We start from the raw sequence: 72,089 nt of genomic DNA on the forward strand, positions 1-72,089 counted from the left end.
ATAAAAATATACTTATATTAATATTTTTATTTATAAAATAAAATATTTTTAGTAATTTTTCAATTGAGATTAATTATGCTTAAATAATAATATAAATTAAAATAATACAAAAACAAATTATATAAAATGAAAAAATTACAAAAATATGATACTGAAATTAAAAGTTTGAAAAATTTCTAATAATTGAATTCAAGCATAATTACTTATGATGCTTGGTAATTATTATAATGAGTGAGTTTCAAGATAAATATTAGCTAATATATTTCATTTATATTCCTCGAGGGTACTCTTGTTATCCTCTTCAAACCTTATAAGGATTGAGAAATGAGAAAATATAGTGTGCTTAATAAATCATTAAAATGAAATGTTTTAATATCTTTTTAATTATATTTAATATGCATATTAACTTTTTAGTTAATATAAAATTTTTAACAAAAAAGTGTTGAATATTATAAGTAGATAATACTTATCACTTAATATAGAAAATATTAAATTGATTTTATTTTTCAAAATTTTATTTATGATATAAATTATTTTTCATTTTATTGAAAAATAAAATATTCAAAATTTATCATTAGTTTTATCAAAATAAATAATATTATATTAATAATATTAAAATTATGAAACAATAATTTTTTAAAATTAATATTTACTATTATTAAACAAAATAATTATGTTGATCTTAATTTTACTCATATTTCAAATATTTCTTATAAAATTTAATATTTAATTTTTTTCAATTCATCAAACACACCAACATAAAATTAATCATTATGATTTTTATATTTTTATTTTCTTATATATGATTATACTTTGCAAAACAATCATGTTTTTAAATTAAAATTAAAACTCTAATTTCTTTTTAAAGAAAAGAAACTCTATTTTTTGTTGGCATAATCTATATAATATTATTGATAAAATTATTGATTGAGTTGATGTTATGAGTTAATTGAGTACCGATTCAGATAGAAAATGATTAATATATTTTTTATTAAATAATTATTACTATTATTTTGATAATTTTTTATCTTTTCATCCTTTTATATGGTTTTAAAATAAAATAAAATAACTAAAACTAATGTTTGATAAATTTATAAATAATTTTTTACCATTACACCAATAATAATTCTTACTTAAATTTGAAAAAAATATTTTTAACATAAAATGTTTCCCCATCAAATTTGTATATCTATGTTATTAATAGAACTCATTGGTGTCACCGGTTAATTAAATACCAACTTTATTAAAAATAACTAATATATCCTTTTACTAATATATCCTTTTACTAAATAACTACTATTATTATTTTGATGACCTTTTTGTTTTTCATACTTTTATATGATTTTAAAATAAAATAACTATTTACCAAAAAATAAAATAACTAAAATTAACATGTTTAAGGATTGAACCCACATTATATTATTAGTTTTAAGTATTATGTTTTATTGTTTATTGTATGTTATTTTAAACACACATTTATGTTCTAAATAAATGATTTTTACACGTATACATGCGTGTGATAGGATTTCTACTTAAATACATAGTCGTTAACATTTACTCTCTTTTTCCACTTTGTTATTTTTTATACTCTTAACCTTCAAATTTTGATCAATTTATTTTTGTTGGGTAAAAAAATTATTAAACTGATAAAGTTTTAACAATATGACATAATGATTCACGTGACAATCTATTTATGCTTCATATAATTAAAAAATTCAAACTATTCATAAAAATATAAAAAGTATTCACGTAAATAATGAAGTATTTAAAATTTTTACATTTTGATTAATTTTTTGTTTAAAGAAAAGTAATTTGATTAAAATTTAAAGGTTAAAAAGTGAAGTGTGGTAAAAGGAATATAGAGTAAAAATGATGCAAACATTAATACTAAATTTATTATTACAATTTTTGTTTTGTGTTTTGTTTTTTTTTTTTTTTCACTTTAAGCCTTTCTCTTCTTCTTTTTTTTTTTGCCCTGTTTTCACTATAATTGATTGATGCTCACAATGGTCCATTTTGGCCTCTCTGAGTTTTGGTTTAATGATCTTGACAATGATAGACCTTGAAATTAATATTTGGGAGTCTAACTAAAATTTTAAAAAATTTTGGAGGATTAATGAAAAAGGTTAAAAATTTTAGTAGTTGTAATTAAAACTTTCAAAAAAAAAAAAATTAAAGGCCAAAAGATTTTGACGGATTTTATTAAAAATTTTGAAAAATTTAAAGAAAAATCTCAAATTGTTTTGGGCCTAACTATTTATTTATTTTTTTAAAAAAAATTCAAGGGTCTAAAAGAATTAAAAAAATGATTATACATTAAATTAAGATACAAAAAATCTCGCTTAGGAGAGTTTCAAACAATATCAAACCCTCCTCTCTATTAAAAGTCATTTTAATTATGCAATCAATATTTTTATTAACCTCTTTAGGAACGTGCTGTAAGAGTCACTGTTCAACATTTATCAACAGTTATTGAATTTACCTGATCAAAGTATAATTCAAGAATATCGTGAAAAAAATTCTAAGTAACCTTCACTACCTCTCCAAGAATAATCTAGATCAAGCCTCTTTCATAAAACGACTCTGCAGAATAATCAATCATCTGGTGTGCAATCGGTGTCTTTGTCACTTTGGAGGCAAAGGTTTGGACTGAGATTCTGTAGCATCAAGCATACTCTGCTCGTCTTAATGGTTGATTGCCAACGTTATCGACGTTGAGCTCTCACGTTCAAAATTATTGGGGTTTCACTATTTTTTTTCCTTTTCAACGGTCAAAGTCGTGAAAACGAAAAAGCCTAAGGAACTGAAAATCAAATCACAAAATTATTTTATTCATGAGAAACGCCTACAAAAATATGTATAATTGTTTTTCCATTAAAAATAAAAAAAAATACAAGAAATGTTGGACAACACGAGTTTGCAATGCAATTTGTTTTTAATTAGTCTAGAAATCAATGAAAATAAAAAACAAATCAAAATGTGTTTTGCATGTCTGTCAGTTGTCATGTAATAAAAATTTATATCTCTACATCTCTCTCTCTAAATATAAAACATAATAACTGAGCATGTTTTGACATTAAAATCTTTCATATTTTCTGAATCACATATGGTTCATCAGTTCACCATTTTCACTATATAATATTTATTATCACCTATCTTATCAATGTCCAATTTTATATATATATATGATATTGGTAGATCCAATCTACTAAAGCATCACTATAGATAAGTATTTTTTCATTGATATATGCAGAAGATATTTTATAAGATTTTGGATAAATTATAAAATTAATCATTTTATTTGTTTTAAATTATATTTTAGTTATTTATGTTTGAAATGTTACGTTTTAGCCACTTATATTATCGTTTTGTTACAAAATAGTCACTCTGCCGTTAAAAACAATCCTACGTGACTGTCCAAATGAGTTTTAAATGCCAACTTGAATGTCTAACTAGAATGTGAATATTTTCTTTCAGTTAAAATGGAAAAGAAAACTAAAACAAAAAAAGAGACGAACGATTTTTCTTTTCCAGTTCAAGGAGTAATTAATTTAAAATTTTTAATTAATTAAATTTATTTAATTAAGAACTTATTTTTGTTCTAGTTGGACATCCAAGTTGGCATTTAAAATTCATTTGGACTGTCAAGTAGGCTTGCCGTTAGGGAATTAATAGAGTTTAACGGTAGAGTGACCACTACGTAATAAAATAATAACGTAAACGACTAAAATGTAACATTTCAAACATAAATGACTATTTTTATGATTTACCTAAATTTTTCTCAAATTTATTTAGATAAGTTCGAATATTTTTAATTCAAATTGATGCGTTTAATTTATTTATTTTAATCAAATAAATTTAATCGGATTTAGATTTCTCAAAGTAATATTCTAGAGGGTACAAGAATAGATAGTAAAAATAAAAAAACCTTTTTTTTTAATCATTGGTCAGCACTGGTTTGACATATTATCAGAAATCTTCATGGGATCTGTATTGTTTGGTAAGAAGCAAAGCACAGCACAGCATGTGCATGGATTGGCATCTATTATTTTTATAATAATAAACAAATTGCTTTCTAAATTGTACTTATCTGTAAAGATCAATCTCTTACTTCTAAGCAATTTTTTCCCCTTTCTTTTTTGCTGTAAGAATAAATGGCAATAATCTATAAACTTTTCTCTCACACTGGGAAAATAATTTAAAAAAAAAGGAGGTAGGTATCTCTAGGCTGGATGAAGGAAAATGTTCATGTTTTGTATATATGTTTAAAAATATTTATTTAAAAATTAATTAGGATTATTCATTTATATATGTTGACAGATAGGGTAGAATCGAGAATTTTAATTTTAATTTAGATAAATATATGTAACATTAATACAATATATATATATATATCTAACCCGAATTTGACCCTATAGAGGAAATGTACATGCATTTTTTTTTCCATTTTCTTTTTCAACCAAATGCAATATTTCTGTACAAGATTATTTTAATCTTAGCATTGATGGATGGACGATGAAATTTCAGTGCTGCAAATGGGGCATAGCTTCTTCATTTGAAGCCACTTGCTTATGCAATCCAAGTGATATGGATGTTTACAATTAGGAAGTGCAACTAGTCCTTCTTCGTTTTCTCCGTATTCCACTTGACAAATTACGCAACGATCAATTTCGTTCTCGTGTTCGATGGATTGGAACTTAACCGGCACCAAGCATGAAGAAATTTCATTCTCGGATAACCCTCTTCTCTCTATTCCTATTAGTTCTCCCAGAGCGATCAATTCTTCATACGAAAAATCGTCAAGATCGATGTCATGTTCAAAATCATCGTTGTCATCATCATCATCATTATCGTAGTCATCCTCGGAATCGTTGCTATTTTGTCTATTGAGGAACTCTAGGTTACCTCCATCTTCAATATACTCGTAACTGGTGGTGTTGTTTTGATCGTGGAACACATCGCTATCATCATCGACGTCGTTATCGTATCCATCCCTCTCCACGGTTTCGAGCAATGAAAAAACCCTTTCTTGTTCTTGCAATGCCAATGCGACCGCAAGATCCGAATCAATTAGATCAAGTTGGGTGAAGGGCAGCATTTTGGATGACTGTTTTGCTCCTTCGTTTTCCATTGAAATTAAAACAACACTTTTAATGGAAGTTTAAATATGTTTACTTGACAAATTGCTGTATTATTATTATTCTGGAGATAAAGATTGCGAATGTGGAAATTTAAATTTCAGATTAAATTGTATTATTTAGTTAAAACCAATTTTTTCTAGTTAATCCATCTGCTACTAAAATTTGCTTTTTGATTAATTTGATATGGTTTAATGAATCCAACAGAATTAACCAAAAAAAAAATTATTTGTTTTAAAGTTATAGCTTTTCTTTGGTATTTTGGATGTATAAAATCATGTTATACAAGAAGGTTTTAAAGTTAATTATTGTTTGGTTATTTGAAAAAAAATCAAAATAGCAAAAATTTAATTGATTATGTTAATACACCGTGAATAAAAAATTAAATGCATTGTAAAATGAGTTAATTTGGTTAATAACAAAAACATGTCTTATTTTGAGAGATAGTAACAAGAGTGCTGGTTGTTTAGTTAAAGAGGCATGAGGTAGGATGAATTGGCTGTTCTTGGTGACCTGCCATAGAATGTGAGACACATATAGGAAGTGTGCTACATTCAGAAACAAAATATGTTAGACTTGATAATTTTAGTTAATTGCTTATGCTTTTTTTTGTATTAAACAAAAACCATTGTAAAATGAGATAATTTGGTTAATTGAAGTTTAGTTAGCTTAATAACCAAACTAACTACTATTTCAGAGGAGTAGTTGTATAACCTCAAACACCAAACCTTTTATTCTACCATTGCCTCGTAAGTTAATAATAATGAAAGATTAATAAATTTATTTAAATGTAATTAAATCTTAATTATAATTATTATAAATAAATATTATTATGTTGGATTTAAGGTTATTAGTATTTTTTATAATAATTATAGTTAATTAATTATTTACAAGTCTTTCTATTAATTGTTTGTTTTATTCAATAATAAAATAATAATGTTATTATTCATAAACAATAAGTCATATTCATACACTAACAGGGCATTATACATTCTCGCAATGTATATGGAGGAATTCACTTGTACATTTTCGTAACTCCTTATACTATTAATCTTTTAGTAATCCAAACTCGAATATGTTTCGAACATAAGAGTCTAGGTAAAATAAGTGAAGGTATTCTTTTTACAATGATCTCCTGCTATGATGAGGCCTTCCCTTATAACTTGAACCTTTATGTGCAAATTTTGATGTATGTGTGACCCTAATGTCATGAACTGTGTTGATATGCTTAATGGGTTTCCTTTTATAAAGAGCATCTCTACTAATCCCTACATTAATCCTATGATTTCTAGGCCTTAAAGACCTTCTTAAGTGAACTCCTTTATAATTTCTTAATCTACCTGATACTGAATGATTGCTTACCTCCATTGGTCTAGAACTGCCATATGAAAAGCTTTCGTCGTCTTCGCTTGTATCGGTTACTCTTTTTCTTCGCCTTGGTCGTCGTCTTCGTCGATCGATTCGCTTGATGTTTTGAAGCTTATAGCAGAGGAAAGTGCAACAAAATTCCCAAGATGAGAACCAGCATGAAATGCATCCCCATACCATTCTACACAGACCATGAGCAATGCATTGGCAAATACCCACTTTATATAGCAGATAAAGGTATAAGAGAACTGCAAATCATTGAAAGGAACAATTGAATTTCTTAAATTAAAAAATGGAAGATGAAATGTTAGATTAGAAATAAATACTTTGAAACTTACCGATATAGGATAAAACCAATACCATGATCAATTTCAGTATATTGGCAACGCAAAAATTCTCGATGTAACAGATTAAATCCCATGTTGATCCACAAATTGAACTGAAACATAATCCTCCAAACATGAAAAATAAGAATGCATTGCACAAAGAAAGGGGAAATTTAGTTTTTTAAACAAAAGATTTGCTTAATCAAAGTTCATAATGGCAAGATAAGAAAAACAAAAGAAAATCTATTACTCAAAACAACTATGAATTTTGAAGAGGCTTTGAAACGGGTGATGAGTGATTTTAGGATTGAAGGAAATTTACCTGCAGGATTTTCCAGCAAGAAAATCGAGTGGGGAGCGAAAAAGTTTGCCAATGGCTTGGATGAAACCTGAAAAAACTGAACCGACCACGTTCTCCATCGTCAAAACTTTTCAGTTGTAATGGCAAAAGCCAAACTGTTTCTTACGGATTCTGATTTTCTTTTTGTCGTATGGATTCTCATTAACTGCTCATTTCTGTTGGAGAATTTTAAATAACAACCTAATTTAACTTTAAATGTATTAAATAAAAAATACATGTGTCTTTTCTCGATAAAATAACTATTCACCTTAACAAAAACTACCTTTACTTAATTTAATTATTATCTTATAAAAATATATTTTTATTTAAAATTAATAATATATAATAGTCTTTTATTTTATAATTATTCGAACATTATATTTATATTTTTACTTTAATTATACTTGCATCCATATATGCCGGAATTTTTATAAACTTTTATAATAGTTTATTTAATTAATAATAAAATTAACTAATTATATTAAATAGTAATCATTTGTTTAAATTTTTGTTAATTACAAAATTTAAATTTATGATAATTGTGAAGGATGGGATATGGTTTTAAATTGATTTGTGATCTATATGCATACCAATAATTTTTAAATACATTATATATCTATTTTTAAAAGTAAAATAAAATAATCAAGTAATAAAATAATCAAGTAATACAGTGTTTTTGTTTTTAAATTGAATCATTTTGAAAAAGTATTTGAATATTTTAAAATAAATTTAAAGTTGAAATAAAATTATTATAACAAAGAGGATAAAATACTTTTTTATACAAGATCTAGAACTATCCATAATTCTTACTCAATTCTTAAATAAGAGAATAAATCGTTTTCACGCTCGAATCCATGTCCTCGTGCTAACTAAATTAAAAGACTTCATCAACAAATAGTGTAAAATGTTGAATGAAATAAAACATGATCTAAAAAATAAATGAAAGAAATGATTAAACTATAAAATGGAAAAAAAATGTAAAATACTACATATACACGTACATTTTAATATATAAAATATTCACAGAAATTTTGAAATTTTAAATAAAAATTACAAAATTTTTAATATTCAAAGCCCAACTAAGGATGTCAAAATTGACACCATTCTTGGACAACCCTTACCTTCCCTTCTATTCTTACCAAGATACACACAAAACCCCCCTGAATAAACAATAAATAAAATTGCTAAATATTAACAAATAAATGTTATATATATATATATATATATACTTTCAAGTTATTCCACCTGAACCGTAATGAAGCTTTTGAAGAATCAACCTCAGTAAAGTAAATATAAGATGATGGATAATAACACAAATGTATAGAATTATCATGACTCAAACAACAACCAGCCAGCTTAATCAAATTCAAAATGTTACATTAGAAAATCTAATGTGATAAAAATACAACAGTGGAACATCCAATCAATTACTATTATATTAATATTAAGTTATAGCCATCCGATTCCTAATGTTCGAACAGTTTGCCGTAATGCTTGCCAAAACTATGAAAAATATAGAAAAAAATACCTGGCAAATTGGGAGCATGGTTATAACAGCAACTTGTCGAGGTCACCTGGTTTGTCCCCCCTACTGCAGCAAGGTGCACGAGTCCAACCACCGTTGATGTTATCTCCAAATTAATCATCCCGAGACAAGGAATTTCAGGCAAGCTTCTAGCATTCGGAGGTTGAGAGAGATATCATCTTTAGATCTTGCTCTTGGAAAAACAATGAGCCAATGGCAAAGGCTGCTTGATGATAAAGTTCAAATATCTAATCTCAAATGGAAAACGTTTTGGCAATTTCAACTGTAGTTTCCATCGATATTGCAACTGTTACTGTCTTCAATTTTGGCAGATTTTTTCTCTTTAATATCCCAAAAGTGGGATGGTAAGAGGGCCTTTTGTGAAGGTAAATCGGCGATAAAAAGGAGTGTCTGAGCCCACCCAGCATACTCCCCATATTTGCTTACAAATGCCTCTGCCACACGGCTGCAAAGCTTAGGTGTCAAACGGGCACCGGCTAGCTCAGGAAGGAGGTACTTTGTAGCAATCTTGCACACGAAACAAGTAGAACATTTCCATGTTAGAAATTCATGGATGCGTAGAATACAAAAGAAGGAAAAAAAAGTAATTTCCTAGTGATCTAATCAATAACCATTTACAAGTATATAAAATGATGCTATACCAATCCAATCCATATTCAAGAAGCGAATAGTAGAGAGGAACAACATAATACTAATTCGAGCATTTAATGGAGCAATGGTTGTTTATTCATATTTCGGCAATATAAATGTTCCTCAGCTAAACATCGAATGCCCCTCTACTCAAACAAACAAACAGGTTTCCTTCAAATAGATGCAAGGATTTTAGCAGAAGCCCCAACACTCCCATCAATAACAGAAAGCAACATGATTTTGAATGGTTAAATCCACTTCCTAATTAAAGTTAGTATTGATTTAAGCATTATCAACCTAGTCAAGTCATTGGTGCAGTGCTCACATATGTAACATGTAAAAGATTAGACTATCCATGTTGCACGACTAGCTATATACATAAAGCATACCTGCCACACATGCGTGTCAACCGGAATGGCATGGTGCTGATCGAGAGAGAAGAGAGCAATACATGCTGCTACCTTGGGACCAACTCCAGGTAAAGTACATAGAGCATCAATGGCCTCTTGAAGATCCAGTTTACGAAGAGAGAGAAGCCATTGAGCACCTCCATCCGGTTTTGATTGCAAAACATCAACTGTGCCAGTAATGTACTTGGCCCTGCTCACCCACATCATGAAATACCCACATAAGCCACGATTCCAATGAAAAAAAAAAAAAAACCACCGAAAACCTCTAATTATCAATGAACAATTTACTAACTGATCATTATCAAGGGACTATACATATATTAAGCACTACATTACTGTTGTTACTCTTCAATGTAATCCATGATTCCAGCAGAAGTGACTAGGTCAATTTCCCACTAATTGTCGTCCTTTTGGCTGTTGGCATCACATATAGTTATTATATAAATTTAAAGATGGGAGATACCAATTAACAGTCAAAATCTATGTAATACAACTTGTTAATGTATTGAATTAAGCACGATTACAAAGCCGAGAAATGCATAAAAATGACCAAGGAGTATTATATGCAACAAGAAATTAAGAAACTTAAGCTGCTACTAAGAAGTATATATTAGTATTAATGCAGCAAGCAATCAGTTGAAGAATGCAAGTGAAGAAACTAATAGGAAGAACAAACTGATTTACCTGTAACCAAAACCAGCCTGTCTAAGCTCTTCCTCAGAGACAGCAGATAAACGTTCCAATGAAGGGAACTCATGAAAGTCAAACCCACCAACACTGCCCAAATGAGTACCCAAAGAGGAAATGAAATCCACCATTTTAGTAATCCTCCCGATATTATTATTAGAAGAACAAAGGAACTGAACCAAGCACTCAACCGGGTCCTGCCTCAAAACCCGAGCACCCTTCAAACACTTGGCTAGCTTGGCAAACCTGGAGTCATTCTCAGAGAAAACCTCCCAGAGCTTAGCCAAGGAAATGCCCACGTTGAGGAAATCGAGGAGGGCCAGCTTGGCAGCCGATTCGGAAGGGGTGAAGTGGATGAAGTAAGAAACGTCGCCGTTTTGGAGGTGCTTGAGGGATAGCAAATGGGGTCCGATGGTCCCGGTGTACTGAAGCGGGCCTGTTTGTTTCCAGCGGAAGGTTTGGCCGGTGGGGAAAGTGAGGGGAAGGGAGAGTTCGGTCTGTGAGAGGTTGAGTGGCACCCATTTGGGGTGGGATTTAGGCTTCTTGGAGGAGATTGGTGGGGTATTGGGGTGGAGGGATTTAACTGGCGGCGGCGGCGGCGGCGGAGTTGTGTGTTTGGTGGAGGCGGGGGAGAGCGGTGGTGGCGAAGGTGGTCTTGGTCTTTTCATTGCTAGGGGAGGTTTCAGTGAGTGCATTTGCTTCCTTTCCCCTTCCCAGTTATTCCCTCTCGGCTCAACGATCAAAAACAGGAAAATCGACCCTTTAATGGGATTAAATTTCAGGGTTTTTTTTTTCTTTCTAATTTAATCTATTTAAAACAAAAGGTCAAATACATCTATTAGTCCCTCTATTCTGCATAAGTTACCGGTTTAGTTTTTATATTTTAATTTGATTTATTTTTTGAATTGATCATACTTTTCGAATTTAAAAAATTTACTTATCCTAGTATTTTTCGCGCCGTTCCTTTCTTCTTCTACAGTTTGCTTCTTCTTCCTCTTTCTTCTTTCATAAACTTGTTAGATCGTTAAATGCATGGTAATTGTCCATCATAGTTTAAATGAAACTTGGTGAATAATGAGATTCAGCTCTAATCACTCGTCGTCATCATCCTCAGATATGAGCAAAAAGCACAAAAAAATAGTCTCAGTTTTAGTGGCACTTGGTTCCTTAAGTTCCGGCGAAACGGGTAGAATTAGCCGAAATATAGCAAAATGATCCGTATTGAATAAAATTTGAAGCGGAATGAAATTTATAAGTGTCTGTCTAGGTTTCTTACCAGAACGGATTACTCTAATCGGTACGGATGATACCGGTACGAAATTGACTTATGTGCTTGCAAGTGTTTAGTGGTTTTTTTTTTTAGGATTTTATTCAAGTTACGAAATGGTAAAAACGACTTCATTCACCGTGAGCAGAGATTAGGCCCAATGTTTCGGTTTGATATTCTAAATTACCTGAAAATATCATGTCATAATTTAAAATAAATTTATATTATTTAATTAAGGTGACGTGAGTTCAAGCATATTTTAATATATTTTTCTCCAATTTAAAGATTGGAGGAGGTTATGGGTAGCATTAGTCATTATATAAAAAATTAAATTTAGTTTATAGAATTAAAGGTAAATTATAAATTTAGTCGCTTAAGATTACCTTTTTTTTACGTTATATAAAATATTATTATTTATTTAGTAAGATTCTTCTCATGAAATGTATTTTAAGACAAAGATAATATGCAACTTTAAGTTATCAATTACATATTTTTATGAAAATGGCAAATTAATTCGATTTTTTTTGACACAAATATTCAACTAAGACTAAAGCAACAAAAATTTTTCTGCCAAAGAGGTTTGTGCTTCAACAAAGATAAATTATTTGATTCGAGTTTTCCTGAAAATTAACTTGATGAAATCTCATGCTCTTCATATTAGAAAAGAAATAATCTATCAAGCCTAGATTGATTTCCGATAATAAGTTAGATTGTGGGATCGATTGCCTGTCTCGAAGAAATTTGAGGGTATGAGCTTTAGAAATTTGCACTGTTTTAACTTCGATAACAAGTGGCTAACACCCTTTCTTGTTCAACTTCGAATATCTTAAAGTTTGAGATATTGATTTAGGATTATTTGTTGCTTGCATCCTACTTTAGTGATTTATTTTCCTTTTAGGTGAGCGAAGTTGCCAATCAAGCGACACATAATTTAGCAAGAGCGGCCTTATTTTATGCTACTTTTGTTGAGTGAAATACCATAAAATTTTCTTAAGGGTTGAAATTAAATTATAATCTTTGCGATAGTAAAAATGTAATTTCAACATTTTATTAGCCTATATTTTTATAATTTTTAAAGGATTAAATCAAAATTTTATGATTTTTAGGGGGCAAAGTACAATTTTACTTTTACTAATTTAAAGTTTTAAAAGATTTAAAGGACTTAAATGAAAAATTTTCTATTTTAGGGAGATCGACGCCCTTACTAGCCCCCCTAGCTACGCCCCTGGTGAAATACTATCCTCGAGTGTTTTCATTATGTTTTAAGTTTGATGCTTGTAGTATCTTTACCACTGATATAAGGGAACGTATGGGATAAACCTCTTGGGTTTGAGAATCAAATTAATATAATATGTAGGTATTGAGAACTAAATGTGTTATTATACCAGTTAGAAATGAGAAATGACCTAAATAGAATAAATTGAAATATTAGTGCCTAAATTAAAAATTTTAAAAAATTAGGTCACAAGAACAAAAGCACATATAATTGAATAACCAAAAAACGAATGCCTAATTGACTATCCATACGTATAGTTTACACTAAAAATATTTATCTATCTCACTATAAAACCATTTTTACATTTTTCGACAATAGACACAGGTTAAAACTACCGGTGACATTGAAACCTGCAAAAAGAAAAAAAAAAGCTTCTAAACATCTTCATCATCTCTATCTTGATACTTTCTAATACAGCTTAAGTAATCAAAGCTGATTTCAGAGATAAAAAAATAGCTACTCCGGAAACGGGATGTCAGCCAAATCCTGTCTGTAAGGAGCAACGTCAACTTGGAAGGAGATGTCGGGTTTGGCAAGCCCACTTTCCATTCGGCTTTGCACTGCTGGGTCAACATTCTTTTCGGGTTCGATATATGTCACGACTGTATCTTTTCGGAAGGTTAGATAGATGACTGCCAAAACATAGATCGCCATTAGAGGAAACACAACGATTCCTATAAACACATTCTCCACTTTTGGCAAATTATTGTGAATCAACCAATCTACGAAGGCCGTCGTCAGGTAATAGACGTTGATGCCTATGATTCCAATTCCTAAAATCCATGAAACCACAATGATCTGCAAGCACCCATCAAAGTACAAAGCAACGTTTTAGACCTTGGAACTTCAAGTTCATCCCACATGGTCTAATGCGCCACGTCAATATTTTATGTAATAGTATTAGTTCATTAAAAACACTGGTTGAACTAACTACTTACAATTATGGAGTTCTTATATGGTCCCATCTTGGTTGAGGTGCTACTGAATTTAAGTAGTGGGATTAAAGCAAATGGTAGCTCAAATGAAAGGATCATCTGTAAAATCAATCATCAAAACTACAATTAATTTACCTCAAATAAATCAAAGAATCGTGATGGTGTTTTTATAGAGATCAAAATCATAAAAGAATTATTGTAATATCAATAAATCAATGTTGGATATTTTCTTACGGATGCAATGATTATTAGTCGACCGGCCCCTTGAGATCCACCGATGATGGACACAATAAGACTAGGTGTAATGGCAATACACCTAGTCATCAAATTCCTCACCCATTTCTTCATTTTAAGATTCAAAAAACCCTGACATAAATGAAAATCAATATATTAACGAAGATTACTTAATAACTACTAATTAAGGTGATCATAAATATAAATTTTTTGTTTGAGCAAAACCTGCATGATAAATTGTCCTGCATAAGTGCCTGTAATGGTAGAGCTTTGCCCTGAGGCAAGAAGTGCAATGGCATAAAGGGTTGAGCTTGATTTTCCCAACACATTCTGCAATAGCCAAAAATAATAGATTTTGGGATTGTTAATTGGGAATATTGTTAGCCTTCAAACTTCATATATATTTTTGGTTTATGTTAATGAATATTATGAGGTAGTAAATTGGGACCTGAAGAAGAAAAGAAGCAGAGTTGAGGTTGAGATCGTTGCAACGATGGTGGTCATCGCTAGAGAGATTATTGATGGAGCAAACGGCGCCTGAAACTGAGACAACCGCCACGTTGATCAAAAACGCCACCAACAAGGCAAAGCCGCTCTCTATCAGGAAATATCTACAGGCATCCTAATGATCACAATGAAAACAACGTACGCCAAATAATTAGTGGTTAGCACATTAAGGGAAAGAAAACGAATAGGTCATAACTAAATTAAGCATTGCAATTACTATATTGTTGTTTAATTTTGCGTATTTGGACTTACGTTAACGCCACGAACGGAGTTGGGTACTTTTCTGGAGAGCACCAGCGCTGAATGGAGAAACAAATTGTGCCTGTTCACATTATTTTGCAGTTAAACAACTCCCACAATATTAAACTTATTTTTTTTATCAATCTTATTATAGTTTTTGATCATATATATTCTTTTTAACAGAATGCCTAAAACTACCAATAGTTCCTACCAAACCCATAAATAGTAGGATAATACGTTTTAGTGCATGCACTCAAACCCATGTCCTCCTACATTAGCAATAATGCCCATGTCAATCGAGCTAAGACTCAATCGGCAATATTAATTTCTTTTTTGTGAATTACAAGATGAGAGCAAAATCCTAACAACAATGCGACTTAGGGCTTTTGAGAAGTTCTTTTGAAAAGTTTGGTTTAAGATTTAAGTATTTAGTATTGTTGTTAAAAATGTTTCGAGAAATAAAATGTTTATTTTAGATATAGTGTTATAAAGTAAAAATAAATATTTAAATAATATTTAAATTAATTAATATTATGATATTTTGGTAACAACATATAAAATAACTTATTATAATTTGTTCTTAATATTTTAATATATGAAAATAAATTTTAAACATTTTTAAGTAATTAATCAGAGAATTATTGTTATAAGAGAATTATTATTAGAATTTAATTATTGGATAATTATTGGTTACCCAATATCTTAATCCAAAATTTAGGAAGTTATTTAGCAATTAACTATTCTCTTATTATTATGTGACAACATTTATAATTTGCTATAAAAATAGATTACAAAACCATTTTATTAACCTTGACATCAAAGTGTTACTGTGTAGGTGTTTAAAGTAAGGCGATGTTTGGAGAAACAAAAATAAAAATAATCATTGCTTACGGCATAACGAGGGCACCCAAGAGGGCAATGGCATCAGCAGTGGCACCTTGGCCGGCAAGCTTAGGCACAAACATGCCCTTAATCACACCAGATGCTGGGGGCTTTACGTAACTCATTTCCCCAAAGAAACATCCAGCCATTACAAACACCAGCACTGCTATCAGCATTTCCAGCTTCCTGACCTTTTTTTCATTAACACAAAATATATATAACGACAGCATTTTCATTTGAAAATAACTTAATAATCACAGCAATGGGCAACTGCAAGTTGTATGAAAATGTGAAATTAAAAATATAAAAATATCATAAAATATCTGCAGCAAGGCTTATCAAGATAATCTAAAGTAATCATATGCTTATCCATTTTGATCATATAGTCATCAAGGTATAAAATATACATATCAATATACTTAGTTTATTTCCATGAAACAAATAATATAATTTGACTTTATATTATAGTGAGAATAGCTTAAAATAATAAAATACCCCATATCTTTGCAAGCCAAGGAGGAAGAGAGTGCTTAAACCAGTGCAAAGAACTCCAACCCACACTGGGATGTTAAACAGTATATTTAGTGCAAAGGCTGTCCCAATAACTGCAACAAATATATACAACTAAATGCATGAAAACACACCTTGGACATTCATTATGATTTATGCATAAATTTTGTTTGTTTATTTATTTCTTCATGTACATTTATATTGGTCTTGAGTTATATTTGCATGTAGCTGAAGTTAAATTAGTCATCAATTTGATAACTGATATAATTATTATAGAAAAAGAAAAACCTTCAGGTATATCAGCAGCAATTACAGCAATTTCTGCAAGTAACCATAGGCAATACTTGATCAACTTTGGGTATTCAGCCTTACACAGTTCTGATAAGTGCTTGCCTGAAACAAACAAGCAAACGTAATTTAATTAAGTTAATTATATCAAAATGAAAGAAGATATAATAAGACTATAAGATCATTATTTACCAGTGCTGACTCCAAGGTTAGCAGCAAGAGATTGGATTATGAGAGCAAAGACTAAGCCGATTAACACCACCCAAAGCAGCTGAAAAAAATATTATGTACTGCTAACATTAAGAAGATATAAACAAGGCTTTGTCTTTTTTTGGTTTCCCTCTTTACTTTACCTCATATCCATGGTTAGCTCCAGCTTGAAGATCAGTTTCCACTGTGACATGAAAGTGACACCATACCAGATGATGATCATAAGTTACAGAAAAAGAAATAAAGATTGGTGGAGAGGTACGTAAGGGGGGTGACTTACAGTTGCCAGGATCGAGGTAAGCTAGTGAGACCAGGAAACCAGGGCCTACAAATGATAGAAACTTTTTCCATCCAGGTTTCTATACATCACAAAACCATATGAATAATCCATGAGAGATATATATATGTAAAATTCAGAAAAGAAATGGGAAGGAACCTCGTGAATAATTGGGTGATCAATATCATGATGATGATGAAGATTGGGGAAGGAGAGTGGGGTGGTTCCTTGGACATTGATAGCAGTTATGCAGTTATTTCTTCCTACATCCCATGATTCAGGAACTGCAACTTCACTTTCTTGCTGTTGCTGCTGCAAATTTCTCATCTCTGTCTCTCAGTCTTTAATATTTAATTTACTGTGTATTATATGGATGGACACAGGGACTGAAGAAACCGAAAGAGTATTTATATAGAAGAATGTGTGGAATCCATCGAACAAAAAGACGGCATAGCAGCTTATGTTTTATTCAAATTTTTGGTATCTTCTGTCCCATACGGTGATGACACGGTGCTGCCTGACCAGTCACTGTCTTTCACCGTTTTTAAATCCCGACTTCATTTTTAATTATTTGCTACATCTAATTCTTTTTTTCAGATGATTCGAATTCATTTCTTTGATCATATGCCTAAACTATACATATACGTATGTATATATATAAACCCTTATCCGTATAATTGAAGAACAGGAAAAACAAACTAATTTAAAAAGTATAACTTGTCTACGAAAATGAGACGCTAGAGTTGCATGCCCAACGTTAGAATATAGAATATATATTACTTTGAGTATTTAACTCGATTGCTATAAGTATTATTGTTACTGCAAAAAAACGTGAATTTAAGTGTTTTAGAGCGTATTATTTTCTTATTTATGTGTTCGAGAAAGATTATGAGTAGTTTTACGCATTGTGTCAACAAAAATATTATTTATTAAATTTTAAAGATTTTATTTGTCATTTATTATATTTAAAATTTTTTTATCATAATATATATGTTATATAAAAATTATTTAGATTAACAAATACAATCAATTCATACCTTGCACATAATATATATAATTAAAATTATAATAATTTAAATGTAATCAATAATTAATAAACAAACAAAATAAATAAATAAATAAATATGGGAGTAAACAAAAGGAAAGAATTAAGAAAAGAGTAAATCTCATTGACCTCTCAAACAAAATATTGTGACACTCATGTTTGAAGCCATGTGTTTGGAAGCTTATAAGTTATAACTACTAATTATTTATAGATTTATATTCATTTATATTTCTGTGCGATGCGTGAATTAATTAATTTTATTTAAATTATTTAATGATTCATTTGTAAAAGTAATGTACTTAAAATTGATTTTAAAATATTTAATTTTATTTAATCATAAACATATTTAATATTAAAACAATACAAATATTCATTATTGTTTAAATATTAATATTAATTTATTATATTTTAAATAATATTATTAATAATTTTATAGGTTCTTTATTTTATATATATTGTTAAATTGATTTATTTTATTGTCAAATTGTTAATATTTGATTTTTATAATGTTATATTTATGTTTGTTTTATATTAATCAATTAATGTAATTTAAAATATATAAATTTAATTTAACAAATATTATTTCTACATGTCTTTTAAAACCTATAATTTAAGTTTAACAAGTTAATATTAAGAAATTGTAATATTCTAACATTAAATGTTAATTCAATTCAATAAAATCGTAAAAAATGATAATTTAGTTATAATCAATTTCATATTAAACATATAAAAAATCTGAAGTAAATAAATTTAAACAAAAGGTATAAAATAATTAAAAATAGGAGAAAAGAGAAATTTATCCAAAATGAAAATAATATATATATATATATATATATATTTTATTTAAAGTTTTTAGGTAACATATACAGAATTTTTGAACCTTCTAAAAAAAACCTTAAATGCTCTCTCAAATTCCAAACTTCGCTGCCTTCTTCTCCCAGAGCCATCGTGATCACCCTTCGGGCAAAATTACCACCAACAAGCTACTTCTCTCCCTCGAATCTATCAATCTTCTGGTTTAGATTTCTCTGAAAAATAAACAATATTTTCAAAAATCCATGTAAAGCTTTGAAACCAAAAGCTCCATTTCATTGCCATCTTTCATCGGATAAACTCCTTTTTAGAGCATGAGCTTTTCATCAATGATGGCTATTGGCTATCTCCCTTATCATTTGGTTTACCAAATAGAAACTCGAAGCCCCAAACGTTCAGTGGACTCGTGATGAGTTTTCTTCTCCCTTTTTGCTTCTTTGTTTCTCTATTTCCTTTTTGTGTTTTTTTTTTTTTTTTTAAAATTTGCTTATTGATTTGTCACTAGAAATGGGTTGGTTCGACTTTGTGGTTACTTGTAGGTTTTGAGTACAGAGTACTGCATAGTCTAAAATTGGACCGATTTATGATTTTAGTGTTGGGGTGATGACAGGGGCGGATACAAGGGAGTTCGCAGGTGGTCCTTTTAAAATGAAATTTTTATATAAATTTTTATAATTTATAAAATTTATAAATTAGTAATAGTAAATTTATACTTTAGCTTCCTAAATTGATAAAATTTAATTTACTCCTCTAAAATTTGTAAAGATATAGGTTATTAAAATGACAAAATTGTATTATTATTAACATAAAATATATAATTTAATTTCGCACTTCTAAAAATATTTTTACTTCATCCTTAAGTCGTCAGATTTCTAAATCCATTATGTATGTAGTATATCAAATGATTAAAATAAATGTTGTTAAAGAAAATTTACACAAATAATTTTGTATTAAAGTGAAATTTTATGCAATAATCTAAATGGAGTGCTTTTTAAAAGAAATATACAACTTTAATGAGATACTGCATGGGTCAAATTCATTGGAAGTGTATCCATCCTTTTATCATATTTGTATAAGAAAGAAAGATAATGAAGCAATGGTTCCCAACTTGTAACTTCCAATTCTAAAATAATCAACTCGATGACTCACATACTTCACAGGAAATGATAGATTAAACCCAACTTGTGATAGCAAATTCACAATTGCTAAGTGATATAAAAATTTAATTTACACACTGTATTTTTATTTTTTATTTTTAAAATTTTAAAATTTAAATCCAATTATCAACCGTTTAAATTCATTATTATGACAATATAAAATGATAATAATAATAATAATAAATACTTATTTAATATCCATGTAAAAAAATTGATCTTATAATAAAGTTTAAAAATTTTAAAAGTAAAAATGATATTTTATCATAAAATTAAATAAACAAACCACTACGAAATTAATTCGTTTTTTTCTTCATAATAGCGTGATCCATGCCATTCTTCTAAAAATGCAATAATTAAGGAAGAACAAAGAGATTCATGCCACTCAATGAATCATGCCTATTTTCTGTCATTTACTTAACTCTTTTTGTTTTCCAAAGTGTGAACAGAATTTTGTAATTGGTGATCCAACTTAAGTGGGCCACATGTTAATCTTGATTAATATATTTTAATTTTAATTTAAGAAAAAGAAAAAACAAGTACTTAAAAATGGAGGCCGGTTTTAAGCTCAATTAATCGAGTCTCCTAATTTCACATCATGTATAAACCACATCTCAACCTTATACAAAGCAAGCATCACCACCGCTGCCGCTGCAAAATCAGCCATTGCCACCGCCAGTTCCATAAGCACAACCAGCAGACATGCCACTGCTAACACCAACTGTGATAACGGTCAAAGAGTATACAAAATGTTCGGTTTCTAAAAAGGTACTTAAAAGAGTACTTGGCATTAATTCTGGTGAACCCAATCAATAATTGATCAAGTGATGATAAAAAAGAGTCATTCTGAATGGGATCTTTTACTTTCCGGTTACTTTTTGTTCAAATTACGGTTATACGAAATAGTCCTTTTTTATGGTATTTTTTAAAATTGTTTTATTTATAAAATTATTATTTTAATAAATAAATTTAATGTTAGAAAAAGTATTTATTGATATTTTCTTAATTTGAGTTTTAAGAATAAATACTAAATTGATAGAATACTATGCAAAATTGATGGCTAAATTCGTTAAATTTTTAAAATTGAGACCAAATTGATATCATTTATAAACATTAGATAGTTAAATTTATTATTGTGTCAATAGAAAAAATAAGTCAAAATCCTCTTAGTATTTTGAAAAATATTAGTATATAGATATGAAAAGTTTAACTATATACAAATTTCATTCCAATCGGAAACGGAATGAAAGATGCGAATTTGTAAAAATAGAAAGTAAGAGGAAGAAGACACAACAAATTAAACTAAACTTTGTTAACGTAATTTAGACACAATGACCCTCATTTGCAAAGTCTCCGTTAAATTTACTCTTATTCAATCACCATATCAATCAACTAAAACAATATGTCTCAATCAACTAAAGTCAATAACCCTTTTACAAGCTAAGTTCATGCAACTCTAATAGAAAGTAACACCACAATCAACATACACCCAAGATAACTCTCAACTCTACTCTAAGAGAATTTATAAACAAACAAACAAGACTATAAAATGCTCTGCAATCTCATAAAATGATAAAGCTTCCTCAAATTCATCAATATAACCAATTGAAGAGCAAAAGAGTCCAAGTGAAATATTCGCTCTCGTTTTGTCAAATACTCCATTACACATTTGTAGCCCAAAGCCCAAGAAAAAAAATGTTTCTGTTCAAACAAAACTTGAAATGGGCAAAATTAAATCTCTAATAAATTTAATCGAAGAGTGACTAAAATATTAAATTTTAATAACATTAATGATTAAAGTAGAAAAACTTAAACATATGCAATCAAAAAGATAAATATTAATAGTTGAATGCTTATTTATATAGTTTACCAAAAAATTAAACTGTACTCCTTTATCTTCTCATTTCCTCTCATTTTGAACTTTTATCAAATTTGCTTAATTTTATTATTTAAAATTTATTTTTGATAAAAATCTAAAAATATATTATAAAACATTCAATGAAATATTTTTTTAAAATTAATTAATCAAAATACTTAAAATATTTGAGATGAAACTAAAATTATCATTTCATCTATTTTCAACTCATCAATTTTAGTAGCCTGACTTTGATGATTATATAAATATTTCTTTTAGATTTATTAAAATTTTATAATTTTAAAATAAATGTTAGATACAATAATAAAATATATTATATTTTTAAAATTAGAAGTTAAATTTAAATTTTAAAAAATGAAATTAATGTTAATGAAAAAACTTACGAACAGTAAAACGGAGATATAAAAAAAAGTTTCACACTTGAATTTACGGCAAAACCTTGGGATTACATTCCAATTTTACTGGGCGCAATATCATTTACGCCTTTGATAGGGATAAATGGAAGTAACAAATTATCCCATGTCAAATATACAACTATCAAATTACCAAATTTCACATACCTTTATATAATAGGCATGATTTGATTACTTTCTCGCCAAAAACACTATACAAGCTAATTTTTTTTCTCTCAAAAAAATCCAAACCCGGCCCATTCAACATCAGCCACAGGTCGGGGCGATGACCTGAGTGATGAAAAGGATGAAGCCGGCGAGCTGTAGAATGGTGAAACCGACCTTCGGCTCGACACCGACCATCGCGACCGTGTCTCAAGGTCCGAAACATAATCAGGTTCAGGTTCGAGTTTTTGTGTCCTCCTCTTGCTCCCTTTTCGCCTAAGCAAGGGCGACGGGAAGCACCCCGTTTGAACACATTCGGGCCGGAGTCGGGCAGGCTGGTCGAACCGGAAACTCCCGGATCGGGTACGTGGGGTAGACCTAAAAGAGTGACTCCGGGGCTCAGGAGATAAGATGTAGTAGGATCCAGCTGGTGGGGGTTTAAGCTTTTGTACTTTAGGCTGTATTCCGGGTGGAGGAGTTGGGAACGAACTTTGGTTTATAAAAGGCGACGCTGGTGGTGGCAACGGCGGCGGTGGCTGCCTCTGTTTCTGTTGTTTCTCTTTGTGTGACGATAGTTCACGTTGTTGGAGCTTGGGAACACCGGGTCGGATCTCCCACTTAAAAGGAACAGCTCCAGGTTTTTTGAAGGAATCATCGACCGCCATTTTTTTTACTGAAAACAAATACCAAAGTAAGTTTAAAAAAACAAAAACAACTGATCGTAGTGGAACTGAGCTTGATTATGTGAAGTGAGTGAAGGTCTCTATATATATTTATGATATGAGGATTATTAGGAAAGCTGAGTCTCGGCGGGATTAAAGGCATGAAGGTGGGGCTGGTGGGTCCTTTGACGTATTGAAGTTTTGACTTGTGGTTCAGTTTTCAGAATATGACAAAGGCATAGTTTCGTTTAGACATAATCACTTATGATGCCTTTCAATTATGATTTTATAAGGAAAAAAAAAAGTAAAAACAGGGGAAAAGTGAATGAGGAAGAAGATTCAAACATGTGGTCAGTTCTTGAGCTAGACTTTTGGGCATGTTATTCGAAATCAGAGGAGGGATTTTCCTTTGATTTGGGATTTTTTGATTTGTCATAAACAATGAATTTATTATTTTTATAACCATGTTTGAAGTATGAAAATTTCAAAAATTCTACCAAACACAATCATTGATTGTGATGATAGGCTATGATATATTGCAAGCAACGGTAGGATAGGGTATTATTATTCCCTTGTTTTTGCCTTCATTAAAAGTAGAAGCAATGGACAACAATCTCATTACTCGCACTCTCAACATTATTATGATGAAAAAAAAAAAGATCATTTGGTCCCTTTCACGACTGATTTTTTTTCACTATATAAAATAAGAATTGATGTAGCAGCCAGCAGGCAAAAGAAAAACAAGAACTCGAAAGCTTAGTCCAAACTGATATTCAGTATAATGTTTTCTTTGTGCTATTGCCTTTTGGCATTAGATTATGAATGAGTTAAAAAGGGAGATGAAGGTTAAGATTAGAAAGCACATGTTAAAGTGAGAAGAGATTCAAAAAGGATGGGGCCCTTTTTCGGTGAATAGCAGATAAACAAAGTTTGAAAAGCCATTTTGTTGGGATTATGTACTGAATCTTTTCAATTGAAATCCCTTTCCTTTTGTCTTCAAAAGTCGCTGCATCCCACTCTAGGTTGTCCCGCTAACTGTGAAAAGAGAGAACAACACTTGTGGCATGCATGCATAATGTGTTGCCGGCGACATACCGCAGCAAGACGGTTCAGGCCGTTGAGCAAAGAATAATAACCAACAATATAATTGGCTACTGAAAATGGTGTCTCGGGTGCTAACCTGTTTATTCTTCAGTCACCTAGAGTTTAAAAAATTTGTAAGTTTATATTTTAGTTACTCAATTTCAAAATGTTATAAAATGATAATTGAATTATTCAAATATTTTTATTTAAGTCATTAAGCTGTTAAAATCGTTATTCTATGACTTTTTCCGTTTGCATCCCTTGCACCAATCAAAAGTTTTTCCTCCCCTCTCTTCTACTGTTCATTTTTTAAAATGAAACATATTTAAACGTTACAAATCTATGAACTAAAATCTAAAAAACTTTCTTCTCCAATCTTTGACGCTAACCATTAAATTAGCTTAAATCTAAGGTATGTTCTTCTACTCATCGATGGATATTGATCCATCATATCGTTAAATCATCACTTGGAGTCGAACTTAAAAAAAAAAACCTTAACAACCCGGCGATGTAAATGCAAACTTTTGAATAGTTTAATAATCATTTTGTAATTTTTTGAAGTTGATTGATTAAAACGTAAACTTATAAACATAAATATAATATATTGTATAATATAAATATAGATGAAATAATTATAAGAAAAAATAATTATATATATAAGATTTAATTTTATATAAAATTCAATAAGTATGTAAAAATTTTATTATGATAAATATAATTTTAACATTTGATATGGTTTTAATCCTCTTTAATTATTATTGAAAAAATTAATTTATACTTTATTATTCAACATAAATATATTTTTAATTATTTTTTATTATAAATATATTATAAATTAATAATTTTAACTCTCATTTAAAATTAATATATATTTATTTTATATTTGTTATTTAATATACATATGGTTTTAATTTTTTAAAATTTTATTATATATAAACTTATTTTAATTTAGTGTCCTTTATGGTCATTTTATATTTTCATCTCACTATGACCCTTGCAATTGATTCCAAACACATATCTCACCATTATTTTTAATCTCACTACTACAGTAACTAATTTCGTTGCTACTGCTGTTTTTAACCTTATTGGACTCAATCTCATCGTCCGTCCAAAGGAAGCAAAATGAAAAGAATAAATAGTTTAGTGACGAAAATAAAATGAGCCAAATAGTTGTGTGACTATTCTTATACCTTTTCTTTTTTATCCAAACTCATTTCTCAAACTTAAGGTAGTGCTTGAAAAGTCACCTAGTAATTGAATTTGAGCATAATTGTTTTACACAAGAGTAACATATTTTGATAACTATAGTAATTGGTGAGTCTCACTGAATTAGTTGTAATTAAAACACTCCAATTACAGTTTTCAATTCTTAGGAGAGGGTGAGAATTGAAGTAATTACGCGGGTAATTACACCAAAATTCAATTATCTTATGACTTTCCAAACACTAATACATGATTTAACTTTAAGAAAATTATTTGTTTATACAATTTTATGTTATGAAAATTATATTATAAGCATAAACACATATGAGTGCTTATGATGATTATGTCAAAAAATTCTAGAGTTATGTTATAAGTCCTAAAAATATATATTATAAAAATAATTTATGTGTATTTTATAAATTATAACTAAAGTTCATATTTTTAAATAAAAAATATAAAGCTATGATAAAAAGTGTATTATAAAAATAGTTTAAATGTTATAAAAAGTATTATAATATACTCATTTATTAAAAATTGTAGCAAAAGATATGAACATAACTTAGTATTATAATATACTCATTTATTAAAACTTGTAGCAAAAAGATATGAACATAACTTATTTACGTGTCCATACTATATATTATAAAAACAATGTATTTATTTAGAAAAACATTGTTATAAAATTTAGCCATTATTTATTTATTAAAATAATTTTCTAAAATTATGGAAAAAACTATATTATTTATAAGAGTGTAATAAAATTATTGAACACTTATATATTATAAAATTTATATTATTTTAAACCTAATATATATATTATAAAATGTTATAACTTAGCATAAGTATTTTTTTAAATTGAGTTTATATAAATTTTATAGTTGAATCTACAAACTCTTTACACAATGAACCCAAATATGATGTGATAGATACTAGTTATTAGGGTTTTCTTACACCATATTATAGGGTATGATACCATTTAAGAGAATGAAGGCAGACACAAGTCTTAGAGTAGCTCATGAACTCTTTAATTTGAGACATTTAAAGCTTTGAAATGTAGTTGAGAGGACATTTGTTGTTCTAAAAAGGATTTCTCATACAAACAGCATCATTACAACATAGCATAAAAATCAAAGTTGGATCGTACTAACATGTTGCATGCTTCATAACGTCATTCATAGGTGGAATTAGATGATCCATACTTTGAAGAGTACATGGAAGAAAGATATCTTGATAATCTTAATGAAACAAATTCAGATGATGAACTCGATCAAAGATCAATGAATGATAATAAAGAGTATATGTTAAAATTTTAAAGAAGGAATAGCCTAATAAATATGTGAAATACTAGAGTAATTAGATAAAATTGAATATGATGTAATCATATTATCGACTACTTTTTTGACTATTATACTGCATATGATGATTTGATTTTTATTTTTGTTGCTTGTTTATAAATTTTTATTGTATTGATAATTCTTATAATAATTAATATATATTTTAAAAATATAAAGAATGTAACTATGTAATTACAATTTTACTATTAAACATGACATAGGAAATTACGATTTAATTACATTCTATCAGCCAAGCACGTTTAGGATTTACAATTTTTTGTCATTATAAAAGCATGTGACTACTACCCTATTAATTCAATTTTCATCAAATTACTCTATGTTGTTCAAACAAACCTAATAATTTTGTTAAAAATTCTCCCAAATATTTGGCAAAATCTTTGGGCTTAGACAAATAAATTTACATTTAGACATGTGTAATTTATTGTAACACCCCTAAAATTAGTATATTTTAAAAACAATAATAAATCGAGATTGTGTACAATTGGTTTATCGATAAAGTAAAATAAGAAAATGAAAGTGATAGAAGAGAAGGTTGAGGAGTATAAAAAAAAGTTGAATTGAGAAGTATGTTGTGGTATACTAAATTAAAGTAAGGACTAAATTATAAAGATGTAACAAGTTTTGAGGTTCAAGTATAACTATTCAAAATTTGAGGGGTTGAAGCATAAAAATGAGAAATTTTAAGGACCAAAAGTGAAAATAACTCAATTTTCTTATGACATGAAATTGGTGTGCATGAACCAAATCGAATAAGTGGAGAAACACGATGGACTAAATAACATTTTTACCAAAAGTGAACAGTGGTTCAAGGATGGAATTTTGAAGAAAGTGAAGGGTAGAATGGTCATTACTCAAAATAGATAATTATATGGTGTAATAATTAAGGAAGAAAAGTGTTGAAACATGATTGGTTGAATATTTTATTATTATTTTATTACAAGATATTTATTAATATTTTATTTAATTAAAGATTAGTATAAAATGAAAGAAAGATGGAGAAAATTCTTCGTACTCCCAACGTCCATGAAAGAGAGAAGAAAGAAAGTTTTACTTTTTTTACAATTTAGTCTTTTAATAAAAAATTCACCATTTTCACCTAGAAATCAAAGGAATTTCCATAACCACCAAGAGAGAAAAATAATAAAGACACTATGGAGAGTAAGAATATCAAATTAGATTCAAGAAAACAAAACTTGGAGAGAGAGAAAATCAAGCTAAAGCTTGATTCCAAGAGAACAAGTTATGAATATTAAGGTTTAATATTGTTAGAAAAATATGGAAATGATGTTAAAGGAAAGTTTACTTATATAAAGTTTTATGTTTTTTCCATGGTGATGAAGAACGAGATTGAGAAAATGAATTAAGTGATGAGGAAAAAGGAAGAGCAAGTGATTTGAAGTTGGAAAAGGTAAGTACCTATGAATTCTCTTGTTAACTAAGAACTAAAATAAAGTGTGAAACAATTTAATATGTGAATAAGGAAAATATGATAAAATTTTAATGAATGTATTATGAGATGAGGAAATAAAGTATTGTAAAATGTGAAATTGTAGAGAAATATGGAATTTTATGATGACAATGACTAAATTGTCAAACTTGAGAAAATATGTGGATGAAATAGTAGAAGTGAAATATATAGAAATTGATATGTGAAGCAATATATTAATATAAAATATGTGATTAAAGTGTAACAAGAAAGAAAAATGATTTAATATGATTAATTTGTGAATATTGAACTTTTATGTCAAAAGAGATTAAATTGAAAAGTTATGAAAGCTTACTAGAATATATTTGATAAGTGAAGAATGTTGTTGAAAATGAAAAATACATGATTATTGTAATTTAAATTACAATTGTTCTTTAAGTTGTGGAAAGATAAGGATTAAATTTTAAAAAATATATAAAATTTTAGTTAAATTGTGAATATTATATTGATAAAGGAAATGCGTAAGAGAGTGTGATGAAATAGTATATGTATGAAAAGTGAAAGTGAGATTGAATTACAAAGAATTGTGAATGATAAAATAATTATTAAATTATATTTATTATGTGAAGTATTTTAGTGGAATGAAAGAATTATGAAAAGAAAAGGACTAATTGCAAAATATGCAAAAGTGGAATGTGAGGAGCTATGTAAATTTTATTAGTGAATATGAAATTTTTATTAAGTATGTGATATGTTATAAAGAAAGTTGAAAATTCTGTTTTTGAATTGTTACAATGTGGACTAAATTGAAATAAGTGCAAAGTATTTAAATTATGTTCTGAAATAAGGAAATGAAATTGATTCTGATATAATTGCCCAAGTAGACAAGATGAGAACTAGTGGAATCATAGATGACATGTCATTAAGGAAAATTTAATGCGTTATTTGTTTTGAATACACACTTCGATATTGTCATGTTCTTTATTGCACTTCGGTGCATTACTGTACTATTTTCGTATATTCTATGTGTTTTGTGAAGTCTACATTGGGCCTCTGTTGAATAACATAAGATAATGATAAAATAAAAGTTATGGTAAGCAAATTTAGATTAAAATTTCCTGTTACATATTGAGATGACAAGTAAAAGATTCTGATAACAATTCTTGTTAAACTATAAAGTGATAATGTAGTAAATCAGAGTGGTAAAAGTTTTGTTCCTATCCATCCTTGAAAACATAAAAGTAATGAATTATGATAATAATGAATCCTATAAATATGGAATAGTCTATTGATTATTAATATCAAGAATTGTAATAGTAATAATGTTTTTAATATATAGAAATCAATGTAAAATGATATTTGAATTTATGAGTACTTACTAAACTTTCACGAGATTAACGTGTGTTTTAAACACATAGGTTGAAGATCAAATTGAAACTCTAGATCCATATTGAGATTTCAACGCATGTCATCATATCACATCACCAAGGCTTGAAGAAGGTTCAAATTTGATATTTTAGTTAAAAAACATGACATGTACATAAGTTATTGCAGGTGTTTTGATATAATTTGAGTTTTATAATGATTAATTGATGTGAAATCGCAGAAGTTTGTAACATCCCAATGCTTTGACCCGATGTTTGGATTGAGTATGGGGTATTACATTTATACCTATCAAATTATAATCACAACCCAAAATGATAGTTACAAATTATTATTTAAAACAAATTTATAATTTATGTTCTAAACATTATTATTAGATTTTTAAAACTATATTAATTTAAATTTGAATAAATTTGATTATTTATTTATTTATTTTGAATTCAAATTATTTTGGGTTAAAATAATTTCATCTGAAATTGTTTTTTTTTACAATTTGAATCCGTGTTAAATAAGTATCGACAATAATTTTCACTGCATTAAAATTAAAACATATCAATTATTCTCTAATCAATTTCCTATAATTAATTCAAATCAAAGAAATTTAATATTGAATTATTCAAAACAAATTTCAAAATTCAATTTATGGAGTTGTTCTATAATGGAACTCATAATTTTTGTAACACATTTTTGTCTCAAATTTGAATTTGAATTTAATGTAGAAAGGAGCATATAGTATTAATTAATTAATCAACGGAACACCAATAAATTAAAAAAGGCTCCATATTTGCCTTATCCTTAAAAAAGAGCTCCCAATTTAGTAACATTTTTGAATTACTTAATTGTAGACAAAAAGGAAAGAGAAAGAAACCCTTTTTTTTGAAGTTTATATAAAAGTTTATTATATATTTACCAAAAAATAATATTTATTGTACTATTTCCATATTCATTAAAGAATTTTTTAAAGTTTTTTACCTAAATTTAGCTATCTCAAACTTTTTTTCTTGTTTTCCATTAATTTTTATTTATTATTTTCAGAATTAGTATCTACTTTCTATGTAAAAGACCTGCAAAAGTTCAATTATTCAAAAAAAATTGTTTTTTGTGTTTTTTTATTATATTTATATTAGGTGGTTACCCTAGAATAGAGTAAAAGCAAAGTGACCGTTTGAAATTCGAATTCAAAAAAACCAACTGAATTTAAACACACCCAGCTGTGACTTTTGCGCCATTTCACCCCACCAATCAAATCGACTCACTCCGTTGAAAGCCCAAGACCTCGAAGTGAAACTTCAACGTGTCATTAAATCATTGGTTTCTGTGACCAATAAACAACCGTAGGTGATAAAACTCCAAAATAGGGCAAGTGGTCCCCACATCACGCTCCTAACGATTGTCGAGTAGTATCAACGGCTAAGATCTTTCGCCAATTCAAACGTACAAATTTCCTTTGCAACGTTATGAAAATATAAAATTTAAGTGAAGGGAAACATTTTCGAATAAAAACCGCGACCAAATTTCTTCGCAACAGTCTCTCTTTCGGATAAAAGAAAGCTGAGTAAAATGTCGACGCAAAAGGGTAATCGGCGATCATCCTTTTCTTCATCGACGACGTCGTCTTTAGCCAAACGACATGCATCGTCATCGGAGAATGTGGGAAAAGTCATGGCTTCTTTGGCTAAAAAGAGAGTCCCTCTTACTAACATTACTAACCAAAAGCAGAGCTCAAGCTCAAAAAGCTCGGCTTTGGCCTCCTCTTTGGTGGGTCTTAATTCCTTCTTTTATATATTTGGTTTTTTTAATAATTTTTTTCTTTCTCATTGTTCTTGGATTCTTATTTTCTGAGACAATGTGTGGAGAAAGAACTGTTCAAAATTTTAGGTTTTTTTGAATTTGATGGGGAATTCAAATTTTTTCCCTGAACTTCTTTTTACTATTAAAGGAATTATGAGCAGAACAAATTTGGGTTATCATTAATTTTTCATTTTTTCCTCCTGTTTAGAAGGTTTTAGAACAAAAAATGAAAAAAAAAAAAACTATGCTTAGCAGCTGGTTCTGCTTACATTTAAGTAGAAAGCTACAGTTTTGATTGATTATGGCGGTTCTGTTTATTTTGTGTATTTGATTTTTTTGTATTCATGGGTGATCCAGCTTTTGATTTTTTATTTTGAATTCATACTTAAAAGGTGCCAAGTTCAAACAAAATCCAAAAGGCAAGGAAGACACAGTCTGTTACAAATGTAGGTCTTTCAGGACATGTTCTGCCTCCTACAAATGAAAGACGCAGTTCAGTTTTGCCTCCCAAGGTTGTTCCATCTCTGCCAACAGGAAATGAAGTGGTGTTGCTTCCTCCACCAGTACAGTGTAGCATGGAGTTTTCTCCTAGTAAATCAGATGGACTATCATCAGTTTCCTTGGATGAGACAATGTCCACTTGTGATTCTTTCAAAAGCCCTGAAGTTGAATATATCGACAACCATGATGTTTCAGCTATCGGTTCCATTGAGCGAAAAACATTCAGCAATCTCTGTATTTCGGACCATGATGTAGTAGCAACAGGTGCAGTATCATGTTCTAAACAAATTTATTTGGTACTTCAAATTTTTATTTCTTGGTTTGCTCAATTGGTTTATTTGAAAACTGATTTTGCTTGCAGGAAGTATTTGCAATCGAGATGCTGTGGCAGAGAAGGAAGTTGATGATATGGCAATTGATGTTGATGACAATTTCATGGATCCCCAGCTTTGTGTAACATTTGCTTGTGATATTTACAAGCACCTACGGGCATCCGAGGTATACATTTGAAATTTTGGTTAAATATATAAGCTATACATAGGATTTGTTCCTGAACTTTCCTATTCCTTTTGGTTTAAAGGTGAAGAAAAGGCCTTCGACCGACTTCATGGAGACGATTCAGAAAGACATAAATTCCAGCATGCGTGCAATACTAATTGATTGGCTTGTAGAAGTAATTTTCTGTCTGTCAACAGAACTCGTATAGTTATTTACAGTCCAATACACAAAAGGCTAAACACATTGTCTTCTGTTGGCATTATCTCTGCTTAACATTTCTAAGATTCAATGTCAACTGCAGGTGGCTGAAGAGTATAGGCTTGTGCCGGATACACTGTACTTGACGGTGAGCTACATAGACCGGTACCTCTCGGGGAATACCATGAACAGGCAGCGGCTACAGTTACTTGGTGTTGCCTGCATGATGATTGCTTCGTAAGATAGAATCATACCCCTTTGTTTTGTTTCTTTCTATAGTACCACATCCTATGTTACCTGTACATATCCGCATAACAAAAGATCGTATCTAATTTTTCAGCAAATATGAGGAGATTTGTGCCCCTCAGGTGGAGGAATTCTGCTACATAACTGATAATACATATTTCAAGGATGAGGTTTGGACTCTGTTTTTTGGACTATAACAGGTTACCTTTTTTTTTTATCAAATTTGAGTAAACCATTTAGCTTTCCAACTTGTATAACAGGTTCTAGAAATGGAATCATCTGTTTTGAATTACTTGAAGTTTGAAATGACTGCCCCAACAGCTAAATGTTTCTTAAGGTAAATATTTTACCCCGTTATTATTGAATAATATACTACCTGTTATTTTTTCTTCATGTTTATGATTCTTGTTTCAACTTTGTGACCATTGGTATGACAATTCAGACGGTTTGTTCGTGCTGCTCAAGGGATCAATGAGGTATCACACAAATCTTGTAAAGCTTTAATATCTCTACAAAAAAGTAACACAGTTGCACTATTTGAGACCATGCTTAAAATTATATTGGGTATCAATTGAAATCAATATTGTAAATACTTCTATCCATCGTATATCCAGACACGGCTTTGGAGATTTATGGATAAACTTGGAAAAAAATTAAACATACTCATGCTAGAGAAACTTTTATTCATCACCGAAACCCAAGTCTGAGTAACACAAGTTATTTCCATTAGTTTTTCTACACCTAACTCCTTGATTTCCTTTGTTGTTGGTGTGTTTTTCTGATTAGGTTCCATCAATGCAATTAGAGTGCATGGCCAACTACATTGCTGAACTGTCTCTCCTTGAGTACAGTATGCTTTGCTACCCTCCATCACTCATTGCTGCATCCGCAATTTTCCTGGCCAAATTTATATTTCTTCCATCGAAGAAACCTTGGGTACATTCGTGTCTGCTCGGACACAAGCAGCTTCTTCTTGCTGTTTTTCTTATTTGGATAGACTCTTTTTGTTGAAATTACTTAGACTGATCTCCATTTATTATGGTGCAGAATTCTACCTTGCAGCATTACACACTGTATAAGCCCTCTGATCTATTTGAGTGTGTTAAGGAACTTCATAGACTATGCTGTAACAACAACAATTCTACTTTGCCTGCAATCAGGGAGAAATACAGTCAGCATAAGGTAAACAAAGATTGGGTGCACCAAATGTTAATATTAGACTCGGTAATTTTAGATATGATACAAAAACACAACACAAACTCGTTTAAACCCGACAAACAGTAGAAGGCATTGGACAGCTTTTAGGAGCTGTAAAATGTTATTTGCTGCTTTGCATAGCTGAAATGTCTTAATTTCTTTTTTTTTTGGCACAGTATAAATGTGTTGCAAAGAAGTATTGCCCTCCTTCAATACCTTCAGATTTCTTCCACAACTGAAGAAGGCATTGGACACCATCAGCAACAGCACAACTGTTCCAATTCTTTGTTGGATAAACTTTTAACGGGGTTGAGACTACCAAATATAAATTCCTACGTTCTAACTTAATTAAATAGTAGTATAAAGTAGTAGGTCGATCCGACAGGAGTTAGGATTTCTAATTTTCCTGTTTTTGTAATCAAATTTTGAAAAATAAATAAAAGGAGGAGTTTTAGTTGATAAGGATAATAATATAAAACAAATATAAAATAAACTAAAAACATAATTGTGATTGCAAAATAAATTAAGTGAATAAAAAAATCAGTCAACTAAAATTTAGATTCATACTAATTTCATAGAATTTTGACAATTTTAAAATAAAAATCTGATTTTAATCGGGTCAACTAATTAATTCTTCAATTTTTCAACTTGACTCCTTTTACTTTTCATTTCAATTTAGTTAATTTTGTTTGATTTTGAATTTTGGTATTTCAATTTCATCTTTGAGAAGAAAAACATAAGTTTAGTAGCATTTTATTAGAAAATTAGTTAAAATAAATACATTAAAAGCACAAAACTAATTTGCTATCAAATTCTATCTACTTAACCAATGCTTGTAATCCGATAATTTATCAAAAATTAAGTCTCTCTTCCGCAACCATGATCAATGCAAACAATTTAGGTGAAAAATAAATAAGAATTCAAATATTCAGTTTAATTAACAAGTGTCTGTAAAAGGTCTATTTTGCCCGGCCTATTAGAAACCAAAAAAAAAAACAAAAAAATAAAAGTCACATATTAACAGTCCAAATATTACCTACCTAGCCCAAAAACTAAAGCAAAAAATAAACCCTAGCTCCTAAACGTTCAGGCGCTGCACCTAGGTTAGCATGCCTATCGCCACGTGCCGTGCGCCAGCAGGACCTTCCCCACACGCCATCGTCGGCCTCACACGCCTCTAGTGCTCATCTGACACCTGCCAAAGCCAAATCAACACACAAACGAAACAAACAAAGAAGAAAAGGACAAAAAGCAGCAGAAAAAAGAAAAAAAAGAACAAAGCTGTTTATTCCGATTATAAAGGCCTAAAAATTTCATCTGTATTTTTTGACGCACATTAGAGAATCAAAAAAGAAAAATGAAGTTCAAAGAGGTGTTGATTCTTTTCTTTTTTTCCTTAATCTTCTTGCTTCTTTTTTTTTTCTTTATATCTTTTAATAAAAAATAAAAGGAGAAGGAAGGAAACACTTACTTGGGCCGCCCCGGAGTCGCGCAGTCGGAGCCTCATCTCCGTCGACGGAATTGATTCCGAAAATGGGGTAAAAGGACCTCTTTCTCTCGTTTTTGGGCTGAAAAGAATGTGGCCCTTGCATGGCTTTGGAACGGGGTTGAAAAACCCGTCCTATGCGGCTCTAACCACCGCCCATGGTGGCATCTGTGAACCGCCGGCGATGATGGGTTTCAAAACCCTCGTCGAAAGGAAAAAGGGAGAGGGGGAGAGAGTAAACGGCTGTGTAACGCCCCTATCCCGAATCCGTCACCGGAATAGAGTTACGGAGCATTACCGGAGTTACCGATTCATTTATCATATATTTCATTTGTAACGCTCCCTTTACTCGATACCGTCACCGGAGTCGAGCACGAGGCATTACTAAACTTATTTGAGCATTTAAACAAATTCAAACAATTTATATCACACTTTCCAGACAAGCTGTCCAACTGCGTTACAGATGAAAAAAAAATCATATCTCGAGTTACAAAACTTGAAATCCAAATCCGTAAATTTTCCCCAAATCTAGGCTCATATATCTACTTACTAATTTTTTTCTAGAATTTTTTATTGGGCCAATTAGTACAGTTTATTAGTTGAAGTCTCCCCTATTTCAGGGTTCGGCTGCTCTGACCCCTATTCACTACGAACCAAATTTCTCCATGTACAGAATTCAAATAACCAATACGTTTATTTCTATTAAAAATAGACTCAATAAGGAATCCATACATATATAGTATGACTCCTAATTAATTGTTTAAAATTTTTAATGATTTTTACAAATCAGAACAGGGGAGTTCAAAATCACTCTGACCTTGTATCACAAAAATTCAAATATCTCCTGATATGAAAGCCTTTTGCTTACACCGTTTCTTCTATGTGAAACTAGATTCAATAAGATTTAATTTCATATTTTACTTAACCTCTAATTAGATTTTCATGATTTATGGTAAATTTTCAAACTCAAACTACTGCTACTAACCAAAACTGCTTTAGTACAAAATGTTGTTAACTAGTTTATAACATCTTTACTTCATTTCATTTAAACTCTATACATGCCATATAAATCTTCAAACATAAAACAAAAGCTACCGAATTGATCTGGATAGTGTGCTTTGTTGTGTTGATCCGATCTACCCACTTCACTTCAAGTCAATCTACATAAAAATATTAAACACACACAAGTAAGCTTATTGAAGCTTAGTAAGTTCATAGGTTAAAAGTAATGCTTACCAAACATAATATTTCCGGACAATACCAAAACATTTACTAAAGTTTCCTGTGATTCACAACCATTGTTATAATAATTCACATAGTTGAGCTCAACAAGAACAACTACTCAATCTCTTTCATTTGGATCACTTCTCTTTATTTCTTATAATCAAATTAGGAAGCGGCTTACGAAATTGAGTACGTCGTTGCTCAATGCCACGATTCACAACTCAGTATGGTTTTCCTCATTGAAATACCATACCTACATTTTTCAACTCGGTATGGGAAATGCCATACCTACATTTCTTAACTCAAGATGGATTTGATAATACCATACCTACATTTCACACTTCAATATGGATAATACCATACCTACATTTCACATTTCAGATGGATAATACCATACCTACATTTCACACTTTGCCATGGAACAACCATGGTCTTATCCATCAATTCATCACACGTCACGATACTGACGTACTCAATCCTGCGTTTTCCTAATTTGCATTTCCACATTTATTCTTTCATTAACAAAATCTACACAATCCCACAACAAATTCGTATATAATAACACATTATAAACTTCAATCATTCACAAATAAACATCTAAATTCAACCATATGAATTTACCGGCTAATTTGTAGAAGATATTGAAATTTAGGGACTATTCATAACTTTTTCTTTTCCTCGTTCTTCTTTGGATTCTTGATCTATAATATAAAATATTTCTACTCATTAGCATTTATTTGATTTCTATTTCACTTCACAATTTATGCTGTTCAAATTTCGAAATTGCACTTTTACCCCAAAATTTACAGTTTTCACAATTTAGTCCTGCTCAATTCACCCATCAATTGAACTAATTTTTCTCAATTAACACTTTATTTTATCATTATAAACTATTTCAAAACCTTTTATATTCTGAATTTCAACAGCAACCTTCAATTCACAACTTTTTCACAATTAGGTCCTAAATATCATTTCCTATCAAAATCACTTAATAAAACCACCTTAATATGAAATTAGAACTTAAATTTCATAATAATTCATCATAAAATTCCCTTATCCATCTAGGGTAACTTCCAATTTCACCCATAAAATCAAAAACTAATGAATTCTACAAGTGGACCTAATTGTAAAAGTCATAAAAACATAAAATTATCAAGAAAAAGCAAGAATTAAACTCACATGATGTAAAAATATGAAAACCAGCTTTCTCCAGACCTTCTATGGCGTTTTGGCTGAGAAAATATGAAGAAATGTCTAGATTTTTCAATTACATCATTATTTAACTATTAACTTTTATCTATTTCCAATTTTGCCCTTGTTCACATTGTTTTCTTGCTTATTTCATACCCAAGCCGTCCAGCCATTAACATTTGGGTCTAATTGCTCTTTAAATCCATCTTTTAAATACTTAAGCTATTTACTCACAATTTAACAAATTTTGTGCTATTTTCAATTTAGTCATTTTTAATTAATTAGCCATCCAAGCGTTAAAATTTTCTAACTGAAACTTTAATACTAACTCAATGACACTCCATAAATATTTATAAAAATATTTATAGCTCGATTTTCAACTTTGAGGTCTCGATACCTCATTTTTGACCCGTTTGACCTAATAAATTCTTTTAATTCACTAATTTCACCATTTCACAAATTCTTCTAAATTCTTACTTGATTCATAAATATTAAATTACTATCTTGTTCAATCTTATTTGTCGAATTTAGTGATCTCAAATCACCATTTTCGACACCACTGAAAATTAGGCCGTTACATCATTAATCCGATATCTTTTCTTTTCCACGTTCAAGTCTCGTATTCAAGTCATCCGGCTCTTTATAAAGAAATTTGATCGTCGTTTTCATTTATTTCATGTTATAATACATTCAACTATTGCTCTAAACAAAATTATCATTTTACCCCTAAACTTTTAATTAATGACGATTTCATCCTTAGGTTAAAATAAAATAAAATTATTGCAATTTAATCCTTATTTCCAGCCGTTATTCTCACACAAATTGATAACAACCTATGAATTCTATAAAATGTCAGAATTTTCCATAATTTCAACACTTTTCAATTTAATCCTTAAAACATGTTTTTCCCTGATCTTGAGCTAAATTAATAATTTCATTCAATTTTGTAATTTAAATAATAAAATAATCCATTTCATGCAAATTGGTCATTTCTAACATTTTTTTACAAAATTGCCCATAAAATTTTACTTTTATTCAATTTAGTCCATGAGCCTAAAACATACAAATTACCCATGCTAGCTGAATATTCATACATATTTTCCTCCTCCTCCTCTCCATTCCACATCCTTAATTTATATAACATGCAACAAGTAACATTATCAATAATTTCACTATTTACTTATGTATATTCAAAACTGTCCATTTGCATCATAGTCACTAAATTATTTATATCTTAAGCTATCCTGAAACTAGACTTACTTATTACCATAAAATTTTCAGAATTTTTGGTTTAGCCAATAAGTACAGTTTATTCTTTAAAGTTGCCCTTGTTCTGCTGTTTGACAGTTCCGACCCTTCTTCACTAAGAATTAATTATCTCATCGTACGAGATTCGGATGATGTTCCCACTTATTTCTGTTGAAAATAGACTCTTTAAGGATTTTAAACATATAAATTTAATCCCTTAATTATTTTTCTGCAATTTTTTATGATTTTTCAAAGTCAGAACAGGGGAACCCGAAATCATTCTGACATTGTCTCACAAAACTTATTATATCTCATGATTTACAATTCCATTGCTTACACTGTTTCTTCTATAAGAAACTAGACTCAATAAGCTTTAATTTTATATTTTATTTATCCTATAATTATATTTCTACAATTTTTGGAGATTTTTCAAAGTTAGACTATTGCTGCTGTCCAAAACTGTTTTAGTGCAAAATGTTGATTTTCATTTCACAGTTCATACAATTCAGTCCTTACTTAATTAACCCCTCAATTAAACTAATTTTCTCAATTAATACTTTTCCTAGACATTATAAGTTATTTCATAACTATTGAAATTCAGAATTTCCACATAAAACTCTAACTTCAAACTCTTTTACAATTTAGGTCCCAAACATTCACTTTCTATTCAATTCTTTCAATAACATCAGCATATAAACAATTTAAAGCTCTAATTCTATATCAAATCATCATATACTTCCAGCACATATTCATAGAAACTTTCAATTTCTTTCATAGAATCAAGAACTAATGAATTCAACAAATGGACCTAGTTGTAAAAGTCACAAAAACAAAAAAAATTCAAGAAATAATCAAGAACATTCTTGCAGTAAAAATATGAAAAACCAGCTTAAGGGAACTCTTCCATGGTGTTTTTTCCTGATGAGAATGCAGAAAAATAAAGAGAAATCTAGATAATTCCACTTTAGTCCTAGCTTTATTAAGTAAATTTTGCAATTTTCCAATTTTACCCTTAATTCCTCTTATTTTCTTGGTGATTTCATGCTCTTGCCGTCCAGCCCAAATAGACATTGGGTCTATTTGCCTTTTAAACCCTCTTTCTTTATCATTTAAGCTATTTAATCACTTCCCACAATTTTGCATTTGATACAATTTAGTCATTTTTATTCAATTAGATATCAGTACTTTAAAATTTCTTGACGAAACTTTAATACTAACTTATTAACACTCCATAAATATTTATAAAAATATTTATGACTCGATTTAAAATTCCCAAGGTCTCGATACCTTGTTTTCAATTTTAATTATTTTAATATATATATATATATTTAGTACATTTCACTATTTCAAAATTTTTCCTAACTTCACATTTAACTTATACTCACTAAATTAATAATATTTCCTACTCATTTGTCGGATTTAGTGATCTCGAATCACTGTTCCGACACCACTGAAAATTAGGTTGTTACAACTCTCCCCCCTTTAAGGATTTTCGTCCCGAAAATCTTACCGAAAAGTTGCTTTCAACACTCATAAAACACCTTTACTAACTTCTCGTAATCACAATTTGATTTAACCTCGAATATCTTTTTCCATTTACCTTTGAACTCTAGAACACAATGTTGGAACATACTGTCAAAATTCTAAATTACCCTCTCAGGGATACATATACTCAGCTGATCTGTCAAATGAAAACTCTATACCTACTGAAATGATCATACAGATCTTTCTTTGTCAAATGAACAACCATAAACTAAATAACATTTTCCTTTCCGATGCTAATGACAACCCCAATTCGAAATCTATAGTCATTCTATCTCATAACACACTAGTATTATCATTGATCGCAATAATCCTAAATGTTCTTAATGTTCGACACTTGCTAACAAATAGACATCGAACATGAACTCAAAGATATTATGTAACGCTCGTGCAATCACTAGTACATCTAACTCACAAGAAGATAATAAAGATTTTGATAATTTCTCAAAGAAAGCCAGAAGAAAAACACTGCCACTCACTCGGACTTCCATCATAACAGAGATAATATATTTCCCGCATGTATAAAACAAAATTATAATCAGTAGAAACATAAGAATAGTTTCACATAAATTTTTACCATTAACTTCATTTCCAACATATTAAAATAGAATTCCAAGAAGATGAAGAAATGACGATCATAAACCGACCAAACCAATAGGGCTTTCGTCTAACATCATAATTAACTAGCATTCTCAAAACATCAGAACTCCACCAGAGACTGAACAACCACACACATATCTCTGAGGATAAAAGAATATATAGAATACCCAAAAAAGATGATCATATTCGTTTCAACTGTAACTATCACACACAGACATCTTTACTACTCAATTATCATTTCATTTTTTTATTACTAATTCTGTCATCATGAACCTCGCATCATTCCATTCACTAAGGAAAACCAATTTGGGAAAAATTTCAGCAAACACATACTTTAGACATCGTATCTGAATAAGTCGACTAGCCGAGGTTAACTTTTTCTTTAACCGTGACATTACGTAATCTGAATGATCTTTAGAATAATCTGATATCTTTTTTTTTTCAAAACTGTATTCACTTGTCAAACTATTTTCAACTCCGTCTGCATTATTAATTATTCCATTACTGTACTTATTAGTTTCACATTTGTGAACTTATTCAACATTTTTTTTTTGTAAATTTTCATTATAAAATACTACATTGGTAAGAGGGTGAGGTCGTAAAGCCTCTAACTGAGTTCTCATAAATACACACATATAACTTAGCGTTTATCATCAACATCATATCATCACAATTACATAATTCACTTCAAGCAAATTAACATACACGATTATGTTACACGAACTTTTCAATTATCCATTTCAAACTAGTGTACTTAAACATACATTCCATGAATTTTGAGTAAATTTACTCATAGCATTTACTTAACCAAACAAGTCAGACACATAATATCATATGAATGCCACACAAACATAGATAAGTTTATCACAATATAAACTTTCATTTCGTTCACGTTTCATCATTTCTCAACTTTTGATTATCTCATTTCGTACATTGTCACATACATATCATGAACTTCTATTCTTACATTTCTAAGTTCCTTCTCATCATAAACACATTTCAAATATCTCAATATCACTAACTCGTACTTTTCTTACCATATACATAATTTAAATTTAACATTTAATAATAAATAATTTGAATTATAGTAATACAATCGTCACGTTGAGTATGTTTGTACTATAATAAACAATAGACATCAAACATGTAACAATATAAGTCATATGTGTTAATTATGCTTTAATTTCATATCTCGCAATAGTCTTTCATCAAATGGCATCATATATCATCTATATTATCTTTAATCAATTCATGAACCTTTGGTTCAAGCTTTCAATCTCATATCTCTATTTCAATTCACAATTCACATTTCTTTTCATAATTCCACTTTTCACACTTTCAATAGTTTAATCGATCAAATTCATTCGATTTTCTCATTTCATTTACTCAACCCTATTAACATAACTCGGACTCGAGACGGATACGGGATCCAACCAAACACACCAAGAAGGCACATTGTGCCTAAAACGGTACATAGTACCTGATCAGAATACGATACATAAGTGCCTGAAACGACACACGAGGTGCCTGTTGCGACACACAATGTGCCTGAAATATGACACATAAAGTGCCTGATCAGAAAAGCCGACAAATCCCATACACTTCCAGTTCCTATGTCATGCCAATTATATCCGACTAGTCCGACAAGTTAATAGGGAATTCAATTCTCATTTTAATTTCACTTAATATTCATATTTACCCCTATTAACAAGACTCGGACTTTGGCGGATATACGAATTCCATCCAAACACACCAAAATGTCCAACCAAAACACACCAGTATAATCTTCCAAAACACACCAGTATCATATAATCCTCCCAAACACACCAAAATAATATAATCCATCCAAAACACACCAGAATAGCACAAAGTGCCTCTTTGGATAAATCCGAAGGATATAAACATCAGCATATCCAAATCTCATCTCCAAATCCCTTCTCAAAATCCTATGGCATGCCAACTATATCCGACTCAGTCCGGTACAGTTAATAGGGTATTCAATTCACTTTCCAGTTTCCAATCAATACACATTTCAATTAATCACATATTCATATCAATTTCATCACATTCCCAATCAATAAAATTTTCAAATATAACATATATCCAAAATTCTATTTCCACATCAATCACATATATCCATACAAATTTAATTCAATATTGATACTTACCTTAAAATTTTACTTACTATACACATAAATTTAAATATAACATTTATTCATACCTTTATGAGTTCCGACTCATCATAATCTACTTTTGCTCATATATTTGACTATCGCTTTCAACATTATCGTAATTAGCTCGGTTGGGAAAGTATCTCTATCTTTAAGTAAAATAAATCTCATCAGAGCTGGAAGATATTAAATTATCTTATCACAAGTTATATAATGGCATGTATTTCTAGACTTCACATATGCTACGTTCGGTCCGAGAACCAACTAAACCTTAGCTCTGATACCAATAAATGTAACGCCCCTAACTCGAATCCGTCACTGGAATAGAGTTATGGAGCATTACCGGAGTTACAGATTCATTTATCAGATATTTTATTAATCCGATATTTTTTTTTTCCACGTTCAAGTCTCGTATTCAAGTCATCCGGATCTTTATAAAGAAATTTGATCGTCGTTTTCATTTATTTCATGTTATAATACATTCAACTAATGCTCTAAATAAAATTATCATTTTACCCCTAAACTTTTAATTAATGACGATTTCATCCTCAGGTTAAAATAAAATAAAATTATTGTAATTTAATCCTTATTTCTAGCCGTTATTCTCACACAAATTGATAACAACCTATGAATTCTATAAAATGTCAGAATTTTCCATAATTTCAACACTTTTCAATTTAATCCTTAAAACATGATTTTCCCTGATCTTGAGCTAAATTAATAATTTCATTCAATTTTGTAATTTAAATAATAAAATAATCCATTTCATGCAAATTGGTCATTTCTAACATTTTTTTACAAAATTGCCCATAAAATTTTACTTTTATTCAATTTAGTCCATGAGCCTAAAACATACAAATTACCCATGCTAGCTGAATATCCATACATATTTTCCTCCTCCTCCTCTCCATTCCACATCCTTAATTTATATAACATGCAACAAGTAACATTATCAATAATTTCACTATTTACTTATGTATATTCAAAACTATCCATTTGCATCATAGTCACTAAATTATTTATATCTTAAGCTACAGAACTCGAAATTAAGATCCGCTAATTTTCCCTGAAACTAGACTTACTTATCTTATTACAATAAAATTTTCAGAATTTTTGGTTTAGCCAATAAGTACAGTTTATTCTTTAAAGTTGCCCCTGTTCTGCTGTCTGACAGTTCCGACCCTTCTTCACTAAGAATTAATTATCTCATCGTACGAGATTCGGATGATGTTCCCACTTATTTCTGTTGAAAATAGACTCTTTAATGATTTTAAACATATAAATTTAATCCCTTAATTATTTTTATCCAATTTTTGATGATTTTCCAAAGTCAGAACAGGGAAACCTGAAATCATTCTGACATTGTCTCACAAAACTTATTATATCTCATGATTTACAATTCCATTGCTTACACCGTTTCTTCTATAAGAACCTAGACTCAATAAGCTTTTATTTCATATTTTATTTATCCTATAATTAGATTTCTACAATTTTTGGAGATTTTTCAAAGTTAGACTATTGCTACTGTCCAAAACTGTTTTAGTGCAAAATGTTGATTTTCATTCTGCCCCAAATTTCACAGTTCATACAATTCAGTCCTTACTTAATTAACCCCTCAAGTAAACTAATTTTCTCAATTAATACTTTTCCTAGACATTATAAGTTATTTCATAACTATTGAAATTCAGAATTTCCACATAAAACTCTAACTTCAAACTCTTTTACAATTTAGGTCCCAAACATTCACTTTCTATTCAATTCTTTCAATAAAATCAACATATAAACAATTTAAAGCTCTAATTATATGTCAAATCATCATATACTTCCAGCACATATTCATAGAAACTTTAAATTTCTTTCATAGAATCAAGAACTAATGAATTCAACAAATGGACCTAGTTGTAAAAGTCACAAAAACAGAAAAAATTCAAGAAATAATCAAGAATTGAACTTACTTGCAGTAAAAATATGAAAAACCAGCTTAAGGAAACTCTTCCATGGTGTTTTTGCTGATGAGAATGCAGAAAAATAAAGAGAAATCTAGATAATTCCACTTTAGTCCTAGCTTTATTAAGTAAATTTTGCAATTTTTCAATTTTGCCCTTAATTCCCCTTATTTTCTTGGTGATTTCATGCTCTTGCCGTCCAGCCCAAATAGACCTTGGGTTTATTTGGCTTTTAAACCCTCTTTCTTTTATCATTTAAGCTATTTAATCACTTCCCACAATTTTGCATTTGATACAATTTAGTCCTTTTTGTTCAATTAGCTATCAGTACTTTAAAATTTCTTGACGAAACTTTAATACTAACTTATTAACACTCCATAAATATTTATAAAAATATTTATGACTCGATTTAAAATTCCCGACGTCTCGATACCTTGTTTTCAATTTTAATTATTTTAATATATATATATATTTTAGTACATTTCACTATTTCAAAATTTTTCCTAACTTCACATTTAACTTATACTCACTAAATTAATAATATTTCCTACTCATTTGTCGGATTTAGTGATCTCGAATCACTGTTCCGACACCACTGAAAATTAGGTTGTTACAGGCTGTCTATTTTTTCTTCTTTTTTTTATAAAAAAAAATGGGGCTGAAAATAAAAAAAGAATAAAAAATGGTTTTAATAGCCAATGCAAAACGGCGACGTTTTGCAACCCCCCACGCCTCAAAACGGCATCGTTTAAGGGGGAACCATCACGACCCGACCCATAACCGGAGGGGATCCGCGCGTTTTAGACTTATGGTCTATTTGCGGGCTCGGTCCCTCCGCTTTATGGACTGTTCTGATTTAGTTCACTTTATTTATTTTCTTTTCTTTTAAAATTAGCCCGAACATTTCTCGCATGCTTCGATTTAGTCCTTGGCACGCCGATCCTGTGGGGAAAGGACGCGTGTCCAAGAATGGGTTTTTTACCCACTTAGTCCTCTACCCTTGCTCGCTTTTCTAAATTGGTCCTTCTTTGTTAATTTTATTATGATTTTTATTGTTAATTTCGCGTTTGTCCTAATTAAGTCCTCTTTTATTTAATTTCAGCTTTTATAAACCGTTTTATATATTATTCATCTTAAATTTTTTATATAAATAGTATTCATTTTAAACTGTTTTAATAAATTTGATTTTGAATTATTTTATATATTATTTATTTTAAATTCTTTTTATATCTTATTTTTGAATTGTTATTTATAAATTTATATATATTGTTTATTCTTAAAACTTTTCTTAGATTATTTATTTTCAAATTTTTATATATTTTTATTTTAAACACTTTTATTTATATATATATTATTTATATTAAACTTTTTTTACATTTTATGTATAGTATTTACTTTATTTTTTTTACATGTTATTATTTTAGACTTTCTATATGTTATTTGAAATGATTATATCGTTATTTATTTTAAGTTGCTTTATTTTAAATTGTTTGGTATATTAATTATTTTAAATTGTTTTATACTATTCACTTTAAATTTTTTTATGGTTTTTATTTATTTAAAGTTGTCTCATTATTTATTTTAAAATTGCTTTATGTTATTTCATTCTTTTGATTATTATTGTTGGTATTTTAAATGATGTATGTTGTAAGACTATTGCCATTGCATGTTCTTTAATTCGCTTATTCATGTTCATATTATTGTCATTCGCTTGTGTAATATTTTATTCATGTATCATCGTTCCATGTCGCACTATGCTTTTATTTCATATCATCCCCCTATGAATCAAGCCTCGTTACATTTATCCAATAAATCGTTTTATTTTAATTCAAACAAAATAAACGCACATTGCTAAGTGTTGCACTCGTTATTATTCAAAAAGAATTTTTTTTAAAATAAGGCAATATTTCGCTTTTTTGAGAAATTCGAGAAATCGTACCCTAACTTACTGGGTTCCGATTTTTCTCGATTAACCTAAATAACTGAATAACCTTTTGAAATTAAAACGCGTGAATTTTGAAAATCAAAAGACAAGCTTATTCTCGAGGTTTTAAAATGTTGTGTCCTAACTTACTAGATGTGACATTTCATTACTTCGGGACAAGAAGGTCTTTAACATCTGTTTCGATTTACGCAAGCAAACTCTTCGTAAAAAATCAAAAAAGAGAGGATCGTATTTTTAATTCTTTTCGAGTTTTTAAATTTAGACATTAAGATATTAATTAATCAATTAGGTACCAATTTTAGGTGTTACGAGGGTGCTAATCCTTCCTCGTACGTAACCGACTCCTGAACCCGTTTTCTCAAATTTCGTAGACCAAAATCGTTGTTTTAGTAAATCGAAATATTTTATTAAAATGAAAAAATTTCTAGGTGATCCGATCACACCTAAACAAAAAAGATTGGTGGCGACTCCCAATTTTCATTTTCGTTTCAAAATATAAAGTCGACCCCCCTTTTCAAAAAAATGGTTTCAACAGTGTCCATAAAGTTTAAACATTTACATTCAATCATTTCACTAAATTGAAAATTGAACCAAACTTTGCAAGGTATTTATTCTCAATTAAATGCAGCAAATTTGGGACATAGTCAAACCTTTTTGTTCAAAATGAGATGACAACCCAAGTCCCTTATCCCAGTTACTCAATTTGACACGTCTCCAAACGAGCTATTTTTCCCTACTAATGGTAGCTCAGTTAGTGGAGTGTTTGCAAGTTTCTAATTCGTCACTCGAACCTTTTTTATGCAAAATGAGATGATAACCCAAGCACCTCATCCCGGTTATTAAATTTGGTCACATTCCATAAATCTTCACTCATAACCTAAGCTATCAGTGGAGTAGTTTTTTTTTAAACATTAACAAATAAATTTAAAATCAAATAACTAAGAATGATATACTTACCAAGCAAATTTCTAAAGAATCAATTTTCATGAAACAATCTAATTATAATATTTTAACATTATAACACGCGTTGATTAAACTACATAATGAAAATTTTAATTCAAGAACCCCCTAGCTATCTAAATTGATTAGGCATAGGAATTAGAGGCTCAATGTCAAACAACTTAAGGAATAATCCCAACATAAGAATTAAAACATGCGAAAGAGAAACAATCATGCATATTTACTACTCCAATACCCCCTACTTAGCCTACATTGAGAAAGAGAAGGGTCAACTGTACTCCTCGTGCATGTTTAATTTGGCAGAAGGTGGTGGAGATGATAGCTTTGCAATATAGTGAGGATATTTGATATTCAAGTCTCTATCATTATTCCTAGAAAGCAAAACATTAAAATAGATTAAACAATAATCTTTTTTTTTCAACATAAACTAAATCAAATTCAAAATTAAATAAATTGAAATAAATATTTATGAGTTGCCTCCAAAAAAACGCTTTTGTTTAATGTTGTTAACTCGACGACTTGAGTGTTGTTCGTTTGGTTCTTTGAGAATTAATTCTTCCACCATATATAGTTGGAAGTTCTTGTAAAAAGGTTTCAACCTTTGCCCATTGACCTTAAAGGACTTTCTGGATTCCTGCATCATCGATGGATTGAGGCGTATTTGAGCTTCTCCATTCGGGTTTTGCCTTTTCCTCTATCAGAATCTTTAAATGTTCCGATAACGGTTTGAGTTCCAATTCCAAGGCTTGCAAAATGGAAGACAAAAGTTTAGTTTGCAAAGCAGATAATTCAAAGGTTTTACCTAAATTTCTATGAAATTGCGATGCCTCTATATGAGCAATCGTTTCGCGAATTAACTCTTCAATTGTCATCCATTCCTCTAGTTCTTTTATAGTATCAAAATCTAAACTTCTAGAAAAAATCATTTGTAACTTATCTTTTTCATGATATTCAAAATGCAGCTTAGTTAAAGGCTCAATTATATCAACATTAGAAATATTCATAATCGTGCTGGAACGACCTATGACCTTATAAACATTAAATTTCACAACTTATCCATCGAACTCCATAGTGAGTGTTCCACTCTACATATCAATCTTTGTCTATATAGTACTCAAAAATGGTCTCCCGAGTAGGATATCGAAAAATTTTTCTGAATTGTCGTTCTCCATGTTGATGATGTAAAAATTTGCAGAAAAATTAGTTCATTTACCTTGACGAGGAAATCTTCCAACACCTCTTTTGAATACACACATTACCTATTTGCCAATTGAATAATTACCCATATTTATTTCAAATGACCCCTATTTCTTTCAAAGGACTCGTGTTTAGCAATTTAAAAATAAATATATGCATAACGTTAATAGATGCTCCTAAATCACACACGACTTTCTTTATGCCAACATTATCTATTTTGCAAGGTATAGAAAATATATATTAATCCTTACACTTAGGTGAGATTTTCTTTTGTAAAACAACGAAACATTTTCTCCCATTTACCCTTTTGTTTCCTTAGAGTTTCTTTTTGCCAGTGCATAATTCTTTCAAGAATTCTGCATAGAGTAGAACTTGTTTCGTTGCATCGAGTAAGGGAATGTTAATTTCTACATTTTGGAATGTCTCTAGAATTTCTCTATCTTCTCATTCCTTATTACATTGGGCGAGCCTTCTATGAAATGAGGGTGGTACCACGAATGGTTTCTGTGGTGCCGACTTCGTTGGAGCCTCTGTGTGAAGTTTATTTTCTTCTCGTCCAGTGTTGTGGGCATGATTCATACCATGTTCTGGCTCTAAAACCATTCTATCTTTTATTATCATAGCACTTGTATTTTGTTATGGGTTTGGCTCAGTTTGAGATGGCAATTTCCTTTGGGTCTCCAAACGACTAAACGTAAGCACAAGCTTACTTATTTGTTAATCTACTTCTTAGAAGTGCACTTCAGCCTTTTGTTGAAACTTTTTTGTGCTAACAGCTAACCTCTCTAGTATGGTTTCAATAGATGACTTTGGAAGTTAATACTCTAAAGGCGGAGATGGCGTTGGTTGATACGGTTGATTATATCAAGGGTTCGATCCATAAATTAGATTTGGGTTGTCTGTATACCCTGCATTATAAGTATTCGAAGGTGGATCATAATGCCTTTAAGGTGGGCCTAAGAAGTTCCCAATGGCATCTACTTGTGCTATTATGTCATTGTGTAAAATTGAACACAAGTCAATTGGATGATAGGCATGGCACAAATCCCGCACAACCAAGCTAGGTTCGATTTTCCTACAAGCAAATTTTGAACAACATTAGTGAACTTTTCACTTTTTTCTTCTAATGATGGAGTACTTAGCTTATGAACCCTTCTCGTAGGTTCTATAGTTAGTAAAAATTGTTGGGAATTTACAGCCATCGTCAAAATTAACCCTCTTACTCTTTGAGGTGTCATATTTACAAGTGCCCGTCCACTAGCAGCATCTATCATATTCTTCTCCATTGGGAGTAACCTCTAATAGAAATACTGCATAAACGATTGTTCAGCTTGGCCATGTTGTGGACAACTTGCACCCAAGTTTTTGCGCTGCTTCCAGTAATCATAGATCGATTCAGTCTCATTTTGCCGAATTTCTACAATGGCTCTTCTTAATTCAGACCATGTATTAACTGAACTATGAGGTAAATAAAAGAGTCATTCTCTAGCAGAGTCGACTAATAAAAAAGGAAAAGCTCGAAGTTTAATTTTATCCTCAATTACTCCCTATGGTTTCTCGTTTTTCAAACCACGAAAAGTGGGCAATAAATTAATTAAGCTCGACTTTAATTCAAATGGTGTTGCTCCCATCGGATAAGTTATGCACAATGGTTGTTGCTCATCCGGTGTCACAGCGAGTTGTCGAATGGTTTGATTCGTCATTTCTTCAGGTTCACTAAGTATATCGTCTATTACTTCTGTGTAAGATAGTGTTTCATATTTGTCCTCTCTCACTTGCAGTTGTTATACACGTTGAATAACTTTTTTTCGTAACGTTCGAGCTAATTTCTTGATTTCCAATTCAAACTCTAAGGTTCCTTGTAATATCCGGAAAATTTTTACAGTAAGATATTATCTTTGATATAGTAAAATAAAGAAAGAAAGTGATAAAAAGGGAAATTTTGAGTTATGTCAACCTTGGGAATTATATTATGATATATTAATTCAGGAAAGGACTAAATTGTAAAAGTGAGAAAAGTTTTATTGCTCAAGAGTAAATACTCAAAATTTGAGGGGTTAAGGTGTAAATATGAAAAATTTGAAGGACTAATAATGCAAATATTTTAAGGATGAAATGATCTAGAAACTAAAGAAAATGGATGAACTAGGACCAAATTGAATAGGTAAAGAATTATGAGGGACTAAATTGTAATTTTACCAAATTAAGTGATGACTTAAGGATGGAGTTTTAAAGATTATAAAGGGCAAAATGGTTAATTAAAAGGAGAGAGAAATCTAGAAGGCAATGATAATGTTGGTGATATTTTAGATTAACTAATTAGTTAATAATTTTAATGATATTTTATTATTTTATTATTATTTTATTTAGTATAAATATAGATGTGTGGAGAGAAAGATGGAACACACACACCAACCATCATCTTCTTCCATGCACCCCACCTTAGAAAGAAGAGAAGAAAAAAACTTTCTTTTCTTTACAATTTAGTCCTTTCACCAAAAATTCATCATTTTCACCTAGAAATTAAAGGAATTTCTATGGTTACCAAGAGAGAAAAATAATAAAGAGACTATGGGGAGCTAAAATATCAAGTTAGATTCAACAAAAAGAAGCTGGAGGAGAGAGAAAATCAAGTTAAAGGTTGAAATCAATGAAACAAGGTAAGAACATCAAGATTTCAATATATTTTTAAGTTTGATATTGTTGAAAAACCATGGAATTGATGCTAATGTAGAGTTTTATTTTATATGGTCTTCTGTTCTTAATATATTAGTGAAGAGAATATAAGAGAAAATAATGAGAAATAGTGCAGAGAAAGAAAATAAGGGTGTTATAAATATGGTAAATAAACATTTTGCACTAAAATAGTTTTGGATAGCAGTAGTAGGCTAAATTTGAAAAATCACCATAAATTTTGGGAATCGAATTTGAGGATGAAAAAAATATGGAATTAAATCTTATTGAGTCTAGTTTCTTATAAAAGAAACGGTGTAAGCAATGGAATTGTAAATTATGAAAAATAATAAATTTTGTGAGACAAGGTCAGAGTGAATTCGGGTTTCCCTGTTCTGATTTTGGAAAATCATTTAAAATTGAAAAAAAATAATTATGGAATTAAATTTATATTATTAGAATTCTGAATGAGTCTGTTTTCAAGAGAAATAAATGGTAACATCATTTGAATCCTGTATGAGGAGATAATTAATTTTTAGTGAAAAAGGGTCGGAACTGTCAGACAGCAGAATATGGGTGATTTTAAAGAATAAAATATACTAATTGGATTAATAAAAAATTATGAAAATTTTATTGTAAGAGGATATGTGAGTCTAGTTTCATGGTAAATTAGCGGATATTAATTTTGAGTTTTGTATCTTAAGATATAAATAATTTAGTGACTATGATGCAAATGGACAGTTTTGAATATATATATAAGTAAATAGTGAAATTATTTATAATGTTACTTGTAGCATGTTATATAAATTAAGGATGGAGAGGAGGAAGAGGAAAAATATATATGAATATTCAGCTAGCATGGCTAATTTGCATGTTTTAGGCTCAGGGACTAAATTGAATGAAAATAAAATTTTATGGGTAATTTTGTAAAAATGTCAGAAATGACCAAATTGCATGAATTGGGTTATTTTATTATTTAAATTACAAAATTGAATGAAATTATTAATTTAAACTAAGATTGGGTGAAAACATGTTTTAGGATTAAATTGAAAAGTGTAACACCCTAACCCGTATCCATTGCCGAATGTGGTTTGAGCATTACTACCATTTGCGATCACTTAAAAAATTAAAATACTTACCGATTCAATGCATCATATAAAATAAATATATTACCATTCAATCAACAGTTTGGCACTTGTATAAGCATCAAACAACAACATTGTTAGTATACTTGCACATATCTCATATAAATTCAACATTGATATATCTAATTTCTCGACATGTCGCACTTGAGTTTAATAATAGTCTCAATTACATAATTTCCTTGTATCAACATATCAAAGATAATCATATATGTACATGTCATGAAACATATCATGCTCTTACCGTTTCTTCACAAGCATATATCATTCATTTCATTATATCAATATTTTATGCTCAATCATTTCCATATATTTTATGTATATTTATTCTGGTAATAGCTTATATCAAACTTAACATAAATTATATTCAATGTATTCATACTTATTTCGTTTATCCATTTTCATAATTATTTCATACAACGCTTTTGTACATATATTTCCATATGACCAGTTCTTGTAAACATTTCACACAACCATTTCATATAACCATTCATCATCTGATACATTTTACCTGAATATCAATTGTTCAACAGATGTTATAGCGTCTCCCATCCACGGTCTTATTTATCTTTGACGTGATGCCATAGTGTCTTTCAACTATGGTCTTACTCATTTTCTGTCATGTTGCCATGGTATCTTTCAACCATGGTCTTATTCTTTTCATGGCACGTTGCCATGGTATCTTTCAACCATGGTCTTACACATCTCATATCGAGTTGCCATGGTATCTTTCAACCATGGTCTTACACATTTCATATCGAGTTGCCATGGTATCTTTCAACCATGGTCTTACACATTTCATATCAGGTTGCCATGGTATCTTTCAACCATGGTCTTACATTTCATATCGAGAGCACACTCCTGAACCTCATCCTTACAATGGGATTACCATCCAGCTAAATCCTTATAATATAAACTCATAGAGTATTGTCGGGATTACCAGTCCAGGCTAAATCCCCTGCAACGACAATTACTCTAATGAGCTTGGATCTGAATTACCAGTCCAGGCTAAATTCAGACCCTAATTCAGATTACCCGTCCGAGCTAAATCCATTTTACACATATTCTTCGGGAGGGCTATATCAGGATAGGTTCACCCGTCCGGGCTAGATCCTTTTTACCGTCAATTCTTTTTCAGAGATCCATCGAATTTTCCTTTCATTCAATTGGGATTTCTTCTCCTTTTATCAAATTTATCAATGTTTGATAAATTTTTATACAATGAACATTCAAATCATATTCACATAAATAACATACAATCTCAAGCATTTAAGAATATAATTCAAGTTACACGAACTTACCTCATTTCTTGTTTGTGTTTATAATTCCATTAATCTGATATCTTTTCTTTTCCACGATCAAGTCTCATATTTGAGTCGTCCGGATCTTTATAAATAAATTTGATCATCATTTTTATTCATTTCATATTCTAATGCATTTAATTAATGCTCTAGGCAAAATTACCATTTTGCCCCTAAACTTTTAATTAATGACGATTTCATCCTTAGGGTCGGAAAAAATTCTTGCAATTTAATCCTTATTTCCAGCTATTATTCTCATATATATTGATAACAATCCATGAATTCTATAAAATATCGAATTTTCATAATTTCAACACTTTTCAATTTAATCCCTAAAACATGTTTTCCCCGATCTTGAACTAAATTAATAATTTCATTCAATTTTGTAATTTAAATAATAAAATAATCTATTTCATGCAATTTGGTCATTTCTGACATGTTTACAAAATTGCCCATAAAGTTTTACTTTTATTCAATTTAGTCCCTGAGCCTAAAATATGCAAATTAGCCATGCTAGATTTCATACATATTTTTCCTCCTCCTCCTCCTCTCCATTCCACATCCTTAATGTAGATAACACACTTGTAAGTAACATTATCCATAATTTTTATTATTTACTTTTATGAATATTCAAGCTGTCTATCTGCATCATAGTCACTAAATTATTTATATCTGGATCTATAGAACTCCAAATTAATATCCGATAATTTTTCCTGAATCTAGACTCATATATATTATTACCATAAAAATTTAAGAATTTTTGGTTTAGCCAATAAGTACAGTTTATTCTTTAAAGTTACCCCTGTTTCTGCTGTCTGACAGTTCTGACCCCTCTTCACCAAAAATTAATTATCTCCTCATAAAGGATTCAAATGATGTTATTGTTTGTTTCTATTAAAAATATACTCATTAAGGATTTTAGAAATATAAATTTAAGCCCCTAATTATTTTTATTCAATTTTTTATAATTTTTCAAAGTCAGAACAGGGGAACCCGAATTCATTCTGACCTTGTCTGACAAAATTCATTATATCTCAAAATTTACAAATCCATTGCTTACAATATTTATTCTATGAGAAACAATACTCAATAAGATTTAATTTCATATTTTTTTCATATTCTAATTCGATTTCTACAATTTATGGTGATTTTTCAAAGTTAGTCCACTGCTGCTGTCCAAACTGTTTTTGTGCAAGTTATTAATTACCATGTTATAACACCCTTATTTTCTTTTTCTACACCATTTCTCATCACTTTCTCTTATTTCTCTTCACCCATATCAAAAGCATAGGACCTTATGTAAGAAAACTCTACTATAACATTATTTCTATGCTTTGTCAATAATAACAAACTTAAAAACATATTGAAATCTTGATATACTTACCTTGTTCTATTGATACTAATCTTTAACTTGATTTTCTCTCTCCTCCAACTTCTATTTCTTGAATCCAACTTGATATTCTAACTCCCCATGCTCTCCTTAACATTTTTGTCTCTTGGTAGCTATGGAAATTCATTTGATTTTTGGGTGAAAATGGTGAATTTTTGGTAAAAGGACCAAATTGTAAAGAAAGAAAAACTTTCTTTCTTCCTCTCTTTCTCTCACGTTAGTGCATGGGAAAATATGGATGAGAATTTCTCATCTTTCTTTCTTTATATAATAATAAAATAATAATAAAATATCTTATTAAAGTATTAATAAAATAATATTTATCTAATTAAATAATTATAAAATATCAAAATATCTTTAGCATCATTATTACTTTCTAGATTTCTCTCTCTTCTAATTGACCATTTTGCCCTTCATTATCTTTTAAAATTCCATCCTTGAGTCATCATTTAATTTGGTAAAATTACAATTTAGTCCCTCATAGTTCTTCATCTATTCAATTTGGTCCTAATTCATCCATTTTCCTTAGTTTCTAGATCATTCCACTCTTAAATTATTTACACTATTGGTCCTTCAAATTTTTTATATTTACACTTTAACCCCTCAAATTATGAATATTTACTCTTGTGCAACAAAATTTCTCACTTTTACAATTTAGTCCTTTCTTGAATTAATATATCATAATATACTTCTCAATATTGACATAACTCAAAATTTCCCTTTTGTCACTTTATTTCCTTATTTTACTATATCAAGGATAATATCTTCTTGTAAAAATTTGTGGTATTACAAAAAGTGTTGAAATTATGGAAAATTTTGATATTTCATAGAATTCATGGGCTGTTATCAATATGTTTGAGAATAATTAGGCTCGAAACAAGGATTAAATTATAAGAATTTTATTTTTCTGAGCCTAAAGATAAAATTGTCATTAATTAAAAGTTTAAAGGTAAAATGGTAATTTTGCCTAAAATATTGATTGATCGTATCAGAATGTGAAATGGATGAAAATTATGATCAAAGTTATTTATAAAGATACGGATGGCACAAATAGGAGACTTGAACGTAGAAAAGAAAATGTTATCGGATTACTGAAATTATAAACACAAACAAGCAACGAGGTAAGATCGTGTAACTTAAATTATATTCTTAAATGCTTGAAATGTATGTTATTGATGTGAATATCATTTGAATGTTCATTGTATGAAAATTGATGAAACATTGATATATTTGATAAAAAGGGGAAGAAATCTTGGTTGAATGAAAGGTAAATTCGATGGATCTCTGAAAAAGAATTGACAGTAAAAAGGATCTAGTCCGGACGGGTGATCCTATTCTGATATAGCCCTCCCGAAGAATATGTGGAAAATGGATTTAGCTTGGACGGGTAATCCGAATTAGGGTCTGAATTTAGCTTGGACTGGTAATTGGATCCAAGCTCATTAGAGTAATTGTCGTTGTGGATTTAGCTTTGGACGTAATCCCGACAATACTCTATGAGTTTATATTACAGGGGATTTAGCCTTGACTGGTAATCCCGTTGTAAGGATGAGGTTCGCGGGAGTGTGCTTTCTGAAATGAAATGTGTAAGACCATGGTTGAAAGATACCATGGCAACGTGACATGAAATGAATAAGACCATGGTTGAAAGATACCATGGCAACATGACGGGGAAATGAATAAGACCATGGTTGAAAGATACAATGACAACATGACAGAAAATGAGTAAGACCATAGTTGAAAGATACTATGGCATCATGTCGAAGATAAATAAGATCGTGGATGAGAGACGCCAAGACATCTATTGAACAACTAATATTCAGGTAATATGTACCAGATGACAAATGGTTATATGAATTGGTTAAACAAAATGGTTGTGTGAAATGTTTACAGGAATTGGTCATATGGAAAAATAGTTGTATGAAATAATTAAGAAGATAGATAAATGAAATAAGTATAGGTACATGGAATTTAATTTATGTTAAGTTTAATACTAACTATTACCGAAATAAATATACATAAGATATATGGAAATGATGGTGTATGAAATATTGATATAACGAAATGAATGATATATGCTTATGAAGAAACAAGAAGAGAATAATATATTTCGTGACATGTACATATATGATTATCTTTGATATGTTGATATAAGGAAATTATGTAAGTTGAGACTATTATTAAACTCAAGTGTGATATGTCGAGAAAATAGATATATCAATGTTGAATTTATATGAAATATGTGCAAGTATACTAACAATGATGTTGTTTGATGTTTAGACAAGTGTCAAGCTATTGATTGAATGGTAACATGTTTAATTATAAGGAGCATTGAAATGGTAAGTACTTAGATGAAAATATAAATTTAAGATTTTGCAAAAAAAAAAAATTCTATGATCCCGATTTAATTCCGGTTGGTTTCTAATGTATGTTTGGGGCTTTGAGGGCCCAATAGAGAGACGTTATGGTTATTTTCAAAATATGAATAATAAATGACTCAGAATTATCTGAAAATATTCAGTAAACTCCGGTAATACCTCGTACCCTATTCCGGCAATGGATATGGGTAGGGTGTGTTACATTTCTAGTTCTGACTCGGTCATAAGTATAAATATAAATTAGAATAATTTCCAGTCCTCAGCAACGACGCTAAAATTTGATAGGCGTTGAAACCACCAAATATAAATTCCTACACTCTAACTTAATTAAATAGTAGTATAGAGTAGTAGGGTCGATCCTACAGGGACTGAGATTCCTAATTTTCCTATTTTTGTAACCAGATTTTTGAGTCTAGGCAACTATCGTACCCTCGACTTGAATGTGCAGAGCTGAAAATTAAATAAAAATGAAGGGGTTTTAGTTGATAAAGATAACAATATAAAATAATTATAAAGTAAAGTAAAAATAGATTTGTGATTGCAAATAAATTAATTGGAATAAAATAAACTGGTGAATCAAATATATTAAAGCTTAACCTCAACCTCGGTACACTACAAACTTAAATCGATCATTGAAAAATGGTTTTTCCTTCTAAGCGATAAGTTGGTTATAGCAATTAAAGATGCCTCAACTGCCAATTTTTCCTTGTGTAATTTAAGACTTCGACAGTCTTGTGATCTAACTCGAATTAACAGCCTCAACCGTGCAGATCGTTTAAATTCAATGACTATCTCCCTTGATGGAGGTCCAACTAACCCTTACCCACTTGGACACACCAATTTGTTCATGAGAATTCGAACTCGGCAAACACCAACTCGTTTTCCCAACTGTACGCCAAACAACTCCAACCTAACTTATGATTTTTGAATTGAAATTGAATTAACTTTAAGGAACAAACTTATACTAACCTATATACCGGAGAGATAGCGAATACTGTGTTGAAATTTTTTTTAGTGCGGGTTCATATCCTATAATTTTTTTGTTGGAGTGATAATCGAGTTAAAGCTAAAAGGGACTTAGTAAAGCATGAGATTAATCATGCTAGTTGGTGTATGGAAATGATTTTAAATGAAAATGGTGAAAGGTGGAAAGAGAAAGGGACTTAAGAATAAATTTAACCAAAATAAAGAAATGGAAAAAGAATGGCAGAATGTCTGCACTTAGCTTTGTCATGTGAAAGAAAAGAAAGGAATAAAGTTCATTCAATTTGCAAGTGTGTTTTCAAAGGCCACTAACACTAAATATTTATATACATTTCTCATACTAAATTTAGTAAGATTTTTTTCCTAAAAATATCAACAAAAAATCATATTCATACAATTCATAGAATTTTGACAATTTCGAAATAAAAATTTGATTTCAACCAGTCAACCATTAATTCATCAATTCTTCAACATGGGCCTCTTCATTGCTTTTCGTTTCAATTTAGCCTATTTTATTTAATTTTAAATTTTGATATTCCAATTTTATCATTGATAAGAAAGACACAAGCTTGTAGCATTTTATTCAAAAATTAGCTAAAAATAAAACATTAAAAGCACAAAATTAACTTGCTATCAACTGTTCCACTCAGTTCTAAGATGAGTTCACTCATAGTACTAAATAGTTGTGCAGATTTCGTTGAGGATGGTGATCTGCCATCACAAGCATTATGCACAACAGTTGTGGTAAATTTAAGTTGGGCGATGTTTCAAGAAATGTCACAAATGTTACCTGATGGATAAAAGACACAATTGTAACTTTATTACATTGCAACTGTTACTTTGTGTGACTTTTATAACCATGACTACATCTTGTAAATTATTTATCAAAATTTTCCTATTTAACTATGTCTTCATATCTAAACAATTTCTTATTTTCAGTAAGGTTTAATTATTATTATATAGTGTATAAAAATATCAAAATTTCCTCTTTTTTTTTGGCACAGTATCAATGTGTTGTAAAGAAGTATTGCTCTCCTTCAATACCTTCAGATTTCTTCCATGACTAAAGAAGGCACTGGACACCATCAACAACAACACAACTATTCCAGTTCTTTGTTGGATAAATTGTTCCACTTACTTCTAAGATGAGTTCACTCGCAGTTCTAAATAGCTATGCAGATTTCGTGAAGGATGGTGAACTGCCATCATAAGCATTATGTGCAGCGATTGTGGCAGATTTAAGTTAGGCTATGTTTTAAGAAATGTCACAAATGTTACCTAATGGATAAAAGATACAATTGTAACTTTTATTATATCGCAGCTATTACCTTGTGTGACTTTTAGAACTATGAGTTCATCCTGTAAATTATTTATCAAAATGTTCCTATTTAACTATAATTTCATAACTAAACAATTTCTTGCTCTTAGTAAGGTTTAATTATGATTATATAGTGTACAAAAATATTAAAATTTAAGTTTAATGTATGAGTTTAGTTGTTGGGTTCAAATGCTGACAATCTCTTCCACAACTAAAGAAGGCATTGGACACCATCAGCAACAGCACAACTGTTCCAATTCTTTGTTGGATAAACTATTCCACTAAGTTCTGAAATGAGTTCACTTGTAATTCTAAATATCAGTGTAGATTTCGTTGAGGATGGTGAATTGCCATCATAAGCATTATGCGAAACGGTTGTGGCAAATTTAAGTTGAGCTATGTTTTAAGAAATGTCACAAATGTTACCTAATAGATAAAAGACACAATTGTAACTTTTATTACATCGCAGCTGTTATTTTGTGTGACTTTTAGAACTATGAATTTATTCAATAAATTATTTATTAAAATTTTCCTATTTAATTATGACTTCATATCTAATCAATTTCTTATTTGTAGGAAGGTTTAATTATTATATAGTGTATAAAAATATTAAATTATAAGTTTAATGTATGAGTTGAGTTGTTGGGTTCAAATGCTGACAACCCCTTCCCTCATCTATAAAAAAAAAATTTATGAGCTCATAAAATCGAAGTTTCAATTTTTATTAGAATATTTAAATTTTTGGCACAACGGTTTAAATGGGCTCGAGTAAAGCTGGGGTCAATTGTTCATACCACTACAATTCAACTCAGTGTCTCTCGATAATGAATCTTCCTCTCCAAGGCAAAGTCTAGTCAAAGCAGCCTCTTTGACAACCCCCCGCCCCCCTTCCACTCTCTTTCCAAGTAAACTTTTAAGTGCTGAGCTTCAACCTTTTTTATTCTTTTTTGTTTTCTATCATTTGCATTTTGGGGACGATGAGTTTTCTGAGACCATGTGCTTTGTACAAGTCATTTATAACCTTCCCTTCGCGACGATGGATGCCTTGCCAGAGTTGGGGTTTCCTTAGATGGCCTGGTTTCGATGGCTTCTTTAGGTTCTTAGTCATAGCTCTTTTATGGTCCACCTTTTCTGAGATTCGTTTCATTCCTTCTTCTTCTATGTACCCTACTCTTCGTGTTGGTGATCGAATCATTGTCGAAAAGGTAAATAATAATAATAATATTATTATTATTATTATCTTGATGGTTTTGTTCGTTTAATGGTGGTTAATACTACTATCTTTGCAGTTCAACTCAGTTTAGGGGTTTGTAGCTTTAGAAATCACGATCATCTGTAGCTGTCTTATCCCATTTCTTCTGATTTAATTCTGTGGATGATCTCAAATTTTGGTTCATCATGCAATCATTTCGTGTTATTTGAATTTCTAGGAAGTAATTTTTCTGAATTTGCCGAGTACAGTGGCTACTTGAACTAGAACGTGATTTGAAGTTATTTGATTTATTTCATTCACTATTCAATGGCATTCTTATCAGGGATGTTTCACTAATGTTGTGTCCAAAGATGGATTTGCTTACCCTACACTTTTCTCAGGAATCAATTTAGCTTAAGGGGAAAATTAAATGAAATGGAAACGTCCTTTCCTAATCTGCAAACAAACCCTGTTTTTCCCTTAATCTTCTTCACACTAATGCAAATTTAAAAGAGCTCCGTCATTATGCCATTCTTGCATAGTAATAGTATGCATCATGATTGACTTAAGAGTAATGATTCTGATTTGCTTATATGCACCATAATGTTGCTTATTCTCATTTTAGTTTTTCACTTTACAACTTGTGCAGGCCTCGTACTGTTTTAGGAGTCCTGCAATAAATGATATCGTCACATTCCGACCCCCAGAGCAGGTTTGTTGGTTTCGTATGGCTGTATTACTATGTGTTTAACCCAGGTATGTTCAATTTGTTTCTATGATTTTCCATATTTTTGGAGTGTTCTTGATGGGTTATACTTATACCCCATACCTATGTTATTCATATATGCATTGAACATAAATACTTCAAGAAGAACAAAGAGTCGTAGCAACATAGTAGTATAGAACTGCCTAATTGTTGGCACCTGATAGAAAACTTCAACTAAGTATTCTTATCTTCATTTTGTGGCTATAGGAGACTGGGTTTGGGAAGGATGCTGTTCTTATTAAGAGAATTGTAGCAAAAGGTGGAGATTTGGTTCAGGTATTACTGATTCTGTAACCAGTTTTCTCCATTTATACATTTTTTATCTCTTTAGGGAAAGCTTTTGAAGCTCCTTTATTCATTTAGACATTTACTCGTATAGATCCTAATATCTGCAGCACAGTGTCTCAATCCAAACTGCTAAAAAGAAACCTACTTGTGGCAACGTAATGCTGAAGGCTCTTCTTCTTCTGAATTATTTTCCTTTGATACTATGCAGGTTCATCATGGGTCACTCTATGTCAATGGTGTTGCTCAAAATGAAGATTTCATAGCTGAACGACCAACATACACATTAGAGTTAAATGTGAGTCCCCCTTTTTTGTCTCTCCATGTAATCATCTAGTTTTCCGGTATTATAAGCTCGACATTATGGGGTATGAACCACCATGGTAAATTAATCACCAATTACCTAGAAAATCTCCTTTACTGTTTTGCATTAAATGTGAGCATGAAAAATCCCGGTACACTCCATGATGTAGGCATCCGAGCCTCCATCATTCAGATCATTTTAGTTTTGGGTTTATCATATGGCTTTGGGTGGTACAATATTTGCAATTGTTGTTTAATGCCGACTACATCATTTTTCTTGTATCTGCAGTATGTTCCTAGTGGTCATGTTTATGTGTTGGGAGACAACCGTAATAACAGCTACGACTCGCATGACTGGTATATCCACTCTTTTTCCTGTTCTTTTGTATTCAGTTCTATTTTCTTTTGTTCTTTATGATTCTTGATAACATAGATATGGTTTAAAACATACTTCACCCTTGAAAAGGCTCCTTAAGAACTTAATGTTCCATGAGAGTATCTTCTTGAATGTTTTGATTTGGCTATATATATATATATATATAGATATATAATACTGTGCGTTCCTCTTATTGTACTTCATCATTTGAAATGTGATTCATGATGTAATATGTCATCAATGTTGATTGATAACCAGGGGCCCTCTGCCTGTGGAAAACATTGTTGGAAGATATGTGATGTGCTGTTATAGACCATCCAACCATTGAGACCTGCTGCAAATTCAGACATGTAGTTTAGCTGAAGTGTAGATACATGGAGTTGTACTCGTGTCGCGAATTTTTTCTATGGATTTACTTCCGGATGCTATCGATGTAAGCTTGTTTATATGGCTGTAAATTGAATCCTAGACAGTAGTAGTTTCATGATTGTGGATGGTTAAGAGTTGAGAAACACTAGTGTTTGTTTCATACTTCCTTCTTAGATGGATCAGTAAATAAATTAGAATTTATTTTTAATTACGCTTAGTGCATCAAATATTTTTCCCATCAAATTATAAACATTTTAACGATGATCCGGTACTTGGACTCGGTACCATTCTTCACTTTGGAGTTATGATTGTTAATTCAAAGCCATCAAACGGTTGACATGCGCATAAAAATTATAGTAGATTAGTGAAATTTGGGTGTGAAAGTCCTTGATAAAGTCCTTTCCTTCCAAATCAAATAATACTGTCATTGCCTTGCGAATCTCTATACAGAACAAAGCCTAAGAATCCCTCCCCACATCACCTTTGAATTAGAAGATTCCAAAAATAAGTGTTTCCAAGTCTCCAAGTCAGAGTAACAAAGACTTCAACATCCATCAGCTTACAAGCCTCAAGCCAACAACCTGTTGGTTGACAACCTAAATTGCCATCCAAGCAATGACTGAATGCTTAGGAATATGAAAAAAGAAACTACAGCAGTGATCTTCGCATTCCTTTATCAAATACCATTCCAAACTAAACTCACTGGATACTTGTAACTAGAAACAATAAGCTCCCCTAATTGGAGATAAATAATGCGGTCAATTTTACACCTCAACTTAAGAAGTTTCCTCTGACTCCAATTGCAACCTTGAGGAGGAGAAATCTGGAATAGACTCCTAGCTTTTACAACATAAGCTTTAACCCACTCTACCCAAAGAAATCCTACTTGAATTAAGTTGGTCCACATTCCAGCTTCCTAGTTCCTTAAGCCCTAAACCATCTTCACATCTAGGCTTACAATTATCCTTCCAACTAACCTTTGCACTTGTTGCTACTAATATTTTTTTTTTCTTTTTTATTCTTTCATATATGGTAAGCAAAACTTAATTTAATTAAAAAAAATTAAAAATTAAATTTCGAGTTAATTAAATTAAGTTTTTCGAGTCAACTCGAAGAAGTAATTCAAGTTTCGAGTTCGAGTCAGGTTGAACTTCACAATTTGAATAATTCAAATAATAGATTGGTGTAAATACCTATTTGGTCCCTACTCAATTTTGAAAATAAGCAAATTAGTCCCTCTCAAAAAATTATTCAAAATCAATTTTAAAAATCCATATATTTATAAAAATTTCAAATTTCATATTTTTAAAAATTATAAAAATTAAAAAAGTCCTAAATAATATATAAAAAGTTTTTTAAAAAATTCTAAGACAATAATTTCGGGGACTTAAATAAGTTTATCATACTAAACTATCTTATTTTTTTAAATTGAGTTAGGATGATAAAATAGGACTCATCAACTCGATTAACTCAAAATTTTTCATTCAATTCGATTAAACGCTCACTCTTAATCATACCTTTATACCATATTTTAATATATATTAGTCTTAGCTGAATGTCAAAGTTGAGGTTTGAAAATATTAACAGCATAAGTTTAAGTTTCATTTTATGTAAATGTGTTATCAATTGGATCTAATGATATAGTTGAAGATAAGGGTGCACATCATGTTGGATGGTAATGAGTAGGAAAATGGAAAATCCAACCTTATCTTCCATCTTCAATGTTTTTCTTTAGTTTCTGGTTAAATCTGGCATGCCAAGTACTACCTAAAAAAATTAGGAGATATACTGTTTTCTCCAACATGAAAATTTCATGAATATCCATAAAACTAGATTTTTCTTTAATTTTTAACATTTTCAATTTTCTTAATTTATTTATACACGATTATCTCTTTTATACCAATAATAATAATTTTCTTTTACGAGGCAAATAAGGAAAATGTAAATTTCCTTAAAAAAAAAAACCAAGGAAATAACAAACATGTAACTTGATTTTGCACAAAGAAAAAGAAAATCATTTTGGCATACTTTCTAAATGTACCATCAAACCTTAAAATTAATTTTAAAATTTTAAGATTTAAAATTGTTAATAAAAATTTGGAATTGGAGGTTAAGGAAGGTCCGCATGACATTGGAGAGAGGTTTCTTAACAAATTCAGTATCGTTCGTGATCAAGGTTTTATCTCTTAACTTTATCAAGAGTTCAAAATTTGAACAAACTAATAGTCCATGTGAAGTTTTAGTGTATATTATGGATTCAATTAAGTCTAAAATAAAGTAACAAAATATAAAGTGATTAAAATTATTTACTTTAGATCAGCAAGTGTTAGGTGCAACGGTAAGACACATTATATTCTCAAAGGGAGATATGGGTATAATGTTGTTTGTTATCAAATCTAACGGATAAAATTATTATTTATTTGATTTAAATAATATCAAAATTATCACATTAGCAATATTAAAATACATATGATTTTTCATTTAAATTTTATATTGTTGGTTTACATCGTTTGTTATGTTAATGATTAGCGTTTACTGACCATCCAACCATAGACCACCTACAAAATCAGGATTAGCTAGAGATGCCAAACATTCTCCCAACTATTGACTATGGCAGGTCTCATTAGAAAAGTAGCTTAGTCAATTTTTTTATCTGTGTATAATTGATCGAATATATATTTATATATGTGATATTTTTTAATCAGAATTTGATACTTGTTGGTACCATTCTTCATTTTGGAGTAATGATGACATGCATGTAAAAATCATGATACATGAGTAAAATTTGGGTGCGAAAAATCTTAATAAATGATAAGTAAATTAATGATTATTGATCAAAGAAGATAACAGATGGATTTGGTGCGTTTTATAAAAGTTTTAAAAGACAGAAGGGCAAGACAACTGGTAGTGGCGACGGCGGCAGCAACAGCAGCGGGCAGTGGTGGATGTGAATAATATGGGTTTGGCGTGGTGATTAACTGGTTATATATTTTACCAACTTGAAGGTATATGTTTTATCCAATTGGATGCTTTGATATGAAGATAACCAATTGGGTACTTTTAGCGTTTCAAAATTGAAGGTCAATTATACGAATATTCTTTATCCGTAGCTTTTTTTGTTTGTTTGCCCATGCTTCCTTTATCAAATGCTCGTCGTTTATCTCGTCTCAATCAGCACAAAGTCCTGCAATAAGCGTTAGATATCACTGAACGCCGAGAAAATCTTTTAGTTTGTCTTTGATTTTCCTCTAATAATAATCCACCATCTCCGTTCCTTGTTTATCAGCCAACAATTCTGAATTGCTCAGACATGTAAAGTAGGATGAGACGAACTTGTAAGATCTTGCTTCTGGCGTAGATCCAACCTAAAGTCTTCTTTAAATCATGGCCCTATCATCTCTTCAGTCCCTTTCAATAGTCGCTCCCATGAAGCATTTTTCTTCTTCTTTCTTTTTCTAGATTGCATGTTCATGAGCTAGGCATCCGTCCAAGCCTGAAGGTCTATTCGAATTTGAAAAAATTTAGTCTTTTTTTGTAATATTTATATTATGTAATTTGTAACTCACATAAAAATTAAATCTATAGTAATTATAATGTAAATATTAAAAAAGTTAAAATTGTTATATATAAAAATTTTAATAAATAAAAAATATTCAATTAAAAATAATATAAAAATATTTTTAAAATTAAAAAAGTAAAATGAGCGGGCCTAAAATGAGTAAATTTAGACAAAATTTTAGTCCATATTTCATGCCATATCAAGCTTGGATAAGTATAGAGTATGTTAATATCATACTTAAGTCTGATTCAGCTCATAAACACCTCTACTATCAGGATCAAGGATAAGGTCGATATCATCTTAACATCACTTCCTTCGACATCATATTCTCTATGCACTAAAAATATATCAATCACACTCGTTTGATTTGCGAGACTCAACTCTTGTCCTTCCAAAAACTTCCTTCCATGATGGAAGTGTACAAAGTTCCTTATCATACCTAAAGTTCTTAATGGATCGAGTTTTGATTTTTAGAAGATCACCTTGTTCCTCATTTTTCAAATTTCCCCCAAAGTAACAGTAAAGATAATGTATAAAAGTTCTAGCCTCCTCGCTTTTTAAGTCATCTCGTCCTAGCCCTTGAAAAATCTATTTTGATATTGAGTTTATGTTAAAGTTCTACATTCACAAAAGAGAGTTTTTCTTCGAGATGAATTTGAACTGTTTTCAAGAACTCTTAGTACTAATTGATTATCGGTTTGAGATTAGTATCCGAAATGAGCATTTGTTTAATACAGGTATACAATTTTTTTTTAAATACATATCAAATTGTCAATAAAATTTTAATTTAACGATAAGATAAAATTTGAAAATTTTGAGATCTTAAATTTGAATTTATTTTATGTAAATGAATGATTTCCCAAATATCATGTTAGAAAAAAATGTATGAGAAGATAAGGGTGAACATCATGTTGGATGGCAGTGAGTAGGAAAATCCAACCATATCTTCCATCATCTATGTTTTTCTTCTCTACTTTAAATTTGGCATCTTCCCATTTTATTTTGTCCATTGAGTTTAGATTTGATGTATTTTGACAAAAGCATATAAAAAAAAAATCCAGAGAGGGTAGGTAAGGCCTCAACTCTCTTTGGTATTGAATTTAAATCTTTTAAATTATATTTAGAGAGAGATTCACTTATACAGATGTAAAATTAAAATAGTTTTATATTTTTTGTATCTATTTGTATGATTAAAATTTTAATAATCTAATTATTAAATTTATCGATATAATTGTATTTGTCATGGATGTAAAATTTTAAATCAATCTAATATGGCTATTATATCAATCTAAAAGATTATATACATTAATTTTAAATTTACGTTAACTTTGACATGTATGATCTATATGAATGAAATAATAAATTTAACAATTGGATCATTAAAATATAAATCGTACTAAAAGATACGAAAGGTTGTAATACAAGCGTAAATGTATCCCTCCCAAATTTATTTTGTCTCTAAAAAAATTATAATTTAATATTTTAATTTCAACTTCTCTTATATAAAATATCTAGTTTTACCCTTGTTGCTTTGATATTCTTCATATTCGATTTACAGTCTTTTTTGGGTTGATGATTATCTCTTCCAATAATATCGTCTTTAAAAATTTAAACTTGCATCTCTTTTAAGAACACAATATGCTTTACTATTACATTCAATACTTGTCGGTTCATCGATTTCTCCATTGTAATAACATTCATATTCCCGTTTAAAATTAATTAAAAAAAAGTAAGATTTTAAAACAAATTAGAATTGATCTCGAAATCTAAAAAAGAAGGAAAAAGAATATGCTTAGAAATCAACCGAATTATCTTGGGCCATTAAAATATTGCAGAAATTTGGCTCCAATGCACGTGAGTTACAACACATAAATGGCCCGTAACTCGCTCTTTATTCCTTTGCTTGCCTTTTGCGGCTGCTGCTTCACGCCTTCACCTCCATGTTGATATCTCAATAGATATCACCATTTAGTGGATTGAAAGAAAAAAGAATACATCATTGGCATTTTCTTATTTAAATTTTCTTTTTGTTATATACCCCACCTTTGTGCTTATTATTTCACTATGATTATTTTAAATCTCCTTTTAATCATGTACAAATAAACAGACCGATAAGTAATATTTTGGATTTCAATTTTTTTAAAAGAAAGTCTAATTATTTAAAGTTATCGATATCTAAACTTGAATTCCTTATTGTAATCAAAGTTAGGAAGAAAGTTATTCAAGTTTGAACTTAAGATTTGATGTTAACAAAGACTTAAAACAACATAAATCATTTACTATTACATCAATAGTTAATTTAACTCTAAACTTAAATGTTAATTTATATTTTTTTTGTTATTTTTATGTTTATCTTATAGTTTACATTTGAGGCTTGTGAATATGTCTTCTTTTAAAAATAAAAATGTGTTTTATCATTACACCCACTCTTTAACTAAATATTAAATTATATTCAATTTTGAAAGAATATGCCAATGATATATTAATCTTAAATCAATTCTTATTAATATTTGTCGAACTTGCTCTTAATTCCTTTGCTTGCCCTTTTGTGGCTGCTGCTTCACTTTCACGTTTATAACTCTTGCGATATCACCATCTAGTGGATTTAAAAAAAAATACATCATTGACATTTTCTTATTTAATTTTTTTTGGTTATATACCCATATTTGGGTTTATTATTTAAAAAATTAATTACAATAATAATAATAATAAATTACAATTAATATTTCCATATAATTAAAATTAAAATTAATCATACACAAACACACAAATTAATAATCGAAATACATTTGATTTTGATTGCTTCTAAAAAGAATCTTGTTAAGTAAATTTATTCCGTGTCCCATTAAAGGGAACATTTGAGTATATATATATATATATTATCACTGTTTATGATTTGACTCTACTGTTCATAGACTTGACCCTCTGAGCGTACTTCGAGCATGCCAGACACGTGTATTGTTTTGGGTCGCCTGCCAAACCTCGTAATCTCCCACATGCGAGCTCTTTAGGTATGGCAAACTAAGACTACAAACTCTCCTCAATTCATGCAAGCTGATACTGCGAGCGACCCTTGCTGTCCTCTCGCTGTATGCCTCACACATGCCGATCTAGTGAGGCTAAAATCTTAAACCTTAAATAGTAGAGTCAAATCATGAACAATAATAATATGTATAAATATTCAAATATTCTCTTTAAAAGAACACGGGATAAAATTACTCAACAAATCTAATTATCTTAATTTTTTATTTTAGAATTGAATTTTTGTTTTAATAAAGATGAAAGGGAAAAAGTTACGCAAATTTGAATTTAGAGACTTAATATTAACAATGACTTAAATAATGCAAACAATTTATTATTAAATGTTAATTTATATAACATGTCAGTGGTATATTAATATTTAATTAATGATTAATAATTTTGTCGAACTTGCTCTTTATTCCTTTGCTTGCCTTTTTTGGCTGCTGCTTCCCGTCATGTTGATACCTATTGAGATACCAACATCTAGTGGATTTAGGAAGAATAAGAATACATCATTGGAGATTTCTTATTAATCTCTTCTATTTTTTTAATAAATTAATTTTTTACTATATATCCATTTTGGGTTTATTATTTTATTCTAATTTTTAATTATAATTACAATCAAGAATTATGATCAATATATTCATATAACTACAATGAAAATTAATATTACGAAGAACAGACAGATTGATAATAAAAATACATTTTAACCTTGAATTTTTCCCTTTAATCAAAGTCAAAGAGAAATAGTTAGTAAGATTTGAATTTAAAATTTAATGTAAACAAAAATTTAAATAACGAAAATTATTTATCATTACATTCATGATTAATTTAATTTTAAAGTTAAATATTAATTTATATTGATCTCAATGATATATGAATATAATTTTTTTTCAAATATGAATATTAAATTAATGAAAAATAATATTTGTCAAACTATAGTCACTATGAGTCAATATGTACGGTCATTTGAACCTTCACCACACCACTCAAACAAATTGACTCATGAGAAACACAAACCACGTGAGACATGGCTCCTCCATTGTCAAATTCTCAAGCGACTGAACCCCAGCCCAACATCCACACATGGGCCATGACCCACACTTCCACACTCTACTCTCAACAACTCAAAATCATAGAAAATATCTTCATTTATCATTCTTGTTTACATACTAGTACTTAATGATATTAACATGTTATGATAAGAGGTGTTGGTACGGTTAATTGAACCGAATTACTATTAATTAAATTAATTAAATTTTTAAAATTTTTAACCGTTAATTAAATCGAAATTTTTCAAAAAAATAAACTAAACTGAAATCTTTCGGTTAATTTAATCGCTTAACCGAATTAACCAAAAAAATTTTTGTTAAACAAGTATAAAATATATAAAAAATTGATGATGTTTATTTGATCAAATTATCTAAATTAAAATCACATGTAATTTGTATTATTAATTATTA

The 72,089-nt window shown here is 29.8% G+C and overlaps 7 protein-coding genes across 8 annotated transcripts; 2 read left to right on the forward strand and 5 right to left on the reverse strand.

The window, feature by feature from the left end:
- Positions 1–4,495: 4,495 nt before the first annotated feature.
- LOC108463591 (E3 ubiquitin ligase BIG BROTHER-related-like) lies at positions 4,496–5,239 on the reverse strand. Its single transcript, XM_017763515.2, has one exon. The coding sequence runs from the start codon at positions 5,129–5,131 to the stop codon at positions 4,496–4,498; it is 636 nt and encodes a 211-aa protein (XP_017619004.1). The 5' UTR covers positions 5,132–5,239.
- Positions 5,240–5,484: 245 nt separating this feature from the next.
- On the reverse strand, positions 5,485–7,347 carry LOC108463504 (uncharacterized). 2 transcript variants are annotated; one of them, XM_053028622.1, is made up of 4 exons: positions 7,155–7,347; positions 6,845–6,945; positions 6,501–6,754; positions 5,485–5,686 (listed from the first exon to the last, which is right to left on the reverse strand). In XM_053028622.1, the coding sequence occupies exons 1-4, from the start codon at positions 7,250–7,252 to the stop codon at positions 5,609–5,611; spliced, it is 531 nt and encodes a 176-aa protein (XP_052884582.1). In that variant the 5' UTR covers positions 7,253–7,347; the 3' UTR covers positions 5,485–5,608. The 2 variants fall into 2 exon arrangements, with proteins under 2 accessions (XP_052884582.1, XP_017618924.1); XM_017763435.2 differs by lacking the exon at positions 5,485–5,686 and having other exon boundaries at positions 6,078–6,754.
- A 1,181-nt stretch (positions 7,348–8,528) lies between these two features.
- Positions 8,529–11,220, reverse strand: LOC108466057 (N-glycosylase/DNA lyase OGG1). The gene is made up of 3 exons (XM_053028623.1): positions 10,443–11,220; positions 9,738–9,948; positions 8,529–9,225 (listed from the first exon to the last, which is right to left on the reverse strand). The coding sequence occupies exons 1-3, from the start codon at positions 11,138–11,140 to the stop codon at positions 8,977–8,979; spliced, it is 1,158 nt and encodes a 385-aa protein (XP_052884583.1). The 5' UTR covers positions 11,141–11,220; the 3' UTR covers positions 8,529–8,976.
- A 1,978-nt stretch (positions 11,221–13,198) lies between these two features.
- Positions 13,199–17,695, reverse strand: LOC108481338 (metal transporter Nramp5-like). Its single transcript, XM_017784484.2, has 13 exons — positions 17,231–17,695; positions 17,075–17,153; positions 16,938–16,978; positions 16,777–16,855; positions 16,585–16,689; positions 16,282–16,391; positions 15,796–15,977; positions 14,917–14,986; positions 14,606–14,779; positions 14,383–14,487; positions 14,158–14,289; positions 13,927–14,022; positions 13,199–13,786 (listed from the first exon to the last, which is right to left on the reverse strand). The coding sequence occupies exons 1-13, from the start codon at positions 17,396–17,398 to the stop codon at positions 13,445–13,447; spliced, it is 1,683 nt and encodes a 560-aa protein (XP_017639973.1). The 5' UTR covers positions 17,399–17,695; the 3' UTR covers positions 13,199–13,444.
- Positions 17,696–22,361: 4,666 nt separating this feature from the next.
- On the reverse strand, positions 22,362–23,601 carry LOC108482554 (uncharacterized). Its single transcript, XM_017785685.2, has one exon. It carries the CDS (start codon positions 23,179–23,181, stop codon positions 22,588–22,590), a length of 594 nt encoding a protein of 197 aa, XP_017641174.1. The 5' UTR covers positions 23,182–23,601; the 3' UTR covers positions 22,362–22,587.
- A 7,446-nt stretch (positions 23,602–31,047) lies between these two features.
- Positions 31,048–34,521, forward strand: LOC108480735 (cyclin-A1-1-like). The gene is made up of 11 exons (XM_017783823.2): positions 31,048–31,386; positions 31,812–32,184; positions 32,282–32,418; positions 32,501–32,593; positions 32,720–32,853; positions 32,957–33,032; positions 33,123–33,199; positions 33,305–33,338; positions 33,649–33,798; positions 33,910–34,044; positions 34,236–34,521. The coding sequence occupies exons 1-11, from the start codon at positions 31,189–31,191 to the stop codon at positions 34,296–34,298; spliced, it is 1,470 nt and encodes a 489-aa protein (XP_017639312.1). The 5' UTR covers positions 31,048–31,188; the 3' UTR covers positions 34,299–34,521.
- A 26,999-nt stretch (positions 34,522–61,520) lies between these two features.
- On the forward strand, positions 61,521–64,254 carry LOC108482513 (chloroplast processing peptidase-like). Its single transcript, XM_017785647.2, has 6 exons — positions 61,521–61,960; positions 62,597–62,659; positions 62,921–62,989; positions 63,210–63,296; positions 63,591–63,658; positions 63,936–64,254. The coding sequence occupies exons 1-6, from the start codon at positions 61,733–61,735 to the stop codon at positions 64,003–64,005; spliced, it is 585 nt and encodes a 194-aa protein (XP_017641136.1). The 5' UTR covers positions 61,521–61,732; the 3' UTR covers positions 64,006–64,254.
- The last annotated feature ends 7,835 nt before the right edge of the window (positions 64,255–72,089 follow it).

This window comes from Gossypium arboreum, chromosome 5 (assembly GCF_025698485.1).
Source record: "Gossypium arboreum isolate Shixiya-1 chromosome 5, ASM2569848v2, whole genome shotgun sequence".
In the NCBI taxonomy this organism is placed as follows: Eukaryota; Viridiplantae; Streptophyta; class Magnoliopsida; order Malvales; family Malvaceae; genus Gossypium; species Gossypium arboreum.

Coding starts and splice junctions, on each gene's coding strand:
- LOC108463591 (XM_017763515.2), bottom strand. CDS start 5,131: ATGGAAAACGAAGGAGCAAAACAGTCATCCAAAATGCTGCCCTTCACC.
- LOC108463504 (XM_017763435.2), bottom strand. CDS start 7,252: ATGGAGAACGTGGTCGGTTCAGTTTTTTCAGGTTTCATCCAAGCCATT. Junction 6,946..7,154: donor CTTGCTGGAAAATCCTGCAG/GTAAATTTCCTT, acceptor ATTATGTTTCAG/TTCAATTTGTGGATCAACAT. Junction 6,755..6,844: donor ATTGGTTTTATCCTATATCG/GTAAGTTTCAAA, acceptor AATGATTTGCAG/TTCTCTTATACCTTTATCTG.
- LOC108466057 (XM_053028623.1), bottom strand. CDS start 11,140: ATGCACTCACTGAAACCTCCCCTAGCAATGAAAAGACCAAGACCACCT. Junction 9,949..10,442: donor CAGGCTGGTTTTGGTTACAG/GTAAATCAGTTT, acceptor GTGGGTGAGCAG/GGCCAAGTACATTACTGGCA. Junction 9,226..9,737: donor TTGACACGCATGTGTGGCAG/GTATGCTTTATG, acceptor TTCGTGTGCAAG/ATTGCTACAAAGTACCTCCT.
- LOC108481338 (XM_017784484.2), bottom strand. CDS start 17,398: ATGAGAAATTTGCAGCAGCAACAGCAAGAAAGTGAAGTTGCAGTTCCT. Junction 17,154..17,230: donor ATCACCCAATTATTCACGAG/GTTCCTTCCCAT, acceptor TGTGATGTATAG/AAACCTGGATGGAAAAAGTT. Junction 14,290..14,382: donor CAGGACAATTTATCATGCAG/GTTTTGCTCAAA, acceptor CATTTATGTCAG/GGTTTTTTGAATCTTAAAAT.
- LOC108482554 (XM_017785685.2), bottom strand. CDS start 23,181: ATGGCGGTCGATGATTCCTTCAAAAAACCTGGAGCTGTTCCTTTTAAG.
- LOC108480735 (XM_017783823.2), top strand. CDS start 31,189: ATGTCGACGCAAAAGGGTAATCGGCGATCATCCTTTTCTTCATCGACG. Junction 33,033..33,122: donor ATACATATTTCAAGGATGAG/GTTTGGACTCTG, acceptor CTTGTATAACAG/GTTCTAGAAATGGAATCATC. Junction 33,200..33,304: donor ACAGCTAAATGTTTCTTAAG/GTAAATATTTTA, acceptor ATGACAATTCAG/ACGGTTTGTTCGTGCTGCTC.
- LOC108482513 (XM_017785647.2), top strand. CDS start 61,733: ATGAGTTTTCTGAGACCATGTGCTTTGTACAAGTCATTTATAACCTTC. Junction 62,660..62,920: donor CATTCCGACCCCCAGAGCAG/GTTTGTTGGTTT, acceptor TTGTGGCTATAG/GAGACTGGGTTTGGGAAGGA. Junction 63,659..63,935: donor AGCTACGACTCGCATGACTG/GTATATCCACTC, acceptor ATTGATAACCAG/GGGCCCTCTGCCTGTGGAAA.